This window comes from Henckelia pumila, chromosome 2, assembly GCF_033568475.1.
Source record: "Henckelia pumila isolate YLH828 chromosome 2, ASM3356847v2, whole genome shotgun sequence".
Classification (NCBI taxonomy): domain Eukaryota; kingdom Viridiplantae; phylum Streptophyta; class Magnoliopsida; order Lamiales; family Gesneriaceae; genus Henckelia; species Henckelia pumila.
Window position 1 is genome coordinate 107206317 of NC_133121.1, and position 72089 is coordinate 107278405.

At 36.4% G+C, this 72089-nt stretch overlaps 2 protein-coding genes, 2 long non-coding RNA genes and 1 other non-coding gene across 11 annotated transcripts in view; 2 read left to right on the forward strand and 3 right to left on the reverse strand.

The window, feature by feature from the left end:
* Positions 1 to 404, reverse strand: part of LOC140884143 (dolichyl-diphosphooligosaccharide--protein glycosyltransferase subunit 4A) — a 441-nt gene extending 37 nt beyond the window's left edge. Inside the window, exon 1 of the mRNA XM_073290814.1 lies at positions 1 to 404. This exon is cut by the window's left edge and continues 37 nt beyond it. Within this exon, the coding sequence (XP_073146915.1) occupies positions 291 to 404 (114 nt within the window). The 3' untranslated portion in view covers positions 1 to 290.
* A 1194-nt stretch (positions 405 to 1598) lies between these two features.
* Positions 1599 to 1670, reverse strand: TRNAH-GUG (transfer RNA histidin (anticodon GUG)). Its single transcript has one exon. It is a non-coding gene; the product is annotated as a tRNA-His (tRNA).
* A 1803-nt stretch (positions 1671 to 3473) lies between these two features.
* On the reverse strand, positions 3474 to 4072 carry LOC140884148 (uncharacterized). Its single transcript, XR_012150568.1, has 3 exons — positions 3899 to 4072; positions 3646 to 3803; positions 3474 to 3567 (listed from the first exon to the last, which is right to left on the reverse strand). It is a non-coding gene; the product is annotated as an uncharacterized lncRNA (long non-coding RNA).
* A 2859-nt stretch (positions 4073 to 6931) lies between these two features.
* LOC140884147 (uncharacterized) lies at positions 6932 to 15548 on the forward strand. Its single transcript, XR_012150567.1, has 5 exons — positions 6932 to 7058; positions 7427 to 7489; positions 7579 to 7621; positions 14734 to 14928; positions 15471 to 15548. It is a non-coding gene; the product is annotated as an uncharacterized lncRNA (long non-coding RNA).
* A 10822-nt stretch (positions 15549 to 26370) lies between these two features.
* On the forward strand, positions 26371 to 30737 carry LOC140884934 (glycerol-3-phosphate dehydrogenase [NAD(+)]-like). Of its 7 annotated transcripts, none has more exons than XR_012150761.1 (10): positions 26371 to 26647; positions 27660 to 27726; positions 28233 to 28397; positions 28470 to 28993; positions 29090 to 29131; positions 29412 to 29475; positions 29558 to 29621; positions 29714 to 29751; positions 29918 to 29964; positions 30067 to 30737. XR_012150761.1 is itself a non-coding variant. In XM_073291843.1 (10 exons), exons 6-10 carry the CDS (start codon positions 29464 to 29466, stop codon positions 30168 to 30170), a joined length of 270 nt encoding a protein of 89 aa, XP_073147944.1. In that variant the 5' UTR covers positions 26371 to 26647; positions 27660 to 27726; positions 28233 to 28397; positions 28470 to 28993; positions 29090 to 29131; positions 29320 to 29463; the 3' UTR covers positions 30171 to 30737. The 7 variants fall into 7 exon arrangements, 6 of the variants coding, with proteins under 6 accessions (XP_073147944.1, XP_073147942.1, XP_073147940.1 ...); XM_073291843.1 differs by having other exon boundaries at positions 29320 to 29475; positions 29913 to 29964; XM_073291841.1 differs by having other exon boundaries at positions 29913 to 29964.
* The last annotated feature ends 41352 nt before the right edge of the window (positions 30738 to 72089 follow it).

The window sequence follows — 72089 nt, forward strand, 5'->3', positions numbered from 1 at the left end:
ACTTAGTTGTGATACAGAAATAGAAATATGACTACATATATGAATGTATACGAAAACCAGACGAGATAAAAAGATAAAATAAAATGAAATGAAATATCTTACAAAAATAAGAGCTCAGGTATTATCCAAATAACTCTAGTCCAAAATTTCACAGCAAGGTGAAATAAATTGTCTGACAAAAGGTAAGTTTGTATTGGTTAATCCCTGAAAATTCATTAAAGAAAGCCAACCTGATACAACACTCGTACTTTAGTTAGTTACTTCTAAAGATGTATACCCAGCCGCGCTCTTCAGTTGCCCTCATACTTAGGATCTGCCACCACGTAGTGATAGGCAATCACCAGGGCAAATATGAAGATGCCAAGAAAGTTGGCAACAAAGCCCAGATCCTGATCATCAATCATCTGAGAATACAGGCAAAACAACGACCAACACGGTCAGTATACCTGAAGAACATATATGATCATTGACTTTTACCAAAAACAAACAAACAAACAGTTCACAGAATCATTCCACACAGCATCAACTAAGGTTTTTTCCCTCTTTCTGCTGAAAGAATAATTGTTAAAGACTTGATGCCAATATAAGGCTGTCAGAGTACAGAAAATGTTACAGGCAATGAGGTTGATATTGCTAAAATCTGAACCTTGTGCCCGATGATTTATTCCTCAGACTTCAATTTTCATGTTCGACGACTCAAAACATAGAACAAATTTTCAAAAACATTACCCATTCATCAGGTCCCTATGAAATAAGAAAAATGCATTGAGAAAGCAAACTGGTGGCATGGGTTGGTTTCAGGGAGTCTTGGAGTCAAACTGACCTTCCTTCTCAGATTCAAAAAAATTTCTTATTCAAGAATAAAACTTTTTATGGTCAAAGACACGAAAACAAGTTCTTGCACATGCTGGAACAATGCAATAGCATGACATTCCATCACAGTCCACAGACATAACAAACGCTATAGAATATCAACCATGCAAATAGCAGCATATTCCAATCACATTCAAGAAATTCAACCCATTAGAAAATTTGTCACGGTAAAAGGGAAAGGAGAATCCTATTCAAGAAAATCATGCTTATCGTAGATCAAGCTAAAGCATCAAAACTCCACTAGCAAAGAATTTTACAATCCTCGAAAATCGGCAGTCAAGTAAAAGCGAAAACAAGGCCCACCCAGTGGGCAGCAGCGCTATCCAATGAAAAATCTTAAGAGCTATTTAACATTAGCAAGCACAAAATATACAAAATCTGAAACTTAATTCGCGAGTCGCTCATTTGTTGACCAAAATTATAGAATATAGAATGCAAGACGAACACGACATCATCGACGATTTTCCTTTTTCTGAAGAACATGACAGATCGACAAGGATATGATAAACAAAATCGAAAAATAAAATTCGCTGCATACAAGGATTTTGAGCTAGCAATCGGTGGCAACAAAGAAAAGTAGTCGAGAATCTTACGATTGTGGTTCGAGAAAAATCACAGCGCTTCTCAGCTAGTGCAAATCAGTGGATGCTTCTCAGAAAATTCGAAACGCTGCGTTTCGTGTAAACTGGGCGCAAAACGACAAAAATAAAAAGTAAAAAGAGATTTGTGGCTGCTGGGATTCGAGCCCAGGTCTCCACGGCCACAACGTGGAATTCTCACCACTAAACTACAGCCACTGGTTGCCATTAAAGGATCAAATTTTTATATAAACCCGTATTAGTCACGTAACATCCAATTTTCCATAATGCCACAAATTGATTGGATAAGTCATTCTTTGAACTCTCTAATGTCTATTTGATATTTTTAATTATACATTATTTATTAGATTATTTAAAACAATAAATGTTGGCCTTTGTTAATAGAAGATTCACCTAATGCAGTTATGTCGCGGAGCCCAATAGATATTTTAAAGGTGCACTCAAAGAGTTATTTGTGGGTTGGGCTACACCACTTTAGAGATATGATTGCAGCTGCACCCAATCTGGGCTGGGCCATATTTGTTTGGACCAAGTATTTTGACGGTGCCAAGCTTAAGAATAAATATAGACGGCAAATGCCTCGATGTACATATTTATGCTACATAGAGAAACATTCATTTTATAATTTAATAAAACACATTCGATTCATCATCTGAATTCAAAATAAAAATACGATGATATGATAAAAACAATCCTATCACATATTTTTTTTTTATATTTTAGAGTCGATATAATTGAATATTGCATGGATGCTTTTTTATAAGCTTTTACGCGCTTTTACGCACTTTCCATACAAGTAGTGATATGATGCTGATTTTAGCGTCGGAGTGGCTACGCCTCCGGGCGAGTCATCTCACATGTTTTTTTTATACACAAAAATATGGGATCATTTGGCTCGGTTTATTGAAGAAATTGGTTCATTGATTATCGGTAATTTATTTGATTTGAAATTTTTGAACGCATCAAAATACGAAAGCGTGTTATAGCGTAGTATCAACTCATACGGTTTGCGTTATCCGTATGAAGTCGGGTTGATGTTATTAATTCTTGATGGTACATTAAATTAAGGGGAAATGCATCATATCAGTATGTATTCTTTAATGTACTAGGAAAAGGGTACGTGCAATAGCGTAGTATCAACTCATACGGTTTGCGTTATCCGTATGAAGTCGGGTTGATGTTATTAATTCTTGATGGTACATTAAATTAAGGGGAAATGCATCATATCAGTATGTATTCTTTAATGTATTAGGAAAAGGGTACGTGCATTGCACGTGAAATATATATGATAATAATGCGACGAAAATAAACAATTTTTATTGGAAATGAAATTCATAGAATACCCACTAATGTCGAAATATATTTCTAAATAATCATTCATATATATATATATATATAACAATTTTATTCGGAGAATATTTTTCAAATATTAATACTACTCATGCCATAAAATATAAAGTAATCAATACTTTCCCTTTTTCATGCTAATCACTTTTACTCCAGCCTCCTTCCATTGATTCAACATCCGTCTTCTTCTTTGAGTAAATGCTGTTATGTTCTCGTCATCTTTAATTTCAATGGTTTCATCTGTCGGTAGTTTTGATACCTTCATATCATCTTGTTTACCTGTAATTTTCAATGAATTTCTCTTCTTTTTTCCTTTTGTGATTTCGGCAACTGGCTAGCATCTCTTGGGTTTCAGATATTTTTGTGTTGAAGATTTCTGGCTGTGGCTTTTGGAAGGCTTCCACTACTATAGACAGTGTATTTTTTTGTCTATAAATTTTTTGATCCATCTTGAAAAGGAACACATGTTGTCCCTTGATTGTGTTGCCAAGAGCAATGGAAAATTTTGTTTGATTTGATTCCTACTAATATATAATTTCAAATAACAGATTAGTCTTCAATGGGCAGTTCAGTACGCAATAAATTGAGAACTTGAAAATTTAGAATTATGATTACAATCATGTATACCTTATCAAGTAATTCAATGTATTCCTTCACAGAGCAGCCAATAAAATCGGAAGCGACATCTTCAAATAATGTTAGTCTTGCTGATGTGTCATTATCTTGCACCATCATTGTTAAACGATACCTATAGAGATTGACATGGTATCAAGGTATTGACAGATACTTTTCAACATCAATACAACATATGAGTGTTTGGTGTTACCTTTGAATGACTTGAACAGATTGGTTTATGAAATTTGCACAACTAATTCTATTTGTTGTTTTAGTGACTGCTTTCAGACAATTGGCACATGCTTCATACCATGGTTTTGACTTATTTTCAATCTCACATATATTTGCCTTAAAGAAGTAATACATGTCCTGTTTAAGATAATAAAACTGTCAGCATTTATGAACTGTTATCTTATGGAAATCCCTTTTGAAAACCATATAGCAAGCTTTAATATTGTTTGTACCTGTTTCAAAGAAGCATCCTTATCCACCAAATACTTTAGTGTGGTTTCCTCGCATTCTTTGATTCTGTTTGCTGCCCATAGTACTTTTTTTTTTTTTGAAACCAATAGAAATAACATTAAACCAAATCCTGCAAAATTACAGAGGAAATAAAAGTACGATAGGGCTTAGCCCTTCCTACCAGACCAGACATGGAAACCGCTTCCCTAGCCAAAGCATGGGCAGCCTGATTCGCTGATCTATACACAAAAACAAATTGACAAGACGAGAAATCCCCAGCAAGGATTTTACAATCATCCACTATTAAGCCTAATCTAGAAGAATCAGACTCTGAAGAATTATTCAACGCTTCAATGACCAGCAGAGCATCAGATTCAACAATAATAAGAGAAGAGTCTAAACTTTTAAGCCAACTAAGAGCTTCTCGTATACTCAAGGCTACTGCTACCGTGGCGTTAAGGTGTCCCTGAAATCTACCATGAGTAGCAGCTACCACTATCCCATAAGAATTACGAAGAACGCAACCATAGCCAAAATGAGAATAATTATCTATCACAGCAGCATCAACATTACACTTCAAAACATTTTCAGGAGGCTTTATCCACCTTCGAAACCCAATCTGTGAAGTAGAAGAGGAGGGTTGAGCACCCACCTGCTTAACCATTAACCATTGAGAGTAGATATTAAAAGCCTATTGGAAAATAACAGTAGCTAACTTGCACCTCCCATTCCAAACCACGTCATTTCTATTTTGCCAAACACACCACAAAATAGTTGCTGCTAAACCAATCTTGTTAAGCTCACAATTGTTAGCTAAATGATTCCACCAATCTGAAAAAGACAACATAGAAGAAAGATTGCTACCTATTGGAGAAATGCTCCAGAAATTTCTTGCAAAAGGACACGACAATAGAACATGAAAATCGTCCTCTGGTTCATCATGACAAAGTGGACACCACTCTGCCACCTCCACCCTACGACGCTGCAATGCTTTCAAAGTCGGCAAACAAGAAGAAAGAATTCTCCAAATGAAGTTTTTGATTTTTGCCGACACATTTAGTTTCCAAACCACCTTCCAATTGATACCATCTGGATTAACGTTTGATACTTCTACATTCATTAAAGTCTTGTACCCACTTTTAACAGAATATTCACCAAGTTTCTCCTCCTCCCACATCCACTTATCATCTCTCTCGTGATGGCTTAATGGAAGAGAAAGTATAAGCTGTTGGTCTCTCTCCGAGAACAAATCCTGCACAATATCCAAATCCCAAGCTCCATTTTCTGCGACACGCAAAGAGTCAACTATTGTATTAATCAAATTTGGGTGGCTCCATGAAGAAATAAAAGGATTAATCTTATCAGGAATCCAAGGATCCTTCCAAATGCAAGTCTGTTTCCCTGAACCGATACGAATCCTAGCCCCTTGTCTTAATAAACCTTGTGAGGACCAAATACTTTTCCAAACATAACTTGGATTATGCCCAATTTTAGCATGTAAGAAGTTGCAGTGCGGAAAGTAACGAGCCTTAAGAACCTGAGAGGCTAGAGCTCATGGTTTAGACAACAATTTCCAGCCTTGCTTGGCTAACAGAGCCGTGTTAAAAGCATGAAACTTTCTAAAACCCAATCCACCATCCTCCTTGCGCCAACATAATTTTGTCCAGCATTTCCATCGTAAACCTCTTTCATTCTCTCCTGACTTACCCCACCAAAACGAATTCATCATTCGCTCTAATTCATCACAAAGATTGATAGGAAGGGCAAAAACACTCATCACATAAGACGGGATGGCTTAAACTACCGCTTTTAACAGGATTTCTTTTCCTGCTCGAGACAAAAATTAATTTCTCCACCCATTCATCCTTCCCCAAGCCTTTTCCTTAATGAAATCAAAGACTTCACATTTGTTTCTACCAATGAGAGATGGGAGACCCAAATACTTACCATGGTTGGTAGTATAATTTACTCCAAGAACCTCACATAAAGTGTTCTTCAGTTCATTTGAAACATTGGCACTGAACGAGATAGAATATTTGTCAAAGTTCACTTTTTGTCCTTAAGCTGCCTCGTATTTGTTTAGACAATCAATAATACAAGAGCTCTCTTCCAGATTGGCCCTGAAAAAAAGATAACTATCGTCTGCGAAAAATAAGCCGGAGCCGATCTCGCCACCTTGATGCCATGTAAATTCCTTCTTTGAACAGCCATTTGCAGAATTGAAGTTAGTCCCTCAGCACAAATGAAACAAATACGGTGAAAGAGGATCACCTTGACGAAGTCCTCGCTGAGGAATGATGGGGCCAATCTCATAACCATTATTGATCACTTTATAACTTACAGATGTAATACAAAGCATCATCAAATCAACCCACTTGTGGTGAAATCCAAATTGGAGCATCATAGCTTTTAAAAATGCCCATTCAACTCTATCATAGGCTTTAGACATGTCAATTTTGAGAGCTGCTTCCCCACATTTTCCTTGTCGCTTGCATTTAAGATAATGCCCAATCTCAAAGGCAATAAGAACGTTATCAGTAATACATCTCCCGGGAGTAAATGCACTTTGAGATTCAGAGATAATCGAGTCCAGTACCTTCTTCATTCTGTTGGCTAGTACTTTAGAAACAATTTTGTAAATAACATTACAAAGCGAGATAGGACGAAAATCTGCCAAAGTTTCTGGTTGTTTAAGCTTGGGAATCAAGACTATAGAAGTATCATTCAAATGCTCTAGAAAGAAACAGTGATTTAAAAAACTTAAACATGCCCTAGAAACATGTTGTAACGCCCCGAATTATTTAATTTTGATCCGAAAATATTTAATTTGAGAGTATTTAGAGTTTTATAATATTCTTAAATTATTTAGGATTGAAATTGAATAAATTGGGAATTTGAGGACTAAATTGCAATTATGGAACTCTTGAGGGGCTAAAGTGCAATTTATTATGAACTTATCAGAAATTGGACTCCTTACTCAGCTTTGCACGTGTATTCTTCAAATGTAATCAGAATTGTTTCACTTCCTTCAGCCAAGAAACGAGAAAGCAGAATTTCCAATTTAATTCTTGATCTTCAAAAGCTCATATCTTTTGATCCGTTGATCCGAATTCGATTCCGAAAGATGTTTTGGAATCCTCTCGACAAGACCTTCGATTTGATGTAAGTTTTTCTGTCTTTCATGTTGGTTTGAGAATTCGAAATGGACAGGGATCAGAAGTTGGAATGAATTTGATGGTTTTGATCTTCTAGCTTTGATGTTCTTGAAGTTTGGTTAAAGAGTGATGTGTATATCATGTCCTTATGATTTCCAGATATGTTTCGATTGATATATACTTGCGGATATGTTGAGTTGAGTTGTTGAACATCTGATATGAATGTTAGAAATGATTTAGAGTTGTTCGGGATCGCCGAAGTAATACCGAAATGCCGTCGAACTCTTGAATCGAAGTGATTTGCTATTGTTCTTGAAATCTGAAGTTGTTGAACTATTAGCTGATGATTCCTTGTTTGTTATGCTATGATTTCAGTGTGTAAACAGGACAAGTGAACTCGAGAACGTTGAATTCGAAACCGATAGAAGAACACACAAGGTTGGTTGAGTTTCCTTTGAAGTTCTTGTGGAAGGTTGAGTTGATATTGAACAGAATTTGAGTTGTGTTTGGTAATTGATCTTGGACAGAATTGGACAAGCTCAAAGACATCCTAGACATCACATTTGAAAGGTAAAAGTGGACTACTATTTGATTAGGATTACAACTCGAGATGGTTTGTATCGAGTTCCCACAATTCACATACTTGTTTGCTTAAGTGCTCTTATGTGTTTTACCTTGATTACTTGGATAAGTCTTTGATATAATGAATGCTTTGATTATGATATATGTTGCATTCATCTTGATGACTTATTCCTTGAATTTGAAATGAACGGACACGTTCGAATAGACGATTTGAGGGATTGTATATGTATGGCCTGGGTGGTTGTTTTAGCCTAGTGTCTGAACTACATATATAATGGTTTCAAAGTCTAGAGGAGCAAGATAGTAGCCCCACCTCGATAGGGTGTGTCGGTGGATTAGCTATGATATCTTCTTCTCGGGATCCCAGTCGATGAATGACGAAATGAACCTTGTTTTGAAAGCATGCATTGTATTTACTTCTATATCATGATTGTGATATTGATTATGCATGTTTAGTTGCTTTTACTGGGAAATCTATTTCTCACCGGAGTTATCCGGCTATTGTTTTGTTGTATGTGTCATTGCAATAGGAGGAAGTGGAACCGGGCAAAGGCGGACTTAAAGAACAAGGGATGAAATCGATATAGCGTGAGGATCCGAGTTAGGAGTTATGTGTGCTGTCATGAATTTTATTGAGTCTTAAACATGATCATGTTAGAAGATACTGGTACCAAGACTTGTAGATGATTGAGTTGTGGTTTTGTTGATGTTTATAGGATTGGAAATATGTTGTAAATCCTTGAATCAACATAAGGTGTCTTGAACTTGAGATATGATAATATTATTGCATGTTATGAGAATTATGATTATGTTGTAAAGCCTTGGAATGGTTTATTACTAGCATTAAAAGCATGTTAGAATGCATGGTAGTTGTTATGCTTGATTTCATCATGTCTAGACTTTGGTAGGACATGATCTTGAATCAATCATAGGCATGATCTCGTTTTTGACAGCAGCTGAGCCATTATTTTTTTTCTGTTGGTTTGGCTGGCGCACGGGCGAGCTCCTGCTCGCGCGCGCGCGAGCCAAGCCAGGGGACCTCGGTCCCATTGGCCGGCGCGCGCGCGAGGGGTGATGCCCGCGCGTGCGCAGTGCAACTTATTTAAAAAAAAAAAAAATTTATTCTTTTGTTTAGACTTTGATTATTGTCTAACATGGTTTAATAATGATTAATGAGATTAATGAGAGATTAGAACTCGGGTCATCACAACAGGTGGTATCAGAGCAAGAACATTCTGGACATAGATAGACAGTGAGTGGGGTAGATCGAGTCTTCTGCCTTACTTATTTATGTTTTTTTTTTATCATGCTATGATTTAATTACGTGATTGAATTACATGTTTTAAATTCTAGCATGATTTACTTTCATGTATTTTATTACAAGATGTTGTATTTATTTTATTTGAAAGTATGATTACGATGATTAAAGATGCATGCTTATTGGACTATCTGAACTGATAGAGGCATGTATCCTGATGAATTATGACATGCTACCTGATTATCTGAATTGATTGGAAGCATGTTTTATTTGAAGAGTATGATTATTTATTTAAGATTGAATCAGAACCGAGTCTTGATCAGAGGTAAGATGATCAGAGGAGGACTGAGATAATTTGATGATTTGGTATCCTAACCATTTTGATAATCAGATATGTCTCGAAGACCAGGCCGACCTCCTCTGAGACCCCATGTTCCTATTTCTCTACCAGAACAGACAGTTCATACTCCACCGATAGTTGTTACACCGATAGTGCCTCAAGCTACTGCCGTGCCGAGTAATGAACAGGGAAGTACGTCAAGAGATATGACTGATATGACAGCAACTCCTATGGAAATACTTCTGAAACGTTTCCAATCCTACAAGCCGCCTACTTTGAAAGGTACAGAAAATGCTGTTGAATGCGAGGGATGGCTTGATGATATGGAGATGCTATTTGATTCACTTGACTACGGGGATGAACGGAGAGTTAGATTGATTGGGCACCAGTTGCATGAAGTTGCGAAGAGCTGGTGGTTCACTACAAAAAGAGCTTTGGAGCGTAGAGGAACTGTATTGACTTGGAATGTCTTCAAAACTGAGTTCTACCAACGCTTCTTTCCTGTGTCTTACCGCAAGGATAAAGGGGCTGAGTTTGCAAATCTGAAACAGGGGAATTTGAATATTGAAGACTACGTTGCAAAATTCTCTACATTGCTACGTTTTGCTCCACATGTTGCTGACAGTGACGAGGCTATGGCTGATCAGTTTATCAATGGCCTGAGTCCGGATGTTTTTACACTGGTGAATACAAGGCGACCGAATACCTTTGCTGATGCCTTGAACAGTGCCAAGGGAGCGGAAGCTGGTTTGATACAGCAGCGAGGAGCTTCGTATACCGCACAACCTCCGAGACAGTCACAACCTGCAGCTCCAATTCCGCAACAGCAACCTTTTCGATTTGAAGGTGGTAGTAGCAGTGGAAAGAAAAGGTTTTTGCAAGCAAGTGGAAAACAGTTTAAGAAGTTTGGGAGCAGTTCTTTGAGTTCCAGTAGTACGAAGCAGAAGTCAGGAGTGTTCTGCAACAGTTGTGGTGGAAATCATCCAACCGATCAGTGCCGAGGTGTATCTGGGAGGTGCCATATATGCCAACAGACAGGTCATTTTGCAAGGGTGTGTCCTCAGAGAAATACTGGACAGGCAAGAGGTGCAGAGTCATCACGATCAGTGGCTCAACCTGGAAGACAGGCCTCTTCTGTTCATTCTTTCCAGCCAGCACATACACAGCAGCAGACTCGACCAGGTGGAAGTCAGGCAGGCAATCAGCCTCAGAGACAGCAGGCTCATGTCTTTGCTTTGACTGAGGAGCAGGCACAGGGAGCACCTGATGATGTGATTGCAGGTAACTGTTCTATTTCTGGTTATTCTGCTTATGTGTTGTTTGATACCGGTGCATCCCATACGTTTTTATCTGCCAAATTTGTTGCATTGCATTCTTTGCCTGTTGAGTCATTACCAGTTGTAGTATCTGTTTCTTCTCCTTTGGGGAGGGGTCTTATCTCGATTCAGATAGTAAAGAATTGTGTACTACAGTATGAGGGTAATGAGATTGAGATTGATTGTTTTGTACTTGGTATGTCTGATTTTGATTGTATTATTGGGATTGATATGCTGAATAAGTACAGAGCTACCGTCGATTGCTTTCAGAAGGTAGTGAGATTTAGACCTGAGATGGCTGGAGAATGGAAATTCTATGGTAAGGGTTCACGTGCTAAGATTCCTCTTATTTCTGTATTATCTATGACCCGACTTTTGCAGAAAGGAGCGGAGGGATTTCTTGTTTATGCAGTGGATTTGTTGAAAACTAGCCCGAACCTGGCTGACTTGCCAGTGGTTAGTGAATTTGCTGACGTCTTTCCGGATGAGATTCCAGGATTACCTCCGTATCGTGAGATTGACTTCAACATTGAACTGATGCCTGGAACTGCACCGATTTCGAAAGCACCGTATAGAATGGCACCAGTTGAGTTGAAAGAATTGAAAGAATAGTTAGAAGATTTACTGGCCAAGGGATACATTCGACCCAGTGTTTCTCCTTGGGGTGCTCCAGTTCTGTTTGTCAGAAAGAAAGACGGTTCAATGAGATTGTGTATTGATTACCGGCAACTGAACAAGGCTACGGTAAAGAACAAATACCCTTTGCCTCGTATTGATGATTTGTTTGATCAGTTGCAGGGTTCTTCTGTGTATTCCAAGATCGATCTGAGATCTGGATACCATCAGCTGAGAGTTAGGGATTCTGATATTCCTAAGACTGCGTTCAGAACCAGGTATGGCCATTATGAGTTTATAGTTATGCCGTTTGGTTTGACGAATGCTCCAGCTGTATTCATGGCTTTGATGAACCGTGTGTTTCAGAAGTATCTCGATGATTTTGTGATTATCTTTATTGATGATATTCTGATCTATTCCAAGAATCTGATTGATCATGCTGAACATCTGAGAACAGTTTTGAAAATCTTACGAGCCGAGAAATTGTATGCTAAACTTTTGAAATGTGAGTTTTGGCTGAAACAGGTTGTCTTTCTTGGACATATTATATCTGGAAATGGTATTTCTGTGGATCCAAGTAAAGTCGAAGCAGTGATCAATTGGGTTAGACCGACATCTGTTCCTGAGATCCAGAGTTTTATGGGATTGGCTGGGTATTATCGTCGATTTATCAAAGATTTTTCCAGTATTGCGAAGCCAATTACTCAGTTAACTCAGAAAAATGCTCCTTTTATCTGGTCTGAAGCTTGTGAATCTAGTTTTCTTGAGTTGAAGACACGACTGACCAGTGCACCAGTCTTGACGATTCCTTCAGATACTGGTGGTTTCACTGTTTACTGTGATGCATCTCATCGAGGATTAGGGTGTGTTTTGATGCAGCGAGGACATGTGATTGCTTATGCCTCAAGACAGTTGAAGCCTCACGAAACCAGATATCCGATTCATGATCTTGAATTGGCCGCCATTGTATTTGCTTTGAAAATTTGGCGACATTATCTGTACGGGGAGCAGTTTGAGATTTATTCTGATCACAAGAGTCTGAAGTATCTATTTTCACAGTCAGAATTGAATATGAGACAGCGGAGGTGGCTTGATTTGCTTAAAGACTTTGATTGTGAGATTAAGTACTATCCAGGGAAATCGAATGCGGCAGCAGATGCACTCAGTCGAAAGGTATGTTCTTTGTCCTTATCGACGATTGGTGTATCGAATTTGATTGAAGACTGTTGTCTGTCTGGGTTAGTATTTGATACGAATTATCAACCTCTTCGACTCTATCAAATGCAAGCTGAACCAGCTTTATTGGTAAGAATTCGAGATGCTCAGAAACTTGATCAGAATATACAGAATTCGATTGAGAAAGTCAGATCAGGGCATGTATCTGAATACCGGGTTCGAGATGATCTTCTTTATGTTCACAATCGCCTTGTAGTGCCTGATATTTCTGATGTGCGACAACAACTACTGACAGAGGCGCATTGTAGTCGTTATAGTATTCATCCTGGAGGTAGGAAGATGTATAATGATCTGAAGACTCGATACTGGTGGAAACCAATGAAGTCTGATATCACTGATTTTGTATCTCGGTGTCTGAACTGCCAACAAGTAAAGGCTGAAAGGAAGAAACCGCCTGGCTTGTTACAGAGTTTATCCGTGCCTGAATGGAAATGGGATCATATTTTCATGGATTTCGTGACGAGATTACCTCGATCTTCTAGAGGTTATGATGCTATATGGGTGATTATCGATAGATTGACGAAGTCTGCGAATTTTATACCTTATCGTATGACGTACAGACATGATCAGATGGCAGAAATTTATGTCCGTGAAGTTGTTAGATTGCATGGTGTGCCGAAGTCTATTGTATCAGATCGTGATCCTCGATTTACATCTCACTTCTGGCATAGTTTACAGAGTGCTTTGGGTACTCAACTTCGTTTGAGCACAGCTTATCATCCACAAACAGACGGGCAGTCTGAGCGTACCATTCAGACATTGGAGGATATGTTGAGAGCTGTAGTGCTTGATTTTGGCCCGAGTTGGCAAGATTCATTACCTCTTTGTGAATTCTCGTACAACAACAGCTACCAATCGAGTATTGGAATGGCTCCATTTGAAGCTTTATACGGAAGAAAATGTCGATCTCCTTTGTACTGGGATGATATTTCAGAAGTACCTGACACTGGCCCTGATATGATACGTGATCTGACTGATCAAGTGAAGCTTATTCAGACAAGAATGAAGACAGCTCAAGATAGACAAGCGAAATATGCTAATATTCGACGTCGACCTTTGTCTTTTGAACAGGGGGATCGAGTATTCCTGAAGATTTCTCCTTTCAGAGGTACAGTCAGATTTGGCAAGCGAGGGAAGTTGTCTCCACGCTACATTGGTCCGTATGAAATTCTGGAGAAAATAGGCAATCTTGCCTATCGATTAGCTCTTCCTCCATCGCTATCTGGAATACATGATGTCTTTCATGTATCGATGCTTCGAAAATACCTTGCTGATGAATCACATGTGCTTCAATCTGATGAGGCTGAATTTGACGAGACTTTGAGTTATTTTGAAAAGCCAATTCAGATTCTTGATCAAAAAGAGAAGCAACTACGAACGAAGACTATTCCACTTGTGAAAGTTCAGTGGAGTCGTCATGGTATTGAAGAAGCGACGTGGGAGACAGAATCAGATATGAGGCAACGATATCCAGAATTATTTCATTGATGTGAGTCTTCTTTAGTTTCTGTTATCTGATATTTGATGTATTATTGAGTGATCCTACTTAAGATTTCGAGGACGAAATCGTGTCTTAGTGGGGGAGAATTGTAACGCCCCGAATTATTTAATTTTGATCCGAGAATATTTAATTTGAGAGTATTTAGAGTTTTATAATATTCTTAAATTATTTAGGATTGAAATTGAATAAATTGGGAATTTGAGGACTAAATTGCAATTATGGAACTCTTGAGGGGCTAAAGTGCAATTTATTATGAACTTATCAGAAATTGGACTCCTTACTCAGCTTTGCACGTGTATTCTTCAAATGTAATCAGAATTGTTTCACTTCCTTCAGCCAAGAAACGAGAGAGCAGAATTTCCAATTTAATTCTTGATCTTCAAAAGCTCATATCTTTTGATCCGTTGATCCGAATTCGATTCCGAAAGATGTTTTGGAATCCTCTAGACAAGACCTTCGATTTGATGTAAGTTTTTCTGTCTTTCATGTTGGTTTGAGAATTCGAAATGGACAGGGATCAGAAGTTGGAATGAATTTGATGGTTTTGATCTTCTAGCTTTGATGTTCTTGAAGTTTGGTTAAAGAGTGATGTGTATATCATGTCCTTATGATTTCCAGATATGTTTCGATTGATATATACTTGCGGATATGTTGAGTTGAGTTGTTGAACATCTGATATGAATGTTAGAAATGATTTAGAGTTGTTCGGGATCGCCGAAGTAATACCGAAATGCCGTCGAACTCTTGAATCGAAGTGATTTGCTATTGTTCTTGAAATCTGAAGTTGTTGAACTATTAGCTGATGATTCCTTGTTTGTTATGCTATGATTTCAGTGTGTAAACAGGACAAGTGAACTCGAGAACGTTGAATTCGAAACCGATAGAAGAACACACAAGGTTGGTTGAGTTTCCTTTGAAGTTCTTGTGGAAGGTTGAGTTGATATTGAACAGAATTTGAGTTGTGTTTGGTAATTGATCTTGGACAGAATTGGACAAGCTCAAAGACATCCTAGACATCACATTTGAAAGGTAAAAGTGGACTACTATTTGATTAGGATTACAACTCGAGATGGTTTGTATCGAGTTCCCACAATTCACATACTTGTTTGCTTAAGTGCTCTTATGTGTTTTACCTTGATTACTTGGATAAGTCTTTGATATAATGAATGCTTTGATTATGATATATGTTGCATTCATCTTGATGACTTATTCCTTGAATTTGAAATGAACGGACACGTTCGAATAGACGATTTGAGGGATTGTATATGTATGGCCTGGGTGGTTGTTTTAGCCTAGTGTCTGAACTACATATATAATGGCTTCAAAGTCTAGAGGAGCAAGATAGTAGCCCCACCTCGATAGGGTGTGTCGGTGGATTAGCTATGATATCTTCTTCTCGGGATCCCAGTCGATGAATGACGAAATGAACCTTGTTTTGAAAGCATGCATTGTATTTACTTCTATATCATGATTGTGATATTGATTATGCATGTTTAGTTGCTTTTACTGGGAAATCTATTTCTCACCGGAGTTATCCGGCTATTGTTTTGTTGTATGTGTCATTGCAATAGGAGGAAGTGGAACCGGGCAAAGGCGGACTTAAAGAACAAGGGATGAAATCGATATAGCGTGAGGATCCGAGTTAGGAGTTATGTGTGCTGTCATGAAGTTTATTGAGTCTTAAACATGATCATGTTAGAAGATACTGGTACCAAGACTTGTAGATGATTGAGTTGTGGTTTTGTTGATGTTTATAGGATTGGAAATATGTTGTAAATCCTTGAATCAACATAAGGTGTCTTGAACTTGAGATATGATAATATTATTGCATGTTATGAGAATTATGATTATGTTGTAAAGCCTTGGAATGGTTTATTACTAGCATTAAAAGCATGTTAGAATGCATGGTAGTTGTTATGCTTGATTTCATCATGTCTAGACTTTGGTAGGACATGATCTTGAATCAATCATAGGCATGATCTCGTTTTTGACAGCAGCTGAGCCATTATTTTTTTTCTGTTGGTTTGGCTGGCGCACGGGCGAGCTCCCGCGCGCGAGCCAAGCCAGGGGACCTCGGTCCCATTGGCCGGCGCGCGCGCGAGGGGTGATGCCCGCGCGTGCGCAGTGCAACTTATTTAAAAAAAAAAAAAATTTATTCTTTTGTTTAGACTTTGATTATTGTCTAACATGGTTTAATAATGATTAATGAGATTAATGAGAGATTAGAACTCGGGTCATCACACATGTTCATCCATAATATCCCAAAATCTCTGGAAGAAACCCGGATTCATCCTATCCGGTCCGGGCGATTTATCGGGGTGCATCGAGAATAAAGCATCCTTTATTTCTTTTTCAACAAAAGGCCGCAGAAGGAACTGATTCTGATCATCACTAATACGACAAGGAATTTGAGAAGTGATATCATGATACACACTGCCCTTGGATGTATACATATCTTGAAAATAGTCATGAATTAATTCATGAAGACCTGCACCCCACATACATTGTTTCCCGGTTGGATCTTTAAGTTGTCTTATTGTATTCTTCCTTCTTCGGTTAGAAGCATAATTGTGGAACAGTTTTGTATTTGCATCCCCATCTCGAAGCCAATAAATCTTAGCTCGCTGTTTCCAAAACGCCTCTTCCTGGCTCAACAACATATCAAGATTTTTCTTCGTCTCAATAATTTGAGCATTGTAATTATCAGATCGCAATTGCTTCAGATGATTCAAATGATCCCGACATTGATTTATAACCTTTTTGAATCTCAGTCTCACCTTATCCCCCCATATCTGCAATTCACGTCCGCAAGTATCAATACGACGAAAAATTTCCACTCCCTCCTCTTTCTCCCATCCTAGCTTGACAATTTCCTTACAATCTGGTTCTAAAATCCAAGAGTTCTCAAATCTAAATCTTCGAAATCTATGCGGCTCAAAAAAAATAAGATTTAAAAATATAGCACTATGATCCGAATTGGTCACCGCAAGATTTTTTACTTCTGCATTTCCGAAAATATTGAGCCATAAATTATTAGCAAGGGCTCTGTCCAACCTTTCCTCCACAAAAAAAGGAGTTCCTCTACTCTTTTTCCAAGTAAACAAATGCCCTTTCATACCGAGACCAAACCACAATCAACAACTGTCTGCCGAAAACCATTAATAAGAGATAGGGATGTAAATGAACCGAACTGTTCGCGAGCTATTCGGATCTCGGCTCGTGAAAAAGCTCGTTCGGGCTTGTTCGTTAAGCTTATTGAGCCGAGCCCGAGCTTAATTTTGAGCTCGAAAATTTTAACGAGCCGAGCCTGAGCTTAAGGATGTTCGGCTCGTTAGCTCGCGAACATGTTCGTTAATAGGCTCGGAAGCTCGAGCTCGAGCTCGGCTCGTTTAGGTGGCTCGTTAGCTCGGGCTTGGGCTCGGCTCGTTTAATGGCTCGTTAGCTTGGCTCGTTTAATGGCTTGTTAGCTCGGCTCGTTTAGTGGCTCGTCAGATCGGGCTCGAGCTCGGCTCGTTTAGTGGCTTGCGAGCTCAGGCTTGGACTTGGGATTGGATCGTTTAGTGGCTCGTCAGCTTGAGCTCAGATTCTGGATCGGGCTCGACTCATTTTTTTGGCTTGTGAAAATATATTAATTTATATAGTTTATCGAACTCGGCTGGTTTAGTTATTTATATGCTCATTGAGTAAATTTAAATCTATAATATTTTAAAAATTAAATTAAATATTCCTAGAAAAAACTTGTTTTTTTTAAATAATAAAATTTTGATTTGTATTTGAAATTTATATCAAAGTATTGATATGATATAATAAATTTATTTGTTTTTAAAATATTATTGTAAAAATTATTAATATTGTTTTTACATATATATGCACACGAAAAATTTGTTTGAAATTATAAAATTGTGATAACATCATATCAAATTTTCAATTTTAAAACAAAAATTAGTATATTGTAATAAATAGAAAATTGCTGATAAGTGATAACATCTAATCAAATATGAAATAAAATTTTTATATTAGCATATATTTCATTTATATAAATGTTCACGATATGGAGACACAAAATTAACTGAAATAAAAAATTAGTTATAATATTCCATCAAATTTCAAATTGTGAAACCAAATTCATAATTTCATTACAGATAGAATTTATGGATATTTTCACATATATATGGATACAAAAAAGTTAAGTGTAATTAAAAAATAATGATAACATTTAATCAAATTTAAAATTTTTATAGAAAAAATAGATACATTATTATGCATCTATATCGTTTGTGAATATTTTTGCACACAAAAACTAGTTAAAATAAAAAATAGTGACAATATTATATCAAATTTTGAACCAAAAAACATATATTTGATTATGTTTATTTCTTTTATTGGTAATTACGTTTTAGTAATAATTATATATATATATATATATATATAAATTTGGTATCGTACGGACAACAATCTTAAGCACTTACATGGACAACAACTGATGTAACACTTTGTACATTCAATCAGTTATTGTTACATTAGTTGTTGACCAACTAGGTGTCTATGATTGTCAAGTAAAAGTTTAAGGTAGAACACAAAATATCTTAAATTTTAATATTAAATAATATTTTTTTTTATTTTAGATTATAATTTTATGACATACATCGGGTTATATTAACAAAATAATACAACCCTAATCAAATGGAAGGTATATAGGTTTATAATTTATATTGTATTTAGTAATTTTGTTTACAAAAATACATGCATGTATATAGCCATGAAAATACAAGAACAATTTTTTTCATTCATTTTATACATTTTTTTTTAATGATATTATTATCTATGTGAAGAAAAAATTAGGTATATATAATTGAGATGAAAAGATTATGATATAAATCATATCACACATTGGTATAATTAAATCATTATATATAATTAAAAGAATTTGTGGAATAATAATATCATTTCATTGGTATAGGTAATAAAAATAAGCTTATCAATTATCAAACAAATTATAAAACCAAATTTTATTATGATCAAAACTTAAAAGTTAAAACTATGAATTCACTCTTGTTAAATAATATGATGTTTATATGTGATCATTAGAATTATTATGTAGAATGATGTTTTAAAACTATGTCACCATATAGGTGTCCATAAATTTGTGGTAGGCTGAAGTTTTTGTTAAAATATTTTCAAAACTTAATTTAATATTTTCAAAAATTTAGTTGCAGACAACGACTTAATACATCATTTGCGAATGGAATAACTCTTCAAAAACAACAACTTATTTTCAGAAATTGTTTTTCATAATTATAATAATTACCGATACGTTAGATACATACAAAATTATAAACGTGTCGTAATTTAAAATTACCGATAATTATAACAACTAATTAAAATTACCGATATTTATAACAACTAATTAAAATTACAAACGTATTTTAAAAAATGGTTGTCACATTCAATTTTCTGCTTGCTTATATTACTTTGTGATACTAACTTTATTTTTTATATTGCATGATGATTTTTAATTTTTATTAGAGATGATGTTGCGAAGAATGTTAGTTGCAGGATGTATTTAATTTTTATTGGAGATGCAGTTTGCACTTTTCTAATGGTTTTACTAATTTGGGTTTTTTTATATATGTACAATGTAATGATGTTATATTGTTATTATGTATCGTTGTAGTGGACTGTTGCATATGACATACATTTGATAATTAATTTTATAGTTTTATTTATGTTTGTCATTTTTATTTTTTTAAGAAAAATTTAATTTTAGTTTATATAGAGATTTATATTTTGTATTTAAGCTTCACGAGCTCGAAAACGAGCTCGAGCCTGAGCCCAAGCCCACATAACGAGCCAAAATACGAGCTTGCTTAACGAGCCAGTTAAACGAGCCGACGAGCTTGAAAACGAGCTCGTTTAACGAGCCAAACTCGAGCCATAATACGAGCTTGCTTAACGAGCCAGTTAAACGAGCCAACGAGCTTGAAAACGAGCTCGTTTAACGAGCCAAACTCGAGCCAGGCTCGTTTCATATGATAAATGAGCCGAGCCCGAGCCCGAGCCGAGCCGAGCCCGAGCTTACAAATTCAATAAACGAGCCGAGCCGAGCTTTATTACAAAAGCTCGGCTGGAGCTCGAGCCGAGCCCGAGCCTCCACATATACCAAACGAGCCGAGCCCGAGCCTGATACTGTTCGGCTCGGCTCAGCTCGGCTCGGCTCGTTTACATCCCTAATAAGAGAAGAAGGATGTCTCAATCTACCTCGTTTTTCTGTTTGAGAAAGCAAATCATTAAAATCTCCAATACAACACCAGGGAAGAGAAGACCTTTTCGAAAGTGTACGCAGAAGCTCCCAAGAATGGCTCCTTCGATTCCTTTTCGGAAAACCATGTAGCAAGTCAATCTCCAATCTGCCCTACCCGAGATGGAAACAGAAATATCAATAAAATTATTAGAGTACGCCAGTAACTTAGCCTAAGTGATTTTATTTCCAAAAAAGAGCTATTCCACCCCCGTTATTAACTCGAGGAACCACAAATAAACCTTCATATCCCATCTTCACTTTAACACGCTCAACTTTTTTGTTTATCGATCTTTAATTCCATTAAGAACACAAACATGGGCTTAGTTTTGGACACAAGGTCCAAAAGCTCCTGAACTGTTCGTGGACTGCCCAGCCCACGACAGTTCCAGCTAAGTGTTGTCATAATGCCCGGCGGGCCTGGATTCCAGGGCCCGCCTCTAACAAGTTTTTTGGATCAATTTGGGATAAGTAAACCTGTGGGCTTTCAAGCCCAATAGAAGAAGTGGCCTGTATACTATCCTCCTCAATCCGCCTTTTCTTGGAGTCCACAACAATTAACAAATCTCTCACAGAAGCAACTTGTTTGTCCCCTCCATCTTCTACAGTAAGTTTTCCCTTACCACGCAAGTTATACTCCAGAACTCCCATACCTACTTGCTCCCCTTTGCCATCATTACTTTTTGGGAAATGATGATAATCAAATGGATAATTACCAAATATTGGGCCATGGGGCCCTTTCATCAGGAAGTCTTCCTCAGATTGCACAACTCCGGCTTTACCAGTCGGGATGTCGGAACGGAGCCATCTTTCACCGATTTCTAAACTTGGTTTTCTGATTGGTGCTCGCAGCCACACTCCAAATAGCTTTTCCACTAACTTATCTGGATAATCAAAGAATTTTTCACAGAACTTGTCTGTATGACCTATTAATCCGCAGAAGAAACAGAATGTAGGTAGCTTCTCGTACTTAAAATTCGCCCAGCTCCATGTCTCACCGTCTTTCTTAATTCTCATGCGTCTTTTGAGGGGTTTTCGAACGTCCAAGGAAACGCGAACCCTCATGAAAGAGCGCCAACCACCAGTAAAGTTATTGGGATCGCTATTGACAAAGCAACCAATGAAGTTTCCAATGTTGTGAGCAACCTTTTCAGACATGAATCCATTAGGAAGATCATAAACCTGGACCCATATATGGACCGAGAAAAGGGGAACTTGCTGGGGTTTCATTCCAAAGTCTAGTTCAGCCATAACCAGTAGATGTTGATCAAAAGTCCATGGCCCATCGTCTAGCACTCTTCGCATATCCAAATCATGAAAGAACTGAAACAAAAAAAAGAGTCGGGCCCAGACTCTTTATGCAAACTCCCTTGACAGGTCTCCAAACAGAAGCCATAGTATTTTTCATAGCTATAAAGTTTATAGGCCTGTCTGTCAAGAATCGACCCACAACACACCTGTGTAAGGCATCCCCAGTACTCTCAGCACTGACTTGTTCAAATTCTAGTGCCCCTCCTTCGTCTTCTTCTAATGAGAGTTTATGATATAAGTCTTCCACCTCCCTAGTAGTGTCGGCTGTTGACGCCATGAAATAGAAAAGATCTAAAATAGAAACAGAGAACTTGTAGCCAAATAAGAAAACCCTGTTAAAACCAACAGACCATCACGAACTTGTCATGAAGACAAGAGAAAAAACTTGCACGCCTCTTCCATAGTACATTTAAATCTTGTTTTCCCACAATAATTTCCAACCTATGTCAAAAAAAAATTCATAAGTAGCAGAAAATAAGTTTTTGTGAAAAGAGGATCAATGATTTATTTTGTACCATAAGTTTATTCTTTCTGCTTTGCTGCATTTTGGGTTCTGTAGCATTTCGGTTGTAAATGTTGATTGCAACTTAGGAAATCCTGTATTATTAATTAGAGGATGGCCCAAATTATTCATGAACCCAACAAAAGTAAATGATAAATATTTTAATGACAATACCATGATATATACTCATTTTAAGATTGCATAAGGCCACAATTGAGTTCTGAATACAATTTTCTTCAAGAAGTTTGTCCTTCATTTAGTGCCAGATCATCCCATAAGTTTATTGTGATAGTTTGGAGCCTGCAAGAAAAAATACTTATAAATAATTATTGAATGAGGTGATTATGTTCAATGAACTTACAGTGAGTTCATCAAAATTATTTCCCTTCTGTAACCAAAGGTGATCTTGTCTAGTTTTGTATAACGGGTGAGTTGTCGGACTTTTATCAAAATTCCAATAACATCTGCACAAAAGGGGATAGACTTTAAACAAAGTCATCATTTTCTCATAAATTTAAAACAACAGCTATAATGACATTTACCATGTTCATTATCAGTGGCTGGATTTGCTTTTATATAAGCAAATTCTTTGAAGTCAAAGTTCAAGCTGTCACATATCAACTGTGGTTGTGCCTCGCTTACGATTGTCCCTCTATGGAGCCGCAATTCAATTCTTTTATTCACATTTGGATACTTTGTTTGTATGGGTTGGACAATTGGGTTCTCGATGATGTAAGTCTTGCCAACCTTGATCTGATCTTCAAATATTTGTATAATGTTTTCAAACATTATACCATAAATCATTATACCCTTGAAACAGAAAACAGAAGCAAGTTCAGCAGTTTGAGTAATAGGCAGAATATTACATTTTTCAGAACACTTTTGCGTAAATATTATACTTCTCAGAACACTTTTGCATAAATATAATAACACTTTTTCATATAAAGAATACTTATAAAGATGTTGGTTGTGCTACAGAGGTGTCACGTTCATTTACACAATTTAGTGTTCATTTTTAAATGTTGTCTGCCTCTCTTAATTTAAAAGGAAAGAAAGTTCATATTTGAATTATTCAAATCATCAGAATTTATAAAATGTGATTAACCAGATTGATAGGTATAAAGAAACAATTGTTTTTACAAAAAAAAAATGGAACAATTAAATTAAAATTAAACCTTTCAACTTACTTCATCATCCATGAATATCATCTTCCGAATTGTTGTTGAACTTTGCATTGTGGAAGTTTGATGTCCTTTTCTAAGAATCAGTACTTTAATTCTTACTCTTTTCTGGTTGGTTTGAAGTGAATTGATAGGAAAAATAACAGAATTATCCATTTTCGTTATTAAAAGTAAACCACAGCAGTTCTTTTTTTTTTTTCTTCAGAGAGAAACTGGGAATAACTTTGGTTTATCTGTTATATTATCTATCTTCTATCTGTTATAAATAATGGTTGTTTTTTATTAGTTCTCACCGTTTCAAAATTGATCATTTTCACTTTATTTCTCACCAATTCAGAATTGCTTCGTTTGGAGAACCTGCTTGATTTGTAACCTCTATCTTTTCTTTTCTTTCTTGTCTCAGATGCGTCTCTGGGATGTTTTTTTTTTCTTTTGAGGCGTTTTTTGCAAATTTATCTGACAATAATATAGTTGACGGTGTCAAATAGAAAATTGGAGGCAATTAATTGTTTTTAGAGCTGTGAGATTCATAATAGGTGGCAAGGAGAAATATACCTTGGGAGGTAACATCTGATAGCATACTATCGTTAACTTTAGAATGACCACCTTTGAATAACAAGCTGGTGGTGAAAATAATTTCTAAATATTAGATCGTATCACAATTACGACGATAATAAAACAAGAGGAAATTGATACCCTTCTGAGAGGAAAAATAAAGGATAATGAAATGCACAGTAACGTATGTCATAGCGTATACACTACAACAAAAATAGTCATTGAACAGTTGAAAGACAACGCTTTTTACAAAAAACGTTGTTAAAAAAGGAAAGACAACGCTTTTATGAGAAAATGTTGTCTTTGTTTTTTTAAATTTAAGAAAGACAACATTTTTTTTTCAACCACAACGCTTTTTAAAAAGCGTTGTGGATGAGCGTTTTTTTTTGTTTTTTTTTTCTTTTACAACACTTTATTTGACTTCTCTAAGCAATATACTATAGCTTTGTTCAAAACCTAAATAAATAAATAAAATTAAATACAGTACAGACACTCTGAAAGAAATCGAGTGAACCCTCCATCCCCATCAAAGCTCTCACCGTCTTCGCCACATTCGCCGCCCTCGTCACATCCCAATCTTTAATTCGTCTACTGCTCGAAGAAAAATGGCCAGCAAATCATCAATTTGCCTTCTGAAACTCTCCATGGTCGAGTTCCATCCGAAATGAGTCAAGAAGACGGCCACGATTATGAGTGCCGATTGCTTTTCGAGAATGGTTGGGGAAGTTTCGGCAGTTTCAACGGAGGTAAAAAATGTTCCGGACAACGTTTATTATTCACCAACTTTTATTATTCACAACAACATGCGATTTCTTTGACTAGGGTGGGTTTTGATTTCCACTGCATCAGCTAGTTTTTCCATCTGTTCTTGGGCTTAATCGTTGTGGGCTGCCATTTTGAAGGAGCACAAATCTGTGCAGGGCATGATTTGTGTTGCTTTGTTTTTGCGATTTTCTTCTTGAGCGTGGGTTTTGGTGGTCTGTTAGAGTCTTGTGGGGGTGTTTTTACGATTGTTTACGGTAGATTTCTTCTTTACATTTCTGCTGCACGGGTCACTTACTTCTGCCCGCAAAGTGTTTGGTTTTATGCTTCTTACAGTGTACTCAACATCTCCATTGAGGTATTTTAGCTTGAAACTCTTCTGGTTTTAGGTGTTTTTGGTGATTGTGTGTCTGTCTTCTCCTTTGTGTATTGGTTCTTGCGTTGGTTTGAAAGGAAGTGCTTGTTGTTTTTGGTGATTGTGTGTCTGCCGTTGTTTGGAGTCAATTACAGCAAAAAAATTTGATTGTCGATAATAGAATAGAGAGTTGTTTGAAGAACGAAAATTCTCATAACTACTCTTTATACTTATCCATTGCAAAACTTTAGTGTGGTTAATCTAAGCTTGACGTCTAATGGTGACCAGTGCTTGGGACAAAACCATTAGGCCATTTCTTCTTTGCATTTTGATTTTGGTATTTTGTTTGTATTGTTTTTATTTATTCAATTGTTTTTCTAAATCTCATATGTCCAACCTAATTAGCCGAGGGATGGAGTAACTGGTCTTTCAGGATTTAGACCGTAAGTTCTAGTCACACTCTAGTTCTTGAAAAACAAACATAATCTTGTGTTATACTCTGTTCAATGAAAGATATAATTTTGAAATATGATTTTTTTTAATTTTATTTTGAAGTGAGGTCAGACTTTTTAGGACATTCTTTAAAGGGAAGAAATTTTAATTTATCCACTTTTACAGTGAATGGGTCTTAATTAAAGATGTAACCTTATTTTTTTAGTGTTTTTCATGAATCAATTTGAATTGATTTTTTAAACTTAAACTCTGTAGGATTTCATTATGCAATATCATTATTATTTATTTACTAAAAAAGCATCAAATAACATATCACTGTGGCATAAAACAATAAATTGAAATTTTAAACATGAAGTGGGATTCTTGCAATATTATTGTCCAAGAGAATTGATTCGATTAAACGGAATTATTAGGAAATTCAATTTGTTTAATTGAAAATTTTGGCTTTAATTTTTTTTAAAAATTATCGATTGAATGGATTTTGTTTTTTAAAAAAATATTAATATTTATATGGGCTGTGGGTTTTTCTTTGGATTCGGCTATTTGTTTGTGTTTAGTGAATTTCTATATTTTTCATACAATCTTCACTTCTATCTATTCCATCAATACAGTAATATTTATTTTGATATTTTCTGGTGCTGCTGGGGGGACATATTAATGAAGTTCTTAGTGTGGTATGTTCTATCCGACCTTTTGTCTTCCCTATGTTTCCTTTTTGTAAGAAAATGCTTTGAATATCGTCACTACAACAAAAAAGGTCATTAACAACAGTTGAAAGACAACACTTTTTATAAAAAACGTTGTTAAAAAAAGAAGCACAACGCTTTTATAAGAAAGCGTTGTCTTTTATTTTTAAAATTCATAAAAAAACAACATTTTTTTATCATCCACAACGCTTTTTAAAAAGCGTTGTGGATGAGCGTTCTTTTAAAATTTACCACAACGCTTTTAAACAAAGAATAAATAAAATAAATATAAAAGAAATAAATCTAATTAAATAACCAAACAACTATCGATTGAACCCTAAGTTGCTATTACGAGTGCCGATTGCTTCTCGAGAAGGGTTGGGGAAGCCAGATCGAGCTCACGGAAATCTTGGCGAACTAGAACTACTGCTCGTGGTGGTGGTCGCGGTGGAGGTGGTCGAAACCCGTCCACCAGTTCGGCGAGAAGGAGGAACCAGATCGAGCTCACGGTAATCCGGCTTGTTAAGTTGAACGACATTATCTTCTTCTCTGCAACTCAGCCGAAATCTATTCAATCTATATTGAGTCAAAAGAGTTTGTGTTTTCAGAAATCCGCTCCCGAGAACCAACAGACGTGTTGAACTGGTGGGTCGTCGATCCTATATTGAATGTGTGAATTTAATTTGTTGTTACTAGAATGATTTCATGTTTAACATAGGATATCAACAAAAAGCAATTTTCCCTTTTTCATGATGTTTGTGTTTTGGTAAATTATGTTCAGATTGGGGTGAAGTTCTGTTATTTTTACTTGTTCAAGAATTTTCCGACGAGTATTTTGAACCTTGTTTCAAGAATTTGTGCATTTTCTCCTCTGTATGCTTTATTTTTGTCGTCTGATTTGTGTTCCAGACTTTCTATAGTTTGGAATCTAATTCCAAAATGTATTTACTATTTGTGCTCTCTGGCCGTGTACTAGTCGATTCTTGTAACAAGTTTAGTGGAGAGCTCTCTTAGCTTGTTTAACAGGAAGATCTTGAAATAAGCAAATTTAAACGTTATTTATTTGCACTTTGAAGGGCGAGGCTGGGAGTTCAGTCGGGGAGGAGTGTGTAATGTTGTCTAACCAAGAAACCAATTAAACCCCACTATTAACATTATAATTATTTATTTACCTCAAAAATGAATTTTGCTCGATCAAAACGAAAATAATAATTGGAAGTGGTGGGGGCAGTGAAGCATTTATCTGCTGATTAAGGCTTTTTAACAAATTTTATATGCTGATTAAGGCTTTTTAACAAATTTTTCTGTAAATTCATTTGTATACCCAACTATTAACATTATAATTAATTTCGAGAAGACTTTTGAAGGCAAGGAAAATTTAATTTGAATGGTTTTTTAAAACTTATTTTTATACTTATGTATTTACGTAATGGACATCATTATTTGTTGGGAAAATTGTTTATTTGTAGATTTATGCTTGCTTCTTTTTTATTTTAGTTGTCTATATTTTAAAATTTCAGTTTCTCTTTTCTTGTGATTTATGTCCTTTGCCAGCTCACTTTCATTTGTTGTCATGCAACTCTTTATTCCCTCAAGTCTTAAATATGCATGTGGTGGTTCTTGCTTAGAAATTAAAAATTCTTTTTTGTTCTGAAAGAGGAGGAATCCAAAGAATAAACGCGATCACCAGAAAGCTCGTGGGCTAAGTGCATGGAAACGTGGAGGTATCATTGGTGTTGCTACACTAACAGATCTTGTTTAATGTATTTAATTAGGCTGCAACACGTAAAGATCATTCGTTTTGTTATAGATTCTTGGTGTTGTATTCAAGTTCTCTAGCTTTGAAATGTAGATTTGTGAGTTCACTAAGCAAAGAATGAACTGTTTATTAATTCCTCTGTTTTTTGATTGTGGTTCTTTCTTGTTTTTCTTTCAGTTTTGGCAGTTGATTCGGTTTATAGATTAGTTTTCTGGAGTTTTGACCACTGGCCACGAAAATGTTATGAGGAAATAAGAATCTTCAGTTTTCAACACGGGATTAAATTTCTGAAACTTGAAGCATTGCTACTGCTTATAACTAAAAAAATGTGAATATTTTATATTTATATGGATCTGAACACTGATATTTTAGTTTATTTTACTGTACGTGTCTCCATTATTTTTCTTTTCTTTTTTATTTTGGGAGGAAGGAGATCTTTTCTGCCGAACCTCATTATAATTATTTTTCAAGTGTGTCAGATAAAATTGCACAATCTCTTTGGAAATTATTTGGGGTAGACCTCATATGGAGCCGAGTCTAGTTATTTATCATGCCTGATCAAATCGAGCGTTCCTAGGAGACACATATGTTGGCAGATACAAAGCAGTTCTTTTAGCAACTTCTGTTGAGTTTCTGGTTAGTTTTTCATGAATTCAGATGCTTAATTTCTCAAAAACATTATAGTCGCTAAAATTTTCCTTCATTTAGGGACTTGGGATGCTAGCTCTGCAAGCTCATTATCCAAAACTGAAGCCACCTCTCTGCAACATATATGATAAAAACTCTCATTGTGTTCAAGTCAGTGGAACCAAAGTTGTGCTCCTGTTTGTTGGCCTTTACTCCGCTGCCATTGGATTTGGAAGAATAAAAGCTGCATTGCCATGACAGGGAAGTAGCGAATCAATCAGAAGTTTTACCACACACCTGAGTAGCATTCTCACTATTTCAATCACCATTTTTATAAACACTTAAACAAATTAAAACTACGTGCCGTATAGCTGCTGATATTTTTTTTGTCCATTGTGAAAGTGATCTCATGTCCTTTGGAGCTTATAGTTTCCACAAGATATGATTATTGTCGTCTTGACTTGTGATCCTCTGCTGAATCATGTTTCTCTACATGGTATATGACTTATTATGACTCATAATGACATTGTACATTGTCAACAATTGTGATAGGTTTCTTCTCATTATTACCTGCTACAGATCTTGTTCCTGGGGATATTGTAGAGGTCAGCGACATGTTATTCATTGCTTGTTTAGCAGTTCTAAGTTTCTAGAGGTGCAAATTTTTCTGTGGATTAATTTTGATGGTTTGTTTCTGTTAGTGGGATGCAAAATTCCAGCAAAATTCTAAGCGATTCTTACAGGTGTGTTCTGTATAAAATTATGGCATCCTCCCCTGACACCAAATTAAACACCACCCCCCCTCATTATTGCAATATTCTTAGAAGGCTGAAAAATGTATTGAATTTAATCACAACAATTTCATGTAAATACTAATTTTGAAATAATAAGTCGAGTTATCTTTCCCTCTAAACCACCAACCTCCCTGAAGCTCCTCCTGTGTGACACCACTATTCACCTTGAAGCAGCTTCCCGAGATCAATTTTTTTTGCTCTTGAACTCAACTTTCCACTGCTCAAACAGAGGCAAAGAGATTGCGGAGAAATGGGTAAAACTGTTCAACATCTCTTACTTCATGGTCTCACCGGTGAGTGATATTACTCGTTTGATTCAATTATATATTGAGTTGTGATGCAACAATACACAATCTTATATCGAAATAAAAATAGGTCCAAGATATGGAAGGAGTTGAACTATGTGGGACGCTGAAAAATGTTGTGGCTATTGCTGCTGGTATATTCTGCTATTCCAAACTTTCTTAATGTTGAGTAGATTTATGGTGTTGTAACTAATGGAGGATTGATTATTATTGAATTCTGTTATAGGTTTCGTAGATGGGTTGAAGATGGGAAACAATACGAAGGTGAAAGGAGCATAAATTTTCTGAGCTTAATTTCTTGTTTACTTTCTATGACATTGGTCACCTTAAAATTTTTCTATATGATGATTTACCATGCTGCAATAATGAGAATTGGTTTGAGAGAAATAAAGGCGTTTTCAAAGCTGTTTTTCCCTTCTGTTAAGGACAGTACATTCTTTGAAAGCTGCGGTGTTGCAGATTTAATTACAACATGCTGTAAGTTGGCTCTCCTGGACTTCGTTTTGGTGAAGTTCTAGTTTAACCTTTTGAATTTGTGTGAAGACAGAGACTTCAATAGTCTTGTGTTTTAATTGGCAGTGGGGGGAAGAAACAGGAAATGTGCGGATGCTTTTGCTAGGAATGGTGGGAAGAGATCTTTCGATGAGCTTGAAGCAGAGATGTTGCAGGGCCAGAAATTATAGGTAAAACCCAGCTAACAAATAAAGTGTTAAAGACACAACTCAGGTGTGTAACTTCCGAAGTTCTTCAAATCCATTATTTCGCAATAGTTTTTATCAAATTAAACACATTATCTTGTTATTCACCATCTCCGCAATGTAAGCCTCTTCTCAATATTTGGTACATCTACACTATTTGATATTTATTCAAGATTGGGTTCTCGTGTCTTAGTTCTTATACATCGGAGCCAACTGCATATAAAACAAACAAAGTTGGTTTGAAAATGGTGAACGATTTAATTCTTGCTCGTCGTTTTATTATGGTGAACGATTTAACTCTTAACTCTTGATTTTGGATGATGAGGAGCACATTTTCAGTATGCGGATTATGTATTTGTTTCCATTTTACTTTTCTTCTTTGATGTTTGATTTATTGTGTCATTCATAACCATGGCTTTGAAATTTTATTCTTGTTTGCTGCTATTGTTCAGCACATTCCCAGTCCTCCAAATGGATTTAGCATTCTGAGAGTTGTTCTGATCACCGACTCCGGTTTGAGGCAGAAAGCATAGCGCACATGGCCGAGATGAACATGAAGAATTCGATTATTTGTTATATTTGAATGATTTTTGTTATATTTGAATGATTTTTGTTATATTTGAATGATTTATAATATTGAAATATTGTATATTTAGATTTAATTTTCAAAAATTTTGAATATTGAGTGATTTATAATATTGAAAATTTGTGAATTAAATTTTATTTTTTTTGTTTTTTATTTGAGAAAAGACAACGCTTTTTAAACGTTGTCGTAGGTATTTTAAGTGTTGTCGTTGCTAAAAAAGACAACGCGGAAAAAGCGTTGTCTTTTTTAAATATCACAATGTTTTTTCCGCGTTGTTATGGTTACGAAAAAGTGTTGTCGTAGCCAGTATTGTGAAAGACGGGGTCAAAGACAACACGAAAAAAGCGTTGTCGTTTTGAGCAAAGACAACGCTTTTTATGCGTTGTCTTTGCTCAAAACGACAACGCTTTTTCTGCGTTGTCTTTGACCGAAAAGCGTTGTCTTTGCTCAAAATGACAACGCTTTTTCCGCGTTGTCTTTGACCGCGGTCTTTCACAACACTGGCTACGACAACGCTTTTTCGTGACAATAACAACGCGGAAAAAGCGTTGTCGTTTGCCATTTTTCTTGTAGTGCGCGTAGGACCTTCGGGTAGAACTTACTCTGAGCATCTATCCTTTCATTTGTTATGAATATTATAGGACCTCTACCCTTCGGACATGTATCGTATTGCAAGCTGTGGAATGGAAAACAATGTCAAAATCTGGTCATTGAAGGTAAGAGTAATTAAAATTTCTGCCAAGATGTAGAGAAGTTTCTGCTAAAATTTCAAAATATCTTCGTGCAAGTATCAAGATCTCGAGCACTTAAATTTAAAAATAGAGGAATTTCATTTTAATTTATTTATATTTTTATCATAGTTTTGATTTTTCATTTCATCAATAAAATTTATGCTTCTTCATTAATTCCAATAATTGGGATATGTGTATAACAGTAACATGATTCTGCCTGGACAGATGGTAGCTGACATAAATTGAATTTGATTCAGAATTCTGGACGAACGTAGAGAAATCATTTACTTGGATAGACCTACATTCCATGTTTCCCACTAAATATGTACAGTTCCCTGTAAGTAGTTTTTCTTCTCGTTCCTTTTCTCCTTTTTTTACCTTGAATGTCAGGTAGCTGGAGTGAGTTATATTTTCCACTGATCTGAATCAAAATTTGTGTTTCAGATATTTATTGCATCAGTACACACTAATTATGTTGACTGCAATCGGTGGATTCATGACTTTATATTGTCCAAGGTAAATGGCTTAATGTTGTTAATAAATTTTTTTTATATATAAGAATTACATTCATCATGAGTCATGTACATATGTGGCATTTTGTAATTCGTAGTTCATTTGATAATTTCAATCGCTTAGTGATAATTTTGTCATTCGTAGTTCATGTTCTTTTACTGATAAATATGTGTTTAAGTTTACTTTTCATTTTAAACTATTCATATTTGTTTAAGTTTGTTTTTATTTTTAATAATTTACAGTATGGAGATACAAATTAAAGGAAAAGAGATTGTTGCGACTTTTATGAAAGTTCGGGATGCTAACATGTGCTGAAGTGAGGAATCAAAGTTTTTCAAGATTAATGCATATTTTTTTCCTTAGTGTTCATTAATTTAGAATTCGATTATTTTTTTATATTTGAATGATATATAATATTGGAAGATTGTATATTAAATTTTATTTTAGAAATTTTTGAATTTTGAATGATTTATAATATTGAAAATTTGTGATTTAAATTTTTTTTGTTTTTTATTTAAAAAAAGACAACGCTTTTTTATGTGTTGTCTTTACCAGGTACAACAACGCTTTTTATGAAACGACAACGCTTTTTATGCGTTGTCTTTATCAGGAATGACAATGTTTTTTACGCGTTGTATTTTTCAGAAACGACAACGCTTTTTATGCATTGTCTTTGCCCAAAACGACAACGCTTTTTCCGCGTTGTCTTTGAGCTTGGTCTTTTACAACACTGGCTACGACAACGCTTTTTCGGTGACATTAACAACGCGAAAAAAGCGTTGTCTTTCACCTTTTTTCTTGTAGTGATAACAATAATAATAGTGATACATTTAGAGGTGATAAATGTTTTTAATCCATTATAAACTTGTATGGCGAAATTGAAATTGTATAGAAATGTTAAAAGGACTTTAATAAAATTTATTTATTTTTTTTCATGAAATGATTTTGAGAAGTTACAATACAAAATGATATATATATATATATATATATATATATAAGTAAATAAATATTGGCAAAGATCACTTGTTTTTTTACAATATATCAATTGATGACAATAGACAGGACAATGATGAATTGAAATTTGAGAAACCTGTTTGAGATGGAACCGCTTTTTGTTATTTTCTTGCTTGGTTTAAATGCGTCCTCAAACTTTTTTTTGACTTTTGGGGTACTTGCTACGAGTGGCTCTGAGATTAATACAGTGGACAACCTCAAATAAGAATTTTGAGGAATTTTTTTTTTTTTTAAGTCAGGTTCATAATAGGTGGTGAAGAGAATTGTACCTTGCGAGGTAGAATTTGGTGACATATTGTCGATAGCCTTATAACTACTACTTTCCAATAACCTGTTGATAAAAAATCAGATTATAAGTAAGAGGAAATTTTTATCTTCCAACCCATTAAGAACTTCGTTACATGATTGAGGTTAGAAATACAGAATGCTGCAGTGAGAAATGATTATATGAATCTGATAAAATCCAAATAGTAAATGAGTTGGTAAAATGTTGTATCATACCTTCTATGTGAGAATACTGAATGTTTTCGGCCCATGCTGAATTTTGATTTTAATTTTAGTTTGATGAAGCTTGAGAACCTGTAACGAAAATGGTGAGGAGAATTAATATTTGAATAATTATGGAGAATTAGGGATCCAAAGATCAATGATTTGTTAAGATATATCTTAACTATTTCATAGGGAAGGAGTTAACTCACTATTGCCTAGCATATGCAGCACATTAATCATCTAGAAACAAAAGGTGGTACACACAGACAGAACATAACTTAACATAAAATAACATAACGTAATATAACATAACATAACACACAGAGCAAATAATAAACAAAGCGCATTAAATAAGTTTTGGATAAACATTTGCCATTAAATTCACTAAGCTTATAGTATCTTTAGTATATATTTTTGTTACTATACCGTGATTTTTATTTAAATTTCCCAATCATGTACGACTGAATTTTAACAAATATGCAGAATTTTAGGATTGGTCATTTGAATGTGAACACAGACATCCAGACACCAATTCACTTAGTTGAAGATTATGTGTCTATATCGTTTCTCTGAAAATTTAACTGAACATTTTATCTTAAACAATGTAAACTAATTACTGTTTAGAGAATTGGAATTTGTAAAACTTATCAGTTAGAAATTTGGTACTACAACTTTATTAATTATTACTATTAATTACTATTAATAATTAGGCATTGTGAAAGTTATCGGTGGTGGAATTGAATTCAAATATGTTAAGGGTTTGTTATTGGGAATTACATTTTGCTGACTATTTAGTTGGTGGTAAAGGGTGGCATAATTTTAACGTATTTGCAGATTTTTTTAATAGAAGTTGCAGAATTTTTTAATTGAAATTAGTATTAAAATTTTGTTGTCCATTTGAGATGGAATTGATTGGATTGAATTCGATTAGATGGGATGAAATGAGTTTAATGAACTGAATTGGGTATGAAATGAAATTAGCCGTCGGAGTTGGTTGGCGGCGTAAGAGGAAGGAGGTAGATGATTGAGATCTTGTTCCGAAGCCGTAGGGCGTTTGCAATTGTAATTGTGAGGGGATGTTTGTTGAGTGTTTTTGGTGTCGTTAGAATTCTGATTCTGATGGTGTGCTAGGGGGGGTAAGTTTGTGGGGTGTGAAGGTGGAGATTCGTGAATGGGGGAGAAGGTGTGAAACAGGGTTCATTTCAATCTATCTATACAGGTATTATTCCTATGGTAGATCTAAGGGTCTTCATTTATCAATACACGCGGGGTCCACTAAAAAATAATGGATCCCATATTTATTGATAAATGTCCACCGTTAGATCTATCTCAAGGCAATGCCTGTATAGGTAGGATCTAACTAACAAACAGTATGGGGTTTTTTTTAATTAAAATTAAAATTAAATTAAAATTGAATAATTTGGTACAAGGGTTGAAGTGTAATTTCACAATTGGAGTTGTGGAGATTTATATTTGTACATTTAAAAAGGGAGTTATTTGCAACAACCACCCCTGTGAAATATTGAAAATGTTCATTTTTCCCCTGTGAAATTTTAATAGGCATTTTCAACCCTAACCTTTTAAAAAATTAGCACACTCGCCCCTTCAGATGAGTGCTTGTTGCGCACGCGCCCCTCATGCGACTGGGAAAAGATTTTAATATATTTTTTGCACCAAATACCCCTGTGAAATATTAAAAATGCATATTTGACCTCGGTAAAAATAATTTTTAAATATATTCAACCCATAATACATAATATTTATTAAAATCTAATTATAAAATATTTAGCAAAAAATTTTTGTTTTATTAATTTATTTTTATTTTTAAATTTATTATGATTATATAATTGTTTGCTAAAAAATATTATTATTTTATCTTGTTATCATTATTTTATTAAACTTTCTTCTTGTTTCCAACTTATCCATTAAAAATGCATTCATAAACGAGATTTAAATACCTAAAAGTACCAAAATATTAAATCAAAATGATAAGTGAATGATAAGTACCAAACATTTTTCATTTAATTTATTTTTATTTTTAATTATAAAATTATTACTTTATCTCGTTATCATTATTTTATCAAATCACTTCTTGTTTTCAACTTCTTGAATAAACATGATTCATAAATAAAGATTTAAATATCTAAAAATACCAAAATATTGAACCAAATGATAAGTTTATGAATGTTACTTTTTCGATTTATAATTATATTAGCATGTTATTTTTTATTATTTATTACAAATTGTGCAATGCATATTCTCGAAAAATTTAAATTTTGGTTCAATAATATATAGTCCTAAATCGAAAAAATAATATGTTTGAACTTATCAGTATAGTTCAATATTTTGATACTTGAAATTATTTAAATACTTGTTTATGAATGCATGTTTAATGAAAAAGTTGGAAATACAAAGTGAATTTAATAAAATAATGATAACAGGATAAAGTAATAATATTTTTTAAAAAATAATTAATTAATGATAATACATTTAAAATAAAAAATATTTTCTAAATATTTATAATTGTATTTTATTAAAAATTGTGTATTATGGGTTGAATAGATTTAAAAATTATTTTCACAGGGGTCAAATATGCATTTTTAATATTTCGCAGGGGTATTTGGTGCAAAAAAATATCAAAATCTTTGCCCAATCGCATGAAGGGCGCGTGCGCAACAATCACTCACCTGAAGGGGCGAGTGTGCTAATTTTTTAAAAGGTTAGGGTTGAAGATGTCTATTAAAATTTCACAGGGGAGAAGTATGCATATTCAATATTTTACAGGGGTAGTTGATGCAAATAACTCTTTAAAAGATAGGGAAGAGGAAAAAGGCAGTACTTCAAACACAAGGTAATCTGCCAGTTTGCCAACTGTGTGACCTAAAGAATACGGCATATCATAATTATCATTAATTTGTCTTTACTGTTCTTAGTATGAATACAGTTGATTCCGCCGCCTTGTCTCCATAAATACACTGCAAATTTATATGTCCGACCGGGTTTTGTTCATGCCGCCCACAGGGTACTACTCTGCGAGCGACGTGTAACCACATGATTGGTTAAAATCAATGGGTCCCATGTGGAGTCCACTGATTTTAACCAATCAAAATCTGTCACGCCACCCACAGGGCACTACCCTGTGGGTGGCATCGACTTAACCGTCGGACCGATCGAGCTCTCCGTGTCGTATACATGTATGTATCCAGTGTGCAGACTACATGCAGAGAAATTCTTATCGTGTAGTAATGGACCATGCATGTTGAAAATCCACTGTAGTCAACTATTTATTTAGGTGATGAAATAATTTGATTTTCAACAATTTATATTTGTCGTTATTCAGACATAGATTCTATAATTTTTTTAAATGATAAAATGTATCGAAAGTTGGTATTGAAAATGATTAACGTAACTTAGGTAATGTTTGCAACCTCTAAAAATAATTGATTATGAGATTTTTTTTTTCCATAAATTTGTGAAGAGAATCTCCATAATCACTTATTTTTAGAGGTTGTAAACACTACCTAAGTTACGTTACTCATTTTAAATCATTTGTGAAGACCATAATCAATTATTTTTAGATGTTGCAAACACTACCTTATATGTACTAGGACTCTAGGAGTAGATGAAGTAAGAAGCCCTTGAATCCAATATAAATTACACATATCTTTTATTTCTTTCATGTTATTGGCATCATAGCATGTTTTTCAGTTTTTTATGACGTGAGAACCTGCAATCAACACATTTTGGTGAACATTATATAAAATCTTGAATTAATGCAATAACCTATAAACCATATTAGTCAGGTAAACGCAATGGATAAGCTCTATGTGTGCACACTCATGAAAGTCAAGGGGGTCATGGCCCCCTCAATTTTTTTTTTAATATAATCAATATTATATACTTGTATTTTTTTTATAAAATGAACGTATTTCAATTTTAAGTCATATTGGTGTAATATATTGAAAAGAAAATATGTTCAGCAACTTATCAAATAATTATATCATGAAATATTATGAATTTATGATAATGTTTTAAATTTTATGCTCGTTTTTCAGTTGATATAAACTACGCTTTCATGACTATTTATGAATTGTATCCAATAACGTAGCCATATTTTTCTTTCTATCCAAAGCAAAATTTTTTAAGCTCCCTATTTTTTATGTGTTGAGCTTATATCTTGGGGGAGGAAACTTGGACAACCAAGAGACCTCCCAGGCGGGGCAACACATGGCTCATCCTTAATTGCTGCCCCCTGAATAAAATTTCTGGGTCTATCCCTGCAAGAAAATATTGGTAGGAAGAATTAAAGTCTTGACAAAAAACGAAAATAATATACAAGTTACAGGACTACAAATAAAAATCCATAATAATAGAACCAAATAATAATTATAAAAAAATATGAAAGTTACAAGACACTGAAAATATAAATTCACATTAAAAAAACCCAAAAAATTGCATATAACCCAACAAAAATGTAATTCTCTCTCTTTTTTGTTAAATATCTAATACGTACCTTTGAACGAAAAAAAATGTAATCCTGATTTTTGAGTGTAATCAAATGTAGATTTTTAGCATGACCGTGGATTGTATTTGTATGCATCATACGACCGAGTAATGATCATTCATAGAGGTGACAAAAATTCTCGAAATCCCGATCCTTCCCGAATCCCATCCCATTTTCGTCCCGAAAAAATCCCAACCCGAAATTTTACCGACCCGAACTTTCGGGATTTTTTCCATCCCGATTAATATCGGGAGCGGGATCGGGAATAAAATCTTATCCTCATGGGATTCCCGACCCGTCTCGAAATAATATAATAATATATTTTATTAATAACTTTATGAATATAATAAGCTAAATATTATTAGGTTTCAACTCATATAACACTTAATTGTGGACTTAATTCGCATATTTTTAATTGCTCGAACGATCAAATTGTAAAATCACGAAATGTCATTTTATTTTTGTGTATTTTTTTAAAAATTAAATTAATAATTTAATTAATTCATATTTATAATTATCTAATTAGAACAAATATGTAGAACATCAAGAGATTAACTTGACAATCTATTTAAAAAAATTTATTTAGCAATTGTATCCGAACATTTTATTAATAATTATTCGATACATTTTTTCTCTTAACAAACTTTGAAACATTATCCGGAATATTTTAATATTATATGTTTTAAGTTGAATATTTATTTTTATTTATAAATATAAGTTTCTAAATAATATATTTAATAAAATTATCACATTTTTTTATTTTTTGAACGAAATCTTGAATATGAAAAAAAATTCGGGATTTCCTCTCCCAACCCGATGGAATCCCGAACATTCGCTAAACTCGCTTACGATGATTTTAAAATAAATCTTTTTGATTTTATGACCTAAATTGTTTAAGTTATGATTTAATGATTATGATTTCATGATTATATTTATCTTACATTTAACAATTTTGATTAAGTAAATGATTCCAGGTAGAGTTCGATTCTGGACTCGCGGGACGAGGCTAACCTATGAACGAGATAATAGAGTACATTTTTACGAGTATTTTAAATATGATATTGTTACATTTTTTTATAAACGAGTCAAAAGATAGCATTTTTATCAGACGAGTCAAGATGTGTTTCTTTGACTGCATTTTAAGCAATCAATACACGATGTGCATTAATTGTGAAAACTACATTTAACAACCTTATACCCTACATGTTAGTGATTCCCTTGACATATTCTATCAGACTTCTCCATTATCCTCCTCTCCCTTACACGTTTTTCTCCTCCCCCTCACTATTCATCATCTCCTTCATCAAATCCTTCAAGATTCAAGTGAGTTTTTGGTATCAGTTTTTAGTTCGTCTAAGGTTTAGCTCGTCTCCGAAGTTCCGGATCAACTCCTCCTCCATTCAAGGCAAGTTTTTAAAGAATTTTAAACCACCATTCAAGATATATCTATTTTGATAAGAAATGATGTGTGTTGAGGAGTTTTATGCATGATTTTAAAGATTTGAGAAGCATAAAAGCATGAGGTTTATGATATCGTGATATGTAAGTCGTTCTTGTGAAATTCTTGATAAATAATGTGTAATGATAGATTCTTATGGTTTAGAGTTGGGAAAGTACTGATTTTGAAGGTGTGTTGAATTTTTAAGTGTTGAGTTAGTTTGAGTTAAAGCTTTGAAATGTTGCATGTGCAGGGTTGTCTCGGATTAGCGACACTTGTTGCAATTTTGTGGGTTAAGTATATTGTATTAATCCAAATTAGATGAGGCCAATTGTATTTGAAAGATAACTCATATAGCTACAACTTTAATGCTTTGAGTTTTGTCAAAATCATTCTGTAAGATTGGCCAAAATCGCCCCGAAGTGTGTCGAGTGATTTGAATTTTTGGCAGTGACACATCTCGGGATAATGAGCATAACGTTTTATTGAAAATTCCAATTGAGGCGAGGTTTTCATCTTTAGAAATATAAGATCAAGATCTACAACTTTTATGTTTACCACTTTTCCAAATTCCTAATTTAAAATAGAGTTTCAGAGCGAGCAAGAAGACCCATTTGCGCAGGTCATGTGCGCCCGCGCCTAGAAGTTGAGCGGCCGCGCCTTTCCTTCGAAATTCATGATTTTTTATGTTATTTTAAGGTCTTAAATTCATGGTTATGATATTTTAAGGCTTTTAAAATATATTTAAGAGTTTTTATGCAAAAAGTTTCAAGTTTTAACTCAAGAACGAAAAGAACGACTTACGTGGACCGATTACGTTATGTAATGCATGTACATGTGTATGTTTTTTTCATGAAACCTATGTTCAATATGAAAGTATGATTTTTATCATTTATTACATGAATTAAGTTATCGAGTAAAGTTTTATGTTCATGAAACAAAAGTTAAGATGGAAATTATGATGTTTCAATGATGCTTCATGATGGATGAAATGATATGTTGATGAAATGAAAAATGATGAAGCATGAATGAATAATGTTATGATGAATTATGAAGATATAATATGTTGATGCATGAAAATATTTTGATGTCTTATGTGTCTTTGTGGTGGCAATACGGGAACGGTACTCCGGTTTGGGCTCCGGAGGGGCCCTCCCAAATACGGCTCAATGTACGGGTTAGGTCCTCCGGGATGAGCTCCGGATGGGCCTCCGAAAATGAATGAACGAATGTTACGAGGCGTAATGCCATATGATTGTTGATCAACAAGAAAAAATGAATGTGCCCATTATGACGGTTGCCACAATTTCGCATAATTCGTCACCAAATGATAAGCTTATCATGTTATGTTAAGTTTAAATGATTATTGAAATCTCATGATTTTTACTGCATACTCTTGCTGAGTCTTTAGACTCACTATACTTGAATGGTGCAGGTAATGAGGATGACATTTATGCTTATGTCGACGAGTTCAATACTGGACATGAAGAAGAGCAAGGAGTCGGACCGGTGGGCGATGCATGAGTGTGTTATGTGTTGAGTGTGTTGGTGTCAAGTTAATGAACTAAATGTTGTTATGTTGATTGAAAAAAATACGCTTTATGTTTCAAATTGTCATGATTTGGTTTGTAAACTATTCTAAAATGTTTTAAGTAAGGTTTGATGTATGCATACATCTTTCAAAAAAAAAATTTCTTTTTTGAACTAGTTTTAACGTCATGTTAGTTTGTAACATCTTCATCGGTTGAGGGTGTTACAGTTTGGTATCAGAGCAGTTCGCTCTGGGTTTTCTTGAAACACACATGCATACTCGCCACGACTCCAAAGCTCCGTCTTCATGTCTGTAAGTTATGTGTCTTATGTGATTATGTGTATGATAATGCGATGAGATATATGTATGCATGTTATATGTTAAAGTATATTTATGTTTTGAATCGTGACTGAGCGGTGTGGATAATATTGGACTTTAGGACTATGACATCACGTAGGGGAAACAACACCAACACCAACACCAATTCCGCAAACAACAACCATAGTGATTGCGGGCCAGATAGTGAGAACAATCAAAACAACCAGTTTTTGGCGGGATTAACTGCTGTGCTTCAAGAGCAAAGCCATGCTCAGGGAGCTCAAATCCAACAGTTGCTTCAAGCCCAGATAGCTAATGCTGGAAATAACCATCCTACAGCTAATCAGAACCCAATCTACAAAAGGTTCTTAGAGTTGGGACAACCTGAGTTCAAAGGAGAGACTGATCCTTTGATAGCGGAACAATGGTTCCAAGCTATGGAGACTGCTTTTGAATTCATGCAGATCACGGATGCGGATAGATTGAGATGTGCTACCTATATGTTCCGTGATGACGCTCGTGTTTGGTGGAATGGAGCCAAAGCAGCGTTGAACCTAACCACCCTTACTTGGAATGGATTCAAGGATGTGTTCTACGACAAATATTTCACAATGAGCACCTGAACCCGGTTGGCCAGAGAGTTTTTGGAAATCCGTCAAGGAAACATGTCGATTGCGGAGTATGTGAAGAAGTTTGAAAGGGGAAGATACTTTGTACCGATGATTTCTAGTGATCCTGCTGAAGAGTTGAAACACTTTACAGAAGGATTGAATGCCTTCATCAGAAAGGATGTTAGACTAAGTGGAGCGAAAAATTACAAAGATGCGGTGGATCAGGCCATGCTGTCCGAAAAGGACGGAAACGCCATTATCAGAGAGTCACAGGCAAAAAGATATAGTTATCAGAATCGGGACCAACAAAGAAATTATAGCAGAAAGAGACCGTACCAAGCCCAACCCCAACACCGACCGTACCAACAGCAGCAGCCTCGACCTCAGGGGCAGAAAAAATCGGCTCTACCAGCACCAAAATCGGCAATGCACCAACAGCTTTTCAAAAATGTGGAAAACTTCACTCAGGTCAATGCATGGCAGGAACTGGAGTATGTTTCCTTTGCAAAAAGCCAGGGCACTATCGAAAAGATTGCCCTCAATCCAAAGAACCTGTAAGAGGACGAGTTTTTGCAATGGCACATGATCAAATGGATCCGAATACAACTATAGTTACAGGTATGATTAATGTTTCCAGTAATCCCGCTCATGTCTTAATTGATACTGGAGCTACACATTCATTCATATCTATTGAATTTGTTAATAAATCGGGTTTAGTACCGGATAAGTCAATATCAGGATTTAGTATATCCTTGCCTTCAGGGGAAGAATTGAGTAGTGATTTGATTATCAGAGGATGCAGTGTACAAATGCAGAGTCACAAGTTACTTGCTGATCTTATTATCCTGAATATGTCTGATTTTGACGTGATATTTGGGATGGATTGGTTGTCTCGATACGAGGCTACTATAAACTGTAAACGGAGAACGGTTTCCTTGAAAACTAAGGATGGAGAACCGTTTCTATTCCATGCCACACCGAAACATAATTCATCTCTTTTAATTTCAGTGGGTAAGGCATGGCAACTGTTGAATAAAGGATGTGCAGGTTTCCTTGCAAGTGTCACTTGTGACCAAGAATTACCTTGACCGAAACTTGAAGACGTCGAAGTAGTGAGAGATTTCCCAGAAGTATTTCCTGATGATATTGCAGGATTACCTCCAGCTAGGGAGGTAGAATTTGGAATTGAATTAATGCCTGGAACCCAACCAGTTTCCAAAGCACCATACAGGTTAGCACCGACTGAAATGAAGGAATTGAAGGAGCAACTACAAGATCTACTCAATAAAGGCTTTATTAGACCGAGTGTATCGCCTTGGGGTGCACCGGTGTTGTTTGTCAAGAAGAAAGATGGGTCTATGAGACTGTGCATCGATTATAGAGAGCTGAATCGAGTAACAGTGAAGAACAAATACCCACTTCCAAGGATAGATGATTTGTTTGATCAGTTACAAGGGGCAGTAGTGTTCTCCAAGATCTATTTGAGATCAGGTTATCACCAATTGAAGGTGAAAGATGAAGATATTCTTAAAACGGCTTTTAGGACTCGTTATGGCCACTACGAGTTCTTAGTCATGCTGTTTGGAGTTACCAATGCACCGACAATATTCATGGATCTTATGAACAGAGTGTTCCATCCTTTCTTGGATCAGTTTGTCATAGTATTCATAGATGACATACTGATTTACTCTCGTAGTTTCGATGAATATCGTTAGCATCTAACTAAAGTCTTGCAGGTTCTGAAAGAAAAACAATTGTTTGCTAAGTTCAGTAAGTGTGAATTTTGGCTGGAACAGATTGCATTTTTGGGTCACCTAGTTTCGGCTAAGGGAATAGAGGTTGATCCAGCAAAGATAGAAGCAATTAAAAATTGGGTTACTCCAAAGAATGCTATAGAGATACGGAGTTTCTTGGGATTAGCGGGTTACTATAGGAGATTCATTCAGGATTTCTCCAAGATAGCGCTGCCACTAACGTCATTAACTCGCAAAAGTGTGAAGTTTGAATGGTCTAATCAGTGTGAGAAAAGCTTTTTAGTATTGAAGAAAAAGTTAATGACAGCACCAGTACTAGCCATACCAAAAGGCACAGGTCGATTCGTAATTTATACAGATGCTTCCAAGAGTGGATTAGGGGCTGTCTTGATGCAAGATGGAAAGCTAATAGCATATGCTTCACGACAGTTGAAGATTCATGAAAAGAATTACCCTACCCATGACCTCGAATTGGCAGCAGTTGTCTTCGCACTGAAACTGTGGAGACATTACCTTTATAGTGAGAAGTGTCAGATTTTCACCGATCATAAGAGTCTGAAGTACTCCTTCACCCAGAAGGAGTTGAACATGAGGCAGAGAAGATGACTCGAATTGGTGAAAGATTATGACTGTGACATTAGCTACCACTCAGGTAAAGCTAATGTAGTAGCAGATGCTTTGAGTCGTAAATCTGCAACTTTGAATAGAATGACAACTCAACAAGAGTTGATTGTAGATTTTGAACGACTCAGATTGGAAGTAGTTGAGCCGATGGAAGTTTTTGTCTTATCAACCTTAACAATGGTTCCAAGTTTGCTCGACAAGATTCGAACAGGTCAGGCTTCAGACCAGCAATTATTAACTTGGAAACTTAAAGATGAAGCTAAAGGGGGTGCATTGTATACAATGAAGGATGAGATCGTGCATCACAAAGGGCGAATGTGGGTACCAAAAGTAGATTCACTGAGGGAAGACATGATGACTGAGGCTCACACTGTACCATATTCTATTCATCCAGAGAGTACAAAGATGTTCAAGGATTTACAGATGTTGTACTGGTGGCCAGGTATGAAGAAAGACATCGTTAAGTTTGTTAGCGAATTTTGACATGTCAACAGGTGAAAGTTGAACATCAAAGGCCAGCAGGACTTCTGAAACCATTACCCATTCCCACTTGGAAATGGGAAGATGTCACCATGGACTTTGTGATTGGACTGCCAATTACACAACGAAGAATGAATTCAATATGGATAATAGTTGACAGGTTGACAAAGTCAGCTCACTTCTTACCAATTAGAAACAACTTCTCGATGAATCAATATGCAGAGTTGTATATTCGAGAGGTAGTTAGATTGCATGGAGTTCCAGCAAGGATAGTCTCTGATAGGGATCCTAGGTTCACTTCAAACTTTTGGAAGAGTTTACATCATGGATTGAGAACAAAGCTAGCTTTTAGTAAAGCTTTTCATCCGCAGACAGATGGAAAATCTGAGCGAGTGATTCAGATATTTGAGGATTTACTCAGGGCTTGCATGATTGACTTTGGAAATAATTGGGAATCGAAATTGCCTTTAGTGGAGTTCACATATAACAATAGTTATCAAGCTACTATTGGAATGGCTCCTTATGAGGCTTTGTATGGTAGAAAGTGTAGGACTTACTTGCATTGGGATGAAGTGGGAGAAAGAGCTGTATTAGGGCCAGAAATAGTGCAACAGACAGTCGATATGATAGCAAAAGTCAAAGACAGAATGTTGACAGCTCAAAGTCGACAGAAAAGCTATGCCGATCAGAGGCGTAGAGAGTTGGAGTTCCAAGTAGGTGATCACGTGTTTTTTAAGGTGTCACCTTGGAAAGGAGTCTTAAGATTTGGGAAGAAAGGAAAGTTGAGCCCAAGATATATAGGACCTTTCGAGATCCTAGACAAGGTTGGAACAAGAGCTTACTGAGTAGCATTGCCTCCAAACTTGGAGGGTGTACACAACATATTCCATGTCTCGATGTTGAGAAAGTATATCTCAAATCCTTCCCACGTGATTCGCCACGAGCCAGTTCTATGGACACCAGACTTGTCTTATGAAGAAATACCTATCCAAATTTTGGATACACAAGTCCGGAAGCTGAGAAACAAAGAGATCAAGATGGTAAAGGTCTTATGGCGCAATCAGTTAGTGGAAGAGGCTACTTGGGAGACCGAACAAGATTTTAAAATAAATCTTTTTGATTTTATGACCTAAATTGTTTAAGTTATGATTTAATGATTATGATTTTATGATTATGTTTATCTTACATTTAACAATTTTGATTAAGTAAATGATTCCTGGTAGAGTTCGATTCTGGACTCGCGGGACGAGACAAACCTATGAACGAGATAATAGAGTACATTTTTACGAGTATTTTAAGTATGATATTGTTAGATTTTTTTATAAACGAGTCAAAAGATAGCATTTTTATCAGATGAGTCGAGATGTGTTTCTTTGACTGCATTTTAAGCAATCAATACACGATGTGCATTAATTGTGAAAACTACATTTAACAACCTTATACCCTACATGTTAGTGATTTCCTTGACATATTCTATTAGACTTCTCCATTATCCTCCTCTCCCTTACACGTTTTTCTCCTCCCCTCACTATTCATCATCTCCTTCATCAAATCCTTCAAGATTCAAGTGAGTTTTTGGTACCAGTTTTTAGTTCGTCCAAGGTTTAGCTCGTCTCCGAAGTTCCGGATCAACTCCTCCTCCATTCAAGGCAAGTTTTTAAAGAATTTTAAATCACCATTCAAGATATATCTATTTTGATAAGAAATGATGTGTGTTGATGAGTTTTATGCATGATTTTAAAGATTTGAGAAGCATAAAAGCATGAGGTTTATGATATCGTGATATGTAAGTCGTTCTTGTAAAATTATTGATAAATAATGTGTGATGATAGATTCTTATGGTTTAGAGTTGGGAAAGTACTGATTTTGAAGGTGTGAGTTGAATTTTTAAGTGTTGAGTTAGTTTGAGTTAAAGCTTTGAAACGTTGCATGTGCTGGATTGTCTCGGATTAGCGACACTTGTTGCAATTTTGTGGGTTAAGTCTATTGTATTAATCCAAATTAGATGAGGCCAATTTTATTTGAAAGATAACTCATATAGATACAACTTTAATGCTTTGCGTTTTGCCAAAATCATTCTGTAAGATTGGTCAAAATCGCCCCGAAGTGTGTCGAGTGGTTTGAATTTTTGTCAGTGACATATCTCGGGAGAATGCGCATAACGTTTTACTGAAAATTCCAATTGAGGTGAGGTTTTCAGCATTAGAAATATAAGATCAAGATCTACAACTTTTATGTTTACCACGTTTCCAAATTCCGAATGTAAAATAGAGTTGCAGAGCGAGAAAGAAGACCCATTTGCGCAGGTCATGCGCGCCCGCGCCTAGAAGTTGAGCGGCCGCGCCTTTCCTTCGAAATTCATGATTTGTTTATGTTATTTTAAGTTCTTAAATTCATGATTATTATCTTTTAAGGCTTCTAAAATATATTTAAGAGTTTTTATGCAAAAAGTTTCAAGTTTTAACTCAAGAACAAAAAGAACGACTTACATGGACCGATTACGTTATGTAATGCATGTACATGTCTATGTTTTTTTCATGAAACCTATGTTCAATATGAAAGTATGGTTTTTATCATTTATTACATGCATGAAGTTGTCGAGTAAAGTTTTATGTTCACGAAACAAAAGTTAAGATGGAAATTATGATGTTTCAATGATGCTTCATGATGGATGAAATGATATGTTGATGAAATGAAAAATGATGAAGCATGAATGAATAATGTTATGATGAATTATGAAGATATAATATGTTGATGCATGAAAATATTTTGATGTCTTATGTGTCTTTGTGGTGGCAATACGGGAACGGTACTCCGGTTTGGGCTCCGGAGGGGCCCTCCCAAATACGGCTCAATGTACGGGTTAGGTCCTCCGGGATGAGCACCGGAGGGACCTTCGAAAATTAATAAACGAATGTTACGAGGCGTAATGCCATATGATTGTTGATCAACAAGAAAAGATGAATGTGCCCATTATGACGGTTGCCACAATTTCGCATAATTCGTCACCAAATGATAAGCTTATGTTATGTTATGTTAAGTTTAAATGATTATTGAAATCTCATGATTTTTACTGCATACTCTTGCTGAGTCTTTAGACTCACTATACTTGAATGGTGCAGGTAATGAGGATGACATTTATGCTTATGTCAACGAGTTCAATACCGGACATGAAGAAGAGCAAGAAGTCGGACCTGCGGGCGATGCATGAGTGTGTTATGTGTTGAGTGTGTTGGTGTCAAGTTAATGAACTAAATGTTGTTATGTTGATTGAAAAAAATACGCTTTATGTTTCAAATTGTCATGATTTGGTTTGTAAACTATTCTGAAATGTTTTAAGTAAGGTTTTATGTATACATACATCTTTCAAAAAAAAAATTTCTTTTCCGAACTAGTTTTAACGTCATGTTAGTTTGTAACATCTTCATCGGTTGAGGGTGTTACATTTTGAGTACCAGGGTGGTAGATCACTTGGGTTTAAATGCCATGGGGCTACCATGGGCTTTGAGGACCAGGGTGACAGATCATTTGGATTTAAATGCCATGGGGCTGCCATGAGCTTTGAGTACCAGGGTGGTAGATCACCTGGGTTTAAATGCCATGGGGCTGCCATGGGATTTGAGGACCAGGGTGGCAGATCACCTGGGTTTTTAATGTGCCAGGGTGGTAGATCACCTGGACTTAGATGCTCGTGAATTACCATGGGCTTGGAATACCAGAGTGGTAGATCGCCAGGGCTTCAAATAGGTGTTAGGGTATCTCATAATTTGAATAAATAATGTTGGATATTAAATTATAAAGGCACCATCTCCTCATTAATACTCCTGCCGTCGAGCACATGGCTCATATAAAAATTAAACATAATTGCCCGTCTTAATATTCGTGAGCATATATGAGCAACAATTTTAACAAATATTTTTAGTAAATATATTTGGCCAACACGCTTAAATACTAAAGCTCCAATGAAGAAGTGTTGGGAAAAATCCACGTGCCCCACAAATAAATTGGCAGTAACTAAATCACCAATGGAGGAGAGCTAGCGCCTAGCGTAAATGAGTACTCGCGAACCCGGGCCCATTATTTCAATATTGTAATTAAGTTAGTGAAGCTGGATGATAAAGCCATATTCAGTATATGTCTTTATTATTAAAATATGCAATTCCACCACGTTTGCAATTTAGGTAGTTTGCCTCCTTTGCGTTTTGTCTTTTTCTCCAATCCATTTAGCATTTATTCTATATAATATTGAAATAAATTGAGTGGTATAAAATAGGTACTTATCTCAAGCCTGAGGATATGAGTTGGGTCATCATGACTTCAGACATTGCTAGGAAATAGGGTTCTTTTACTTTTCAACCTTCAGGTCGATGGACCCGACTACTCCAAATCATGATACCGAGATATCCATAGCCAACTTTGTTGAAACACGTGTCTCTCTCACGACCAAATCGATCTGATACTCGGTGCAGTGGAAGTTTAAAATTTTATATGAAACAATTCCATATCATAGATATCAAATCCTAACGATTAAATTATGCAAGTAAAATAATAATAATAATAATTAATATTTTACCTCTTCAAGCAATGGCTTGATTAGTGGACTCTAACAGATTTAATCTACTCTTGTTGTAAATCCCGGGATTCGATGACTCGCTTGATCAATCTCCGGAATTAGGTCCACGAACAGAAAACTAAAACCTTCCGATTGATTGCACTAGAAATCAATCAGATGTTTATCGTATAGATTAAACAGATTTGATCTGTCAATTCAGAATGTAATTTTCCGAAAAATCACAGACTGAATTCTCTCAAAAAAGGGAGAGAGGATTTCGAAAATCCCCTTAGAATATTTAGTGTGATTTTCGAAAATTCCAAGAGAGAATTGTTGTGTAATTTTCGAAACCTACACACACACACACACACACACACACACACACACATATATATATATATATATATATATATATATAATTTCTAGACTGGATTAAGTTATATCTCTATTAGGACTCTAACTCCTTAGGGCCCATAATCCATAACTTAAGTCCAACAAGCCAAGCCCATTATTATAGAAATTAATATAAAATTCATCATGACTCCGATTGATAAACCAATTTCACCAATGTGCACAGAAACCATTTCTGCACCTTTTAAAGTCAAGATAATTTTTCTGAATCCGAATTCTGTGATTTTCAAAAATGCCCATCCCTATGTCATTTTAGGAAATTCCATTTCCTTTAGTTAAGAAGTCCAACTTCTCTTTCATTAAATTTAACTCTTTAAATTTAACTATCTCAACGGGCTTTAGTAATCCATTGCTTGTGTGACCCTCAATGGTTAAGGGATACAGCTAGCCGCGGGCTCACAACTCCTTGTGACTCGGAACAACGATTTCCGACTTACCCAATGAATCATGGTAAGAGCGTCTAGCAACATCGCCTCATGATTCCCTAGGTATCACTGATAGTGCCTGCAAGAACCAGTAAGTTTTGGTTAGCATACAGTACAGTCCCTTCATCCATATATCCCGATCGAATCAACAACCATTGGTACATCGAGAGTCGCTCGAGATTCGATAACTATGCAACGCATCTTGAAGATCAAATAGTGACATCGCATGTGCTACTAGGAAACCAAGTAACCTAAATCACATCGAGTACTCTGGTCAAAGATTTGTCACACTAATATCTCCTCAGATCGCATAGGATATCCACACTCGCAAGCGTGTGGTGAATCCTTGACAACAAAGCATCGACTCCTATATGTGTCGTAACTGTACCCAATCCCGATACCTGATGACCCCTTAGAGTCGGTAAACGAGTCAAAGTACAGTACTAGCATATAGAGTCTCAATGATGTTTCAAGTAGTAAGGACTAATGGTGTACAACCAAAACCGCGGACTTATCCACTCAAATAATAATAACCACTTGGAAAGTCCGAATAGGGTAGTTAGATCATTCATCATATGAATATCCATTTGCATTCTTTGAAAATCTCCATGTTGATTACCAATGAAACGTGGTACTTGGCATCACAAATTCTAGTCTCAATCTCGAGCGATCCTTATCCTTATTAGCGGACGGCTCAATTGACTAGAAACTGTTTAGAATATACTGTGACTATAAGATGTGTTTCATAATATTGATCTGTCTTTATTCACTATCTCATCTTACTTATACTATAGTATGTTCAAGGTCTTTATCAAAACAAGAATAGTATATCACAATATAACAATATGAAGAAAGATAAAGAAAAAATGCCATTAATGAATGTAAATTATATTAAACAAAGATTGTTTATACATAGAGTCATAAAAGCCCTTAGCCACAAGTTGGCTAACCGGGCACCCACTCTTTCAATCTCCCACTTGCCCTAAAGCCAACTAGTCATACTACGTAATCCCATTGCTTTGCGATGTTTGTCAAACAATGGTCCTGGCAAGGGCTTAGTAAGTGGATCAGCGATATTGTCTGTAGAGGACACTCTCTCGACAGTGATGTCTCCTCTTTTCACAATCTCCCGGATGATGTGGTATTTCCTCAGTACGTGTTTGGATCTTTGATGAGACCTTGGTTCCTTTGCCTGAGCAACGACACCAGTGTTGTCGCAGTACACCGGAACTGGACCAACAGCTTCAGGAATGACACCCAACTCTTGGATGAAATTCCTCATCCAAACGGCCTCTTTAGCAGCATCTGATGCTGCAATGTATTCTACCTTGGTGGTGGAATCCGCTGTGGTGTCCTGCTTGGAACTTTTCCAAGAGACAGCACCGTCATTGAGCATGAATACAAATTCAGAGGTTGACTTCGAGTCATCCACGTTGCTTTGGAAGCTAGAGTCGGTATAATACATTCTGTAATGTCCCAATTTCTCAATCGAAACGTTACTCAAACATACTTACTTAAAGATTTGGTAAAAATAAAAACTTTGCGGAAGCATCATCTTATTTATTAAAATAGCGTATAAAATGTGCACAAAATAAAATAGCATCTAAAAATATTTTCCCAAAACATGGCCATCAACTAAAAAAAAAATTTAAACTTGTTTGCCTCTCATCAAATAAAAAGGTTTAAAACATCTTCCATTCTAAAGCATTCACACTCATGCATTGCCCGTTGGACCGACCCCTGCCTCTTCTTCATGTCCGCCCACATGATCATCAATAAAGGCATCCACATCATCATTACCTGCACCATTCAAGTATAGTGAGTCGAAAGACTCAACAAGAGCATGCAGAAAAAGATTTTCTAACTTTAAAAGGAAACATTAACCTAAACTCCCATGCAGTAAACATAACTTTAATATAGCCATATCATAAAAATATTTGGGGAGATGAAGTATGAGTAGTGTGGTAATCGTCATAACGAGCCATTCATAGTTTTCTGTTGATCAGACAAGCATATGACATTAAGCCCGCAAACTTTCATTCTTTGGATAGCCGCTTCGGAGCTCAACCCGAAGTGCATACCCCGTATAACCATCCCGTGAGCCATGTTTGGATAGCCGCTCCGGAGCTCATCCCGAAGTGCATACCCCATATAATCACCACAAGACGCATAAATCATCAAAATATTTTCCATGCATCATATCATTCATCTTATCATGTCATTTTCATAAATCTCGTACATGCTCATAAAGTTTCTCGTGATGCTACATGCTTAAAATCCGTCAAAACATTTCATGAAAAGTTAACTTTCATGAGAAAATCACATAATCATGCAATACATAACTTGACCGATCCACGTGAGGCATTCCGTCCGTTTCGGACCTTCAAAACTTTAAAATTCTTCATGAACATTCTTAAAAATAATTAAAATACATTAAAGTATAAAAATCATGATTTTTAGGACTCAAAAACTCATAAAATGTGGTGGGAATTTCGAACCTGCGGCGCGGCCGCGCAATCAACCAGCGCGGCCGCGCCGTCCGCTCGCAAAGTAGGCGCGGGCGCACTGCGTAACAGCGCGGGCACGCCTCCTGCTCGCAGATTTATGCGACACAGGCGCGGGCGCGCTGCATGACAGCGCGGGCGCGCCGTCGTGTCTCCTTTTCCGAAAACTGATCTTTTCTGCATTTTTTTTTCGAAACCCACAATGCTTTGGGACGTTTTTCCATTAAAAATATCATTCTACAACATCATAAACTCAAAATAACTTATACCAATGCATCAAACATTTCAAAGATTTTGAATCAAAACCTTCAAAACTACTTTTACCCAAAAATTTGATTTATTGCCTTCAAATCTTTCAAAACTCGATAAACATGAACCGAACACCTCAGGAATGCTTCACGTATCACAATCAAGCAACATACTCATAGAAATTTTCAAGAAAACATTCATAGATCATCAATCAAATACCTAGGGTTTTACCTTGAAAATAACTATATTCTTGAATGGGTTTAAAAACAGTAAAAACTTGCCTGGATTGATTCGATTGGAAATAACCTGAGCGGTAGGAAGATCTAGCCTCGAGCCTCTGAAGAACCCTAGCCTTGATGCAGCGTTTGAGAGGGATTTTGAGAAAGAAGAGTGAGCGTTCAAATGAGAGTTCAGAATAAAATTTCTGAACGCTTTTCTTTTGTGAATAATGGGCTCCAACACGGCCCATTAGTTACATTTAAAAATCCTTTAAAATTTTACTCCTCCACTCAATAAAATACACTGCATCCCTTTAAACTTAATTTAACATATTTTTCTTAACTCGATTCAAGGCTAGACTCGTACCTACGATCCAAAATTAATACCAATCTGAAAACTTTAAAAAAAGTTAACATAGCAGTCACATAATTCCAGGCATCCAATAATTCACATAATTCCACATAACAATTAAATATTCTAAATAACATGCATTAAATCATATAATTAAATCAATTAATCGTGATTAAGCTAGTGGATTTTTTGGACCTTACACATTCTTAGTCCTTCTTAAGTACTTAAGAATATCCTTCACGGCTTTCCAATGCATTTGACCGGGGTTGGCCTGATATCTGCTCGTGACACTCAGAGAAAAGGCTACATCCGGTCTGGTAGATATCATCCCATACATAATACTACCTATGGCTGACGCATATGGTATGTGTGTCATTTTCTCTATCTCTTCGTCAGTCTTGGGACACATAGACTTGGATAGAGAAACTCCATGACACATAGGTAGATGTCCTCTCTTGGACTCATCCATTGAAAACCTTTTCAATATAGTGTCGATGTAGGTTGCTTGAGTGAGTCCTATCATTCTCTTAGATCTATCTCTATAGATCTGTATCCCTAGAATATAGGAGGCCTCACCCAAATCCTTCATCGAGAATCTACATGATAACCATATTTTTGTCGACTGCAACATCCCTACGTCATTCCCAATGAGTAGGATGTCATCAACATAAAGCACTAAGAACGTCACCGCATCCTTAACTATTTTCTTGTACACGCATGGTTCCTCCGGGTTTTTGATGAAACCAAAGTCCTTTATTGTTTCATCAAATTTCTGGTTCCAACTTCTTGATGCTTGTTTAAGACCATATCTTGATTTCTGAAGCTTGCATACCTTATGCTCGCTTCCCATAGATGTGAATCCCTCGGGCTGCATCATATAGATCTCTTCCTTAATTTTTCCATTAAGGAATGCAGTCTTCACATCCATTTGCCATATCTCATAGTCATACCAAGCTGCTATGGCAATAAGGATTCTTATGGATTTGAACATTGCAACTGATGAAAAGGTTTCATCATAGTCAACTTCTTGTCTTTGAGTATAACCTTTTGCGACCAATCGTGCCTTGTAGGTCAATTCCATCGGGAGGATCTACTAAAGACCAAACTTAGTTTGTATGCATCGAGTCTATTTCCGACTGCATAGCATCAAGCCATAAATTCGAATCCGCATCAGAAATTGCTTCCTTGAAGTTTCTTGGATCACATCCAATGTTGGGTTCACTTTGATCCCCTTCAAGAAGAAGATCATATCGTATAGGAGGTCTAGAAGTCCTCTCGGATCTTCTAGGAATAGGCGTGTCAATCAATGGTTAGGATCGTTATTTTGTATCTCGGGTTCTTCTCGAATTTCTTTGAGTTCCATCATCTTGCCTTTCTTATCAAGTAAGAACTCTTTCTCCATGAAGGTGGCATTTCTCGAAACAAACACTTTTGTTTCATTAGGATAATAGAAATAATATCTGATTGAATTCTTCGGATATCCTACAAAATAACATAAGGTGGAACGACTATCCAACTTATCTCCCACTGTCTGCTTCACGTAAGTAGGACATCCCCAAATCCTTAAGTACGAATACTTAGGAGTTTTGCCATTCCATAACTCGTATGGAGTTTTATTGTGGGGACCTCGGGTTGCTAATCTCATCTTAGGGCAATTAATGAACAATTAATACTCATTAAACATCAATTGAATAAACCAAGAGCCAAGTAAAGCAAAATTTTTTTAAAAAAATAATCAGTGTCTCGCTCGATCGGTGAAAAACACCCGATCGAGCGAGCACAATTGCTCAACTCTCGGATGGAACACAATTTGGCCTCGCTCGATTTGTAAACTTTTGCGGATCGAGCGAGCCAAAAACTCAAAAGTTCTGTCCGCAAATTACAGGGCTCGCTCGATCCAACAGCTTCTGCGGATCGAGCGGCCTCCAAATTCCAGAAAATCTGCAGATCACATTTTGCTGTCAAGGCTTGCATCATGGCACAATTCAACATCAATCAAAGATACTAACATGATATAACTTCTATAAACATACATATACTCATAAATCAAGTCTTGAGCATAATAAACTAGCTTTTACAACTTCAACTAGATCACAAACTACTCAAAACATAAGATTACACAACTTGTTTCAAAGTTCTTCCAACATATCATGTTAAGTGTTCTATCATGCTTGCCATACTTCTAAGTACATCTACAACCCGAGTCCTCACGTGCTAGACTCTCTCTCCCAGCTGTCAATGACGTCGATGACTAGATCCTGCCCCTTCTGTTGTCATGCACACATACAAAACAAGACAACAACCGGATAAACTCCGGTGAGATACAATTCTCAGTATAACCAACATATATAGAAAGTGTTAAATAAATCATATCGACTCTATTTAAACTCGACTCAACAAATAGAGTAAATAACACTTCGACTAAGAATTGATTCATATAACTTCGTGCCATCAAGATTCGTAAACGATCTTGACATAGATATCCATCTAACGAGTTCGTAAACGACTCGCAAATAAGGTTAACCGCAACCTTGGCATAGAATCAATTCAATATAGCATCATATCAACTCGAATATAAAGATCCACTACCTGAGATGGATCGACAACATCACAATCAAATAAAAAACATAAACAAGTATGTGGTTTTTGCGGGCCAACTCAAGATTAGTCGTTCTTGAGTTTCAAAGTCCCTACTTCGCGATGTCGTCATTATACCTTCGTTTATTTTGATTCTGAACTCTTCAAATCTGAAAGATACAACCAAAATACATATATCAACTTCATTCCAATCTATCATATCAAAATCGAGTCGAAAACAACATAAGATCATCGATCAAACTCATTTCAAACCTCAATCCAACTTCTTCGGTTCAAAGTTATTGTCTCGAGTCGTTGGCCTTCCAAACTCGACTGAAACGGAAGAATAAAATTCCATAACATTCACATCATCAAGATAAGTGTTTCAACTTAGCTATCGAATAACAAAACAGTCCAAAAACTCGATTAAACGGCGTAGCAATTCAAAATCGGTAACCGACGTAATCCCGAAACCATTTCTAACTTCAAAACCCAATCATACGTATATTCAAGTCAATAACCAGCTGATAAATCATTCAAATCCTCATCTCAATAGCTATAAAAATCGATTAACATGCTGGAATCAATATTGGATACATGTAATACAAACTTCTCAATCCGGTTTCGACATAGAATTGCATATACGTTGATAAACATAATCAAGAACTCAAAATCTGATATCTGCTCCATACTGATTTCGAAATCCAAATAATACAACATAAAACTTACATGAGATCGAAGCCCTCATCGTAAGGATTCCAGAACAATTTACGGAATCGAAATCGGACAACCGATTCAAAAGTTACAGCAAATTGAATCTCAACGTTTCAAAGAAAAATTAAGAAGACGGCTCTCTGCTTCAACACTTCTGAAATGTCTAAGGCAAGTACACGTTTCATGCTGAGTAATAAACTTAAAATTTGATAACTCTCAACCAATATTGCAATTTAGCCCTCAAGTCTTCAATAATTGCAATTTGGTCCCCGACCCTTATTTTAATTCAATTTCAATCCTAAATAATTTAAGAATATTAGAATTTAAATCGAAACTCTAGATATTTCCAAATTAAATATACTCGGATTAAAATTAAATAAATTCGGATTAATATTAATTAATCCCGGGCCTTACATTTCTCCCCCACTAAGACATGAGTTCGTCCTCGAATTCATAAACAGTATAGATATGCAACTGCATGCTCATAAGAATAAAGAATAACTGAAAAATGAATAAGAACTCACATCAGTGGAATAGATAAGGAAAACGTTGCTTCATATCATCTTCGGCTTTCCACGTTGCTTCTTCAACTCCGTGTCTACTCCATTGAATCTTTACCAATGGAATTGTCTTCGTTCGGAGTTGCTTCGTCTTACTATCAAGAATCTGAATAGGTCGCTCGAAGTAGCAAAGAGTATCATCCAACTCAGCTTCATCAGATCGAATCACATGAGACGCATTATATATATACTTCCTCAACATCGATACATGAAAGACATCATGTATTCCAGATAAAGACATAGGAAGAGCGAGTCGATAAGCAAGATTGCCTATCTTCCCGAGAATCTCATACGGCCCAATATAACTCGGAGATAATTTTCCTCGTTTGCCAAATCGAACTGTGCCCCTGAAAGGTGAAATCTTCAGAAACACTCTATCTCCCTGATCAAAAGATAACGGCCATCGTCGTACATTTGCATATCTCGTCTGTCTATGCTGCGTTGTTCTCATTCTCTGCTGTATCAATTTCACTTTCTCAGTCATCTGTCTGATCATATCTGGCCCTAACTCAGGTACCTCAGAAACATCATCCCAATACAAAGGCGATCGACACTTCTTTCCATATAATGCTTCGAATGGTGCCATCTCTATACTCGTTTGATAACTGTTATTATACGAAAATTCCACGATGGTATAGAATTTTGCCATGTAACGCCAAAATCAAGTACTACAGCTCTGAGCATATCCTCAAGCGTCTGAATAGTTCGTTTAGATTGACCGTCAGTTTGAGGATGGTAAGCAGTACTCAAATGTAAGCGCGTACCTAGAGCTTCCTGTAGGCTATGCCAAAAGTGTGAAGTAAACCTCGGATCTCGGTCAGATACTATCGACTTTGGCACACCGTGTAGTTTTTCCACTTCTCGAATATAGAGATCCGCCATTTGATCATGACGATAAGTCATTCGGTAAGGAATAAAGCACGCAGATTTCGTCAATCTGTCGATGATCACCCAAACAGCATCACATCCTCGAGATGATCGTGGCAACTTCGTTACAAAGTCCATGGAAATGTGGTCACATTTCCATTCAGGAATCGATAAACTCTGTAATAAGCCACCTAGTTTCTTTCTTTCAGCCTTCACCTGTTGGCAATTCAAACATTTAGATACAAATTCAGTCACATCAGACTTCATTTGTTTCCACCAGTACTGACTCTTCAAGTCGTTGTACATCTTTCTGCCTCCAGGGTGAACACTATAGCGACTGCAATGGGCTTCTTTCAAAATATTCTGTCTCAAGTCTGCAATATCAGGAATAACTATTCGATTATTCACATACAAGATATCATCGTCACTAACCTTGTACTCAGACTGATGTCCTGATCGAATCATTTCAATCGATTTCTGCACATTCTGATCGGCTTTTTGTGCTTCTTTGATACGAATCAATAACTCTGGCTCAGCACTGATTGCATAAACTCTCATCGGCCTTTTATCTGTCTCAAATACATATCCAGAACTACAACAATCTTCAATCAAATTAGATACACCTATCGTAGACAAGGATAAAACACATACCTTTTTACTTAGGGCATCCGCTGCTGCATTAGATTTTCCCAGATAGTATTTGATTTCACAATCAAAATCCTTCAATAAATCAAGCCATAGTCGTTGTCTCATATTCAGTTCGGATTGTGAGAACAGATACTTCAAACTTTTGTGATCAGAAAAGATTTCAAACTTCTCGCCATATAAATAATGTCTCCAGATCTTCAATGCAAAGACAATTGCAGCCAATTCAAGATCATGAATCGGATACCTGACTTCATGTGGTTTCAGTTGTCGAGAATCATAAGCGACAACATGTCCTTTCTGCATTAAAATACATCCCAAACCCTGGTGAGAAGCATCATAATAAACAACAAAATCACCAGTACCTGTAGGGATTATTAAAATCGGCGCTGTCGTCAATCTCTTCTTAAGTTCGATAAAACTCCTTTCACATGCTTCAAACCAAATAAATGGTGCATTCTTCTGTGTAAGCTGTGTAATAGGCTTCGCTATTGATGAAAAATCTCGAATGAATCGACGGTAATAACCTGCCAAGCCCATAAAACTTTGAATTTCTGGCACAGATGTCGGTCTCTGCCAACTGATCACAGCTTCAACCTTACTCGGATTCACTAAAATGCCATCTCCTGAAATTACATGACCAAAAAAAACAACTCGCTGCAACCAAAACTCACATTTGGATAACTCGGCATACAATTTCTCTTCTCTTAATATTCTCAATACAGTTCGGAGACGATCAGCATGTTCATACAGATTCTTAGAGTATATCAAAATATCATCGATAAAGATAATCACAAAATCATCTAAATATCTTTGAAATACTCTATTCATCAATCCCATAAAAACTGCCGGTGCATTCGTTAGACCAAAAGGCATGACTATGAATTCATAATGGTCATACCTGGTTCTAAACGCAGTCTTAGGAATGTCCTCGTCTCTAACCCTCAACTGATGATAACCGGATCGTAGATCCATCTTCGAATATACCGACGATCCCTGCAATTGATCAAATAAATCATCGATACGAGGTAAGGATAGCGATTCTTTACCGTTGCTTTGTTCAATTGCCGGTAGTCAATACACAATCTCATCGATCCGTCCTTCTTTCTAACAAATAATACCGGAGCACCCCATGGGGATGCACTCGGTCTGATATATCCTTTGGCCAACAAATCTTCAAGTTGGTCCTTCAATTCTTTTAGTTCAATCGGTGCCATACGGTAAGGTGCTTTCGATATCGGCTGTGTACCTGGCATCAATTCAATACCGAAGTCTACCTCTCGGTACGGTGGCAATCCTGGAATCTCATCAGGGAATACATCTGCAAACTCATTCACCACCGATATATCCGTCAATGTCGGACTAGTCTTCAGTATATCGACTGCATAAATAAGGAATCCTTCCGCCCCTTTCTGTAACAATTCAGTCATAGAAAGAACAGATATCAAAGGAATTCTGGCTCGTGATCCCTTACCATAGAATTTTCACTCATCAGTCATATCAGGTCTGAACTTCACTATCTTCTGAAAGCAGTCAACTGTTACTCTGTACTTGGTTAGCATATCGATACCAATTATACAGTCAAAATCAGATAAACCAAGAACGATACAGTCAAGCTCAACTTCATTACCTTCGTACTGTAGCACACAGTTTCTAACAGACTTCACTGATACTATACCTTTTCCCAACGGTGAAGATATAGACACTACAATAGTTAATGACTCAATAGGCAATGAATACAACGTAACAAATTGTTCAGATATGAAGGTATGGGACGCACCAGTATCGAATAATACATAGGAAGGATAACCAGAAAGAAAACAGTTACCTGCAATCACATCGTCCGGTGCTGCTTGTGCTTGCTCTTATGTCAATGCAAACACTCGTGCTTGTTTCCTCGGAGGTTGATTCACTGACTAACCTCCTCCTCCTCCACTCGGTGCTGCAGGCTGTGGTTGAAAAGAGTGAACAGAAGATGTAGATTGACCTACCGGTCTCGATGATCCCGCACCCTGTGCACCTTCAGAACCTCGTTGTGGACATACCCTCGCAAAGTTTCCCATCTTGTTGCAAATGTGGCAGCTTCCAAATACACCTCGACATTGTTCATTGGTATGGCGACCACCACACTTGGTGCAATACACATCAGACCTCTGTCTAGCTCTAGACTGTTGGGAACTACTTGAACTCGAAGAGCTACTACCACCAGATCTCTTGAATTGTTTGCTCTTGCCCTTGAAGAAACTTTTCTTTCCACTACTACTACCTCCAGCTTCAAATCGAGGTGGCGGTGGAATCTGTGGCTGTTCTTGGGACTATCTCACTGGCTGTGGCACAAACTGTGCTCCTCGTTGTTTCAGTATCCTTGCTTCTGCACCCTTTGCTTGATTCAGAGCATCAGCAAAGGTATTCGGTCTTCCCGAATTCACAAGTGTAAATACATCAGGATTCAAGCCATTGATGAATTGATCGGCTTGAGCTTCATCATTAACAGCAATATGTGGAGCAAACTTCAACAGGCTAGTGAATTTTGTAACATATTCTTCGATATTCAACTGCCCCTGTTGCAGAATTGCAAACTTTGCTCCTTTATCCTTGCGATAAGACACAGGAAAGAAACGCTAATAGAAAGCAGTTCGAAATACAGACCAGGTAATAACAGTACCTTGGTTTTCCAATGCTTTCTTCGTCGCTATCCACCAACTCTTGGCAAGGCCATGCAGTTGATGAATTACCAATCTCACACGATGATCATATGTATAATCAATAGACTCGAATAACTGCTCAATATCTTCCAACCAGTTCTCGCACTCTATAGCATTCTCAGTTCCTTGAAACTTCGGTGGTTTGAATGATTGAAATCGTTTCAGAAGTTTCTTCATCGGATTAGCATCTCTGAACTCATCAGTAGAAGTACTACCATGTTCATGTTCAGACACTGTCACTGGGACCTGTGCAGCATTTTTCTGTTCAGGCTGATTCGTAGCCAACGTTTGTCTAACTCTCGGTGCTGATCGGGGAGGCATATCTGATAATCAAACAGATTAGTGTACAGTTCAATCTCAATTACAACAAGTCTGTTGTAGTCCACATTGCCTTCATAAAAGATCGAGTTTCAATTCATCCTCATAATACATGCTAGTACTTCAATCAAATAACCAGATAGCATGTAATTCAAACCATTGTATAGCATATTCTTCGCAAATTATCACAGAATCATGTGACAATTTAATATATGTAATCAATCAATCATATACTATACAATTATGAAAGCAATTAATAAATCAGAATAGAAGACTCGATCTACCCCGCTCATCTAATCTCAGTCCAAGAAACTTAGTGCTTTGATACCACCTGTTGTGGGGATATCGGGTTGCTAATCTCATCTTAGGGCAATTAATGAACAATTAATACTCATTAAACATCAATTGAATAAACCAAGAGCCAAGTAAAGCAAAAATTTTTTTTTAAAAAAATCAGTGTCTCGCTCGATCGGTGAAAAACACCCGATCGAGCGAGCACAATTGCTCAACTCTCGGATGGAACACAATTTGGCCTCGCTCGATCCGTCAACTTTTGCGGATCGAGCGAGCCAAAAACTCAAAAGTTCTGTCCGTAAATTACAGGGCTCGCTCGATCCGTCATTTTCTGCGGATCGAGCGGCCTCCAAATTCCAAAAAATCTGCAGATCACATTTTGCTGTCAAGGCTTGCATCATGGCACAATTCAACATCAATCAAAGATACTAACATGATATAACTTCTATAAACATACATATACTCATAAATCAAGTCTTGAGCATAATAAACTAGCTTTTACAACTTCAAATAGATCACAAAATACTCAAAACATAAGATTACACAACTTGTTTCAAAGTTCTTCCAACATATCATGTTAAGTGTTCTATCATGCTTGTCATACTTCTAAGTACATTTACAACCCGAGTCCTCACGTGCTAGACTCTCTCTCCCAGCTTTCAATGACGTCGATGACTAGCTCATGCCTCTTCTGTTGTCATGCACACATACAAAACAAGACAATAGCCGGATAAACTCCGGCGAGATACAATTCTCAGTATAACCAACATATATAGAAAGCATTAAATAAATCATATTGACTCTATTTAAACTCGACTCAACAAATAGAGTAAATAACGCTTCGACTAAGAATTGATTCATATAACTTCGTGCCATCAAGATTCGTAAACGATCTTGACATGGATATCCATCTAACGAGTTCGTAAACGACTCGCAAATAAGGTTAACTGCAACCTTGGCATAGAATCAATTCAATATAGCATCATATCAACTCGAATATAAAGATCCACTACCTGAGATGGATCAACAACATCACAATCAAATCAAGAACATAAACAAGTATGTGGTTGTTGCGGGCCAACTCAAGATTAGACGTTCTTGAGTTTCAAAGTCCCTACTTCATGATGTCGTCATTATACCTTCGTTTATTTTGATTCTGAACTCTTCAAATCTGAAAGATACAACCAAAATACATATATCAACTTCATTCCAATCTATCATATCAAAATCGAGTCGAAAACAACATAAGATCATCGATCAAACTCATTTCAAACCTCAATCCAACTTTTTCGGTTCAAAGTCGTTGTCTCGAGTCGTTGGCCTTCCAAACTCGACTGAAACGGAAGAATAAAATTTCATAACATTCACATCATCAAGATAAGTGTTTCAACTTAGCTATCGAATAACAAAACAGTCCAAAAACTATTAAACGGCGTAGCGATTCAAAATCGGTAACCGACATAATCCCAAAACTATTTCTAACTTCAAAACTCAATCATACGTATATTCAAGTCAATAACCAGCTGATAAATCATTCAAATCCTCATCTCAATAGCTATAAAAATCGATTAACATGCTGGAATCAATATTGGATACATGTAATACAAACTTCTCAATCCAGTTTCGACATAGAATCGCATATACGTTGATAAACATAATCAAGAACTCAAAATCTGATATCTGCTCCATACTGATTTTGAAATCCAAATAATACAACATAAAACTTACACGAGATCGAAGCCCTCGTCGTAAGGATTCCAGAACAATTTACGGAATCGAAATCGACAACCGGTTCAAAAGTTACAGCAAATTGAATCTCAACGTTTCAAAGGAAAATGAAGAAGACGGCTCTCTGCTTCAACACTTCTGAAATGTCTAAGGCAAGTACACGTTTCATGCTGAGTAATAAACTTAAAATCTGATAACTCTCAACCAATATTGCAATTTAGCCCTCAAGTCTTCAATAATTGCAATTTGGTCCCCGACCCTTATTTTAATTCAATTTCAATCCTAAATAATTTAAAAATATTAGAATTTAAATCAAAACTCTAGATATTCCCAAATTAAATATACTCGGATTAAAATTAAATAGATTCGGATTAATATTAATTAATCCCGGGCCTTACATTTATCCACTGTTTTAGTGTGGACATTGTTCAACAACAATACCGCCGTTTCAAGCGCATAGCCCCAAAACGAAGGTGGGATCTCAGTGAAGCTCATCATGGATCGAACCATGTCCAACAAAGTTCGATTTCGACGCTCCGAAACACCATTGAGCTGAGGTGTCATAGGAGGAGTCCACTGAGAGAGAATCCCATTCTCTTTTAGATAGTCCAAAAACTCGGTACTTAAGTATTCTCCACCTCGATCCGATCGAAGTGCTTTAATACTTTTTCCTAGTTTGTTCTCTACTTCAGCCTTGAATTCTTTGAACTTTTCAAATGCTTCAGACTTATATTTCATCAAATATAAATACCCATACCTAGAAAAATCATCAGTAAAGGTAATGAAGTAGGTGTGTCCAAATTTAGTACCAATACTAAATGGACCACAAACATCTGTATGTATCAAATCCAACAGATTTTGACTACGCTCAGGTTTTCTTTTAAAAGGAGATTTAGTCATTTTTCCTTTTAGCCAGGACTCACAAGTAGGTAGAGAGTTAATATCAGACATATCAAACATGCCCTCTCCCACTAGCTTGTTCATCCTCCTTGAGGAAATGTGACCTAGCCTAGCATGCCAAAGGTTTGCTGGGTTTTGACTATCGTTTTTCCTTTTATTTGTTGTTACCGGTTTATCAACATAATTAATTGGAACGTCTTTTAATTTTAAGTTATATAGATCGTTTTCAAGTTGTTCATTTCCAATTAAACATTCATTCTTATAAATATTGCAAATCTCATTCACAAAATTGCAAGAAAAACCATCTCTATCAAGCATAGAAACAGAAATAATGTTTTTAATCAAATTTGGCACAAATAAAACATCTCTTAAAAGTAACTTAAAATCGTTCTGCAAAACTAAATAAACGTCTCCCATTGCTTTGGCTTCAACTCTGGAATCATTTCCGAGCCTCAGTTGGGTCTCACCCATCCTAAGCTTACGACTTCTTGTCATCACCTGCAAATCATTGCAAATGTGAGATCCACATCCGGTATCCAATACCCAAGAAGTAGTATTAAGTGAAACATTTATTTCAATGTAAAACATACCCTTTGCAGTTCGCAACTGCTCGAGGTATTCCTTGCAGTTACGTTTCCAATGACCGGGTTTCTTGCAATGATGGCAAACATCTCCAAATATGTTCACATTTGAAGCTTTTGTCTTGCCCTTCTTCTTTGGTATAATTTTCTTGGGTGGGGCAGAACGTTTCTTACCCTTTCCACTTGGCCCCTTCTTGGAGTAAGAAGAGAAGCCAACCAAGAGTACTGGTTTTTCCTTCTTTAATGTGGCATCATAAGACACAAGCATATTGACCATCTCTTCAAGGGTGGCCTCTATCTTGTTCATATTGAAGTTTACCACAAATCCGTCAAACGACGAAGGAAGTGAAAGAAGCAATAAGTCCGTATTCAATTCATGCTCCAATGTCAAATCGAGTGTTACCAACTTCTCAATTAGCCCAATCATGTGTACCCCATGCTCACGGACAGAAGTCCCATCTCGCATGCGGCATGTCATGAGCTCTTTGACGGTGGCATACCTCTCCGACCTTGACTGAGCTCCAAAAAGTTCCTTGAGGTGCATGTGTATGTCAGTAGCATTCACGGCATCCTCAAATCGCCTCTGGAGTTCATCAGACATTGAAGCTTGCATATAGCATTTAGCCTTGATATCATGGTCCCACCATTGATCAAGTTTTGCCAATTCTTTCGGACTTATATTAGCCGGTGCTTCCTTTGGAGGATTCTTTTCTAACACGTAAAAAATTTTCTCCGAGTTTAGAACAATCTTTAATTTACGAAACCAGTCCGTATAGTTTGCGCCAGTCAATTTGTTTTGTTCGAGAATTGAGTATAGTGGATTGCACGAATTCATTGTAATGAAATACTGAAAAGAAACAGACAATAATCAGTGGTTGTTTAATTAATTTACTAAGACATAAAATATGACGAGATTTAATTTTATGAATTTCACTCCCACTATTTTAACGATTTCACTACCCTCTAGTGAAAACGAAAAACGTGTTTCCTTAGTGGGAACATGGAGTCCAATTGACAAACTATAGTTCCGAATAATATCAGTCAACCATAATTTTCAAAAGGTAGAGCTCAATTGCTTCCAAAGCAATCCCCATGTTTTTACCTCATGTCCAATAAGGGCCCAATAATATGACGCCGTTTATTGTGACATGTCAATATAACTCATCAATATTAAGTTGTGATGGACGGTCGCCATGTGGATCCCCAATAATATGAGTCAATCCCATGGGAGTTCCACCCAACTTACAACTTGTGTTGATCCAATGTACAGCTTTTCGACGAACGGGCCCCCCAATAATATGAGCCGGACCATGCCCGCGGGTAGCATCTCATACATTGATCGTTGATGGAAGGTAGGAACATTTAAACAATATTTAAATTCCCTTTATTTATCTTGATATCAATTTTAAATCATATTTAAAATGAGGGATTTTTAATTTTGAAAACTGTCTCATCATTTAGTATTTGTATGCTTGCGGGATTCATACAATTTAGTCTAAACATGCATACAACAATAATATCATATATTATTTAAAGGATGATCGACCCCAATAACTAATCGACCCGTGGTTGCCAATCACGAGTCTAAGTCCAATCCTAGGTGATATGCAGGTATGCAATGCAATCCTATTACATTGAGCTTCCAATTTACATTTTTTCGGTCTTTATTGTCTGCTGGGCCTACCATTGTCTTCAAATCTTTATCTCCCACTACGTCTAATAAATTTACAATAAATTTTGATAACAAGTAGGGGATACATATTTAAGGGTGGGAACGGGCCATAAACCAGACCCACTTTTTATTACAAATGACAATTTAAATTGGGCCATAAACCAAGCCCATTAATAAAACCCAACAACAATAAAACAAAATGTAAACAACCTAACATACACCTACAATATTGGTCATGGCAATCGATCATCCTCTTATCCAATAATTAATTCAATAATTAAATAATTGGATAACATGCAATGACATCATAATTAAAAAGATAAAATCAAATTTTATCTACTATTCTCATAAGATCATATCTTATCATCAATTATACCAAAATAATTAATTTTATAAAATTTAATTTAACGAATAAAATTTACAAATTTTCCAAAAATTCAAATTTATCCAAAAATCAATTTTAAAAATTTCGGACTCAAACAATTTGATCCGATGCCTCGTGGACCAATCAAAAACAATTTTCGATCAGACCAAAAACTAAAATTTCAAAAATTTCAAATTCCAATAAAAATCAAATTTTTATTTTCCTCTACGTGGGATAGGGCTGCCCACGTGGAGGTGGGCAGCGACGATCGCTGCCCGTGATGCCCTTGTTTCCTTTAAAAATTTTAATTTAAAAAATTTCGATTTGTTTCCAAAACCCGAGGCTAAAAATTTTGTACAATCGATTAATTTAATCGTTTGATCCGAGAGCAACCTGTCTCTGACGCCACTGTTGAAACACGTGTCGCTCTCACGATCAAATCGATCTGATACCCGGTGCAGTGGAAGTTTAAAATTTTATATGGAACAATTTCATATCATGGATATCAAATCCTAACGATTAAATTATGCAAGTAAAATAATAATAATAATAATTAATATTTTACCTCTTCAAGCAATGGCTTGATTAGTGGACTCTAACAGATTTAATATGCTCTTGTTGTAAATCCCGGGAACCGATGACTCGCTTGATCAATCTCCGAAATTAGGTCCACGAACAGAAAACTAAAACCTTCTGATTGATTGCACTAGAAATCAATCAGATGTTTATCGTAGAGATTAAACAGATTTGATCTGTCAATTCAGAATGTAATTTTTCCGAAAAATCACAGACTGAATTCTCTCAAAAAAGGAAGAGAGGATTTCGAAAATCCCCTTAGAATATTTAGTGTGATTTTCAAAAATTCCAAGAGAGAATTGTTGTGTAATTTTCGAAACCTACACACATATATATTTATATATATATATATATATATATATAATTTCTAGACTGGATTAAGTTATATCTCTATTAGAACTCTAACTCCTTAGGGCCCATAATCCATAACTTAAGTCCAACAAGCCAAGCCCGTTATTATATAAATTAATATAAAATTCATCAGGACTCCGATTGATAAACCAATTTCACCAATGTGCACAGAAACCATTTCTGCACCTTTTAAAGTCAAGAAAATTTTTCTGAATTCGAATTCAGTGATTTCCAAAAATGTCCATCTCTATGTCATTTTAGAAAATTCCACTCCCTTTAGCTAAGAAGTCCAACTTCTCTTTCATTAAATTTAACTCTTTAAATTTAACTATCTCAACGGGGTTTAGTAATCCATTGCTTGTGTGATCCTCAATGGTTCAGGGATACATGTGAGACCTCGTTTCTAATCAACTAATATCAGACAACAAGAGATAAGTAATCAAGAACCCAATATATATTTTTATTTTTTTTTAAAAGGAGGATCGCGCGCCCGCGGTGACATCAGCGCGCCCGCGCTGACATTAGCGCGCCCGCGCATATGCCCCGCAAATCCCAGCGTGCCCGCGCTCATACCTCGCAAAGAGGCCGCGCGCCCGCGCCAACAACCGCGCGCCCGCGCCGTCCCCTTGCCCAGAAAAGTTAAGGCACTGTAATAAACTCAATCAAAACCTAAACACTTGCATTAAGAGTATTTGATATTCCAATAACAATACAAGAAAGGTTTAGGGGAGAGCAACATTCAATTCGATAGCACCTACATCGTTTCTTGCTTACAAAACATATACGAGAAGTTCGAATGACTAAACATGATCGCAAAACATAACTAGGTTGACATGCTGATTCGACTTCTAAACGAGTCTCACTTCTATCTCTTACTCTGGACGCTAACCAGGTCTATGCTGACTTGATCCTGCCTTTCCTGTTGCCAAGTACACATACAAAACAAAGCAACAGCCGGATAACCGGTGAGAATGATAATCCCAGTAAAAGCAACATATCAAGTAATGAATATACAACATGCTATCAAACCACATATTCAAGTCGAAGTTAATGATATGCATGTCTTTAAAACCAGGATATCAATTCTGATAAACATGGGAGTATTGCTCTGCTTTTGGGATCCCGAGGATGAGATCACGTAACGACTCATCGACTCTCCCAATCGAGGTGGTGCCACGTATCCCACTCCTCTAGACTTTGAGCAACCATAATGAGTATGCTAGCACTAGGCGAAATACTACAACCTAGGCCACTCAATCATAGTTCCCAAACGTCTAACAAAAAGGGCGGTTCTGCCCGCTGAAATCAAAGTAGGCTCAAGATGAATGCATAACAGAAACATAAACATAAGCCACATAACAAAAACTCAATCAATCAACAAATACAAGTTCCACATGCTAGAACAAGTATCAATGCAATATGTGATTTAAAAAGGGAAACTCGAGAACCAACAGTCCCGAGTATGCTATCCCGCTACGATGACTGCTTTTACCTTTCAATGCAGTAGTTCCAACTCTGGATAAGCTACAACAAAAGGTTTAATCAACAACTAAACAATCCAACAACAAAGGCAACGGTTCAAGGTAATCTCTTTACCGTTCTTCGTCCAATTCTCGACGACCAAATGCTGCTAACACAGGGCTTGACAACTCCAAACGAATCTGTTCAGATACAATCAAAGATCAATTACCATGATCGACTTACAAGCCAAGTTCAACAACTTCAAAAACGGTTCAAATCTCCAAAACTCAAACCGACGGCATAACGGCTATAACTGAACAAACCGACAATGCAGACAGCAGTTCAATAGCGATATAACCTCATAAAAATTATAAGACAACCAAAACAAAGCAAACCCATCAATCTCAAAATCCACATTTTCGAAAATGGCTTCCAAAAATCATAACAAATCCGAACGTCGCTCTAATTCAAAACCGACAGATAATAAACGATCAGAACTCTGTAGAGAACAACATACTCGAATCTCAAACGATTCTAACAACATCCAAAAACTATAATGTATCGGATAGAAGAAGAACTTACGATATAACAGAGCTCTCACTGCAGTGATCACTAATCCGCCTTCAGAAATAAATTCCAACGGACGGATCGAGCTCGGGAGGAAATCTGAAAGCTCAAAACTCCAAAGGGGCGGCTCTAATGGAGGCTCACGGTTGGAGAGGAAGATGGAGGCTTCTCCAAATTAAAATCCATGTGTAGATAATATATAAAAATCAAAAATTGAGTTTTAGTCCCTGAAAAATCTAATTTTTGCAAAAAGGACCCTGATCAAAATCAAACCGGCTCGGGAACTTTGTAATCTCTGATTAACTCAAATAAATTCAATTAAGATAAAAACGGGGCTTTACAATTCTCCCCCACTAAGAAGAGATTTCGTCCTCGAAATCAACGAGAACCACAACTCATAAGCTAGAATAAAGAACTAAAGACAGTAAGAAGAACTCACGTCAACTGAATAACTCTGGAAAACGCTGTCTCATGTCAGATTCTGTCTCCCAAGTTGCTTCCTCGATGCCGTGACGGCTCCACTGCACTTTCACTAACGGGATCGACTTGGTTCTGAGTTGTTTCTCCTTCCAATCAAGGATCTGAATCGGTCGCTCAAAGTAGCTCAGAGTCTCGTCTAACTCGGCTTCGTCAGGCTGAAGGATATGAGAAATATCTGGTTGATACTTTCGCAGCATAGAGACGTGAAAAACGTCGTGAATACCAGATAAAGACGGAGGAAGTGCAAGTCTGTAGGCAAGATCGCCTATCTTCTCGAGAATCTCGTACGGCCCGATGAATCTCGGAGATAACTTCCCTCTCTTACCGAATCTGACAGTGCCTCTGAAAGGTGAAATCTTCAGAAAGACTCGGTCTCCTTGATCAAAACTCATAGGTCTACGCCTGACATTTGCATACTTCGCCTATCTATCTTGAGCTGACTTCATTCTGGTCTGAATGATCTTAACCTGCTCTGCCATATCTCTAAGCATCTCCGGTCCCAAATCTGGTGACTCGGATAATTCATCCCAAAACAACGGAGATCGGCACTTCTTACCATACAAAGCCTCAAAAGGCGCCATACCGATACTCGCTTGGAAGCTGTTGTTGTAAGAAAACTCGACAAGAGGCAAAGAATCCTGCCAACTAGTGCCAAAGTCTAGCACTACCGCTCGCAGCATATCCTCTAACGTCTGGATAGTCCGCTCTGACTGTCCATCGGTTTGAGGATGATAAGCTGTACTCAGATGCAATCGAGTACCAAGTGCCCCCTGAAGACTGTGCCAGAAGTGAAAAGTGAATCTAGGATCTCTGTCTGAAATGATCGACTTCGGCACACCATGCAGTCTCACAACATTGCTAACATACAACTCAGCCATCTGATCATGACGATACGTCATCCTGTACGGAATAAAACACGCAGACTTCGTCAATCGGTCGATCACTACCCAAATGGCATCGCATCCTCGAACGGATCGTGGTAGCTTCGTGACGAAATCCATGGAAATGTGATCCCACTTTCATTCAGGAATAGATAGACTGTGCAACAGACCTCCTGGTCGCTTCCGTTCTGCTTTCACCTGCTGACAATTCAAACACCGAGATACAAACCTCGCTACGTTGCTCTTCATTCCCTTCCACCAAAACTGAATCTTCAGATCGTTGTACATCTTACGACCTCCAGGATGAATACTAAACCGACTACAATGAGCCTCTCGAAGAATACGCTGCCTCAACTCCG

Bases quoted from the DNA above. Each gene is read 5' to 3' on its own strand.
- LOC140884934 (XM_073291838.1), top strand. From the start codon at position 29,584: ATGTGGGACGCTGAAAAATGTTGTGGCTATTGCTGCTG. The intron at 29,622-29,713 runs GTATATTCTGCT...ATTCTGTTATAG, and splicing joins TGTTGTGGCTATTGCTGCTG to GTTTCGTAGATGGGTTGAAG. The intron at 29,965-30,066 runs GTAAGTTGGCTC...TTTAATTGGCAG, and splicing joins AGATTTAATTACAACATGCT to TGGGGGGAAGAAACAGGAAA.